We start from the raw sequence: 71,692 nt of genomic DNA, 5'->3' as shown, positions 1-71,692 counted from the left end.
CATCTGGAAAGTCTGGGACAATACAGGTAAATTCAGGAAACACAGACGTGGGCTTCGGGAAAATGAAGGATTTAAGGCGCCAGATTGCCCCAAAGGACGAATGACGTGTTATTGTGCATGCAGCTTCAGCAAAAGGGAAAAGCCAGTTAGGAACAGCTGGTTTTGCTGCAACATAATGGCATTAATAGTAATAAGTAGATGTACATTGTCCCATTGTCCCTGTTGATAAAACCCTAGTGTGCAACCATTTAAATGAAAGTTACTGAGCCCGTTGACTTTTAATTCTGTGGATAAAACCCTTGTATTTGGTCATTCATATGAAAATTACTGAGCCGTTTGTTTCAAGTGGTACTGTTTATTATGTTGTACATGGTGGTTCTAACTTTTAAGTCTGCAGGATGAAACCCTCGTGTGTATTATAAGGTACTGTGTATTATCTCGTACAAGGTGGTTCTAAGTAATTAAGTCTGGCTTAACCCTTAGTGTGGTTCGATCATTCAAATAACGACTGTTAAACAGCAGTTACATGTGGGCATTTCAACTGTTCAATGAACTAGCAGATGTATTTTTTTTATAATTAATAAATTTTTCAATACCTGATGTATGCCAAATAGTGTTGGTCTCCAGATCTTTCCATTCGTTGTTTTCTGGGTCAACCAATTGCTTGATAACAACTTCATACCCCTTCAAATTAGAGGCACTGTGCAACAGAGCCACAGTTATGTTTCCTTTGGCATCCCCACTGAACTCTACATCAGGTGGACCATCATGTGACAGTTCAATCACATTGCTTACTAAGGCCTCATTACGGCCAAGAGGTGGAGAGAGGGTCCTGGGACTCCATAAGGAACATGAAATAAGCAAGGGTTCTGTTTCAGCTCCACGACAAAATGTGATGGATGCAGCAGCTTCTTTAAGGTTCCAGGTATCACCATCTGATACCTCACCTCTGAAAAAAATAACAATTATGATTGATATTACTACAGACTACAGTGTTTGATATTTACATTTAGTAGAAACTCAGCTGTGTTCTATTGGAAATCCGCGAATCTGATTGGTTCTCCCACTGTTTTCTATTCGCCGATAGAAAACAGTCGCGCGCGCGAGTAGCTTTTTAAGTGGTAAATTTTCTTGATTTTTGTCTTCAAAGTGCACAATATTGTAGGTTTTGGACTACAATCCTTTAGAGTTTCCACTAAAACAATTAGACTACTCGCCCTCGTTTTCTATGAGCAATAGTCAACTCGGCTGCGCCTCGTTGACTATTTGCTCATAGAAAACTCGGGCTCGTAGTCTAATTGTTAATTATTACATGTAGACGGCTGTGCGCACAACTCCCTTTAGTATAATGATTCTACTAAATCTATGCATTCATAGCCTAAAACCAATGTCGACCACCGTCAAAGTTCTTCCATTTTGACCAGCATCTAGACTGTCTCCCAGTTCACAGCAATTTTCACAAGGTCACTGTATTCAGTGCGTTCTTGGGCAGGACGGTTTACTTTCACAGTGTCTCTCAATAGTACAAATAAAGGGTCCGGGCAAACTGTTAGGGTAACCTACATGTAAGAAAATGCTGGAAAGGGCTGCTTTTGGGAAACCTTTGATGAACTAGCATCCCATCCAGTGTAGTAGTAATACACCTAGTTGCTTCACGCTACAGTAAACAAGATAATCTCCAAGAATGCGGCCACTTTGGCTTAAGTGTAGACTACCTTGCTCTTCTACACACTGGTTCTTCTTTCACGTGAGCCGCATCACCCAAGAAATGTTACAGATGTAGTCTGCGGTACCTTACATACACATATATGACTACTTAGCAATTATTCCATGCGATTTATTCTCTTACAATCTAAGTGCGATGCATTTATATCTATTTTTCTTTATTTCGGATGGTTTTAGGTATGTCTGCAAGGCCAGTTGATTAAACGCCTCGTCCTGACAAGTCCCTCAAAAAGGCGTCAAACACGAAGATTGTCGAAATTTGGCAAGTTTACACAGCTATTAACATTTCATTAAGACGTTACCAAATCGTTTTATTCTGTAGTAACATTTTAAATTACATCTAATTTTCGGCTGCGTTGCTTTGATTGAAATAGACCGCCTCACTTTTTCAAAAATAAAGTTTGATTCTGAGCTCTTTTTTTCGTGTTTGATCAAGGTGTGTGATAGGGGTGTATTTAATGGTTTGCTGCTGGCTTGATTCTAAAAATATGAGTGAGTGCTCATGAGAGTCAGAGTGATAAATAAAAAAGACATAATATAACTGGCTGTGGTGTTTGTTTGGTACAGAAGTTGTTAGTTCTTTTTAATTAATTTTTAAAGTTGTGGTAAATTTAAGCCTTGACAGTGGTCGTTACGAGCGCTCGTTCGGGTGAACCAAAAATCCTTAAAAACTCGTAAAAAATGAATGATCCGATCAAGCGAATTGTGGTTTAATTTAGTATAAGTACATGAAAGTCTTGCAACACACGAGAAATGAGTGAAATCTATTTTTCAAGCCAGATCGACCAGACCGGTTTTATGGACACAGCCTCTTAAGCATCAGTGCAGTAGGTCATATTTACCTCCTGATGAAGGTCTTCCTGTTCTCATTTACAGACATTGTTGTGTCTGTTTTATCCTCCGAGTCCACTTTTATCTCTTTTTCTTCCTCCTCACCATCCTCCTCCTCATCAGATTTGGAAGCAAATTCTTTGACTAGAGGAATCATTACATTTCATTGGTTTCAAGTAACACAAACAAATTCATGAACAGTATTCTTTCTGGCCTTTTGCACCAACTGCTGAAGCCAGGCTATGTTCTAAAACTACTGTGAAATTTCTTGCATGCTTATTGGCTAATTGTTATATTTTAGGATTTGTAAAATACATACTGACGTCAACTTGTCCTCTCAATGACAAATTGTCAAAATATTCTATGGATCTCAATAAACGAACAGACGCATTAAAAGCTGGCGTCAATTTGGTAGACAGCCAATATCAACGACACGAGTGCTTAAGGAGAAACTGGAAGGAACTAGTTTCCAATGGTATTTTCCTCAAAATCAATCCCACCTCAAAAGATCAGCAGTTATACATAGAAAACAAAACTAACACTCGCGCAATAAAAAATAAAAACTGTTATGCAGACTATTCACAAAGTAGGAAAATGTGATACTATGCCTATTTCAAAAGAGGTGAAAATCTGTCTTACAGATTTTTTAAAATTTTGGCTGTGGACGTGATTCCCTCCTTAAATTAACTGTGAAGCTAAGGTTTCATCTTGGGTACCTTCTCGAGAAATTATGATTCAGAAACAGGTTATTAAAATCTCCGCTAGGAATCAAAGTGCACATGCCTTTAATTTCGGTGTGGGTGCTCACCTGACGCCATGCGTCGCTTGCGATAAAGAAGGCACAATTAGAAGTCTTTTCATGAATCTTTTCATGAATTTTTATTTTACCTTTTTTATCATATTTTTAAAATCATTTTGAAATTATGGCTGGTATACCTAGTTATAATTAGTTAAAGGAGAAGTTCACTCCAGAATAGCCATTTATTTTCTTTACGCCAATAAAAAGTTTATACAAAGATATCTTATTCACCAAAATTTCAGCCTCCAATGTGCGCTATAACCCTACGAAATCTTTCTTTGAAGTAGTCCAAAACTCGACAACTGAACGCCGCCATCTTGGAGCTGATAATGTATGCGTGACGTCAAAGAGCTCAGCCTGAAGTTTGGCGGGGAAATTTAAATACTCGAAACTCCTTGTTTCTTCGTAGTGGCTTTTGTTTGTCAAAATGTCTGTTTGTGCAGCTCCATTTTGCTCAAACAGAGCTCCAAGAAATACAAAAGAGGTGTTTATTTTCACCGTCTCAGTTCCGATATTTAAAAGAACGATTGCTCAAAAGCGGACACAAATATTTGTGTGTTCCGAAAACTTTGTGGAAGACCGCCTCAAAGTAGATCACAGATACAGTCTCCTGCATGGAAATACCCACAAAAGATAGAAAAAGCCAGACGCAATACCAACCATTTTTAAGAAATCTCCTTCCGTAACTCCATGCAAACGACATGCAAGCGAAAGGAGGCGAAAGAATAAGGAAAGAATAAAGGTAAGTCAATTTGCTTACCGTATTTTCTTAAATCAAACACTTCCGGCAATTATTTCAAACTTGGCCTGGTAAACCCGACGTTTATTTCAAGCCGGTTTTTAATCCGGCGGGGTCCGGTGTTTACTAACGAAGTGCAATTTTCTGTAATTTTTTCAGGTTGATTTATTATTGTCTATCCTTCGAGAACCACGATTTTTCTCGCCGTCCCGGCCGACAAACTGCTCCAGGGTCTCCGAGATGATTTTTACCAAAGTAACAGCATTGCATACGGCACGTGCATGTTGCAATCAAGATTTGTTACAAACAGAACTGCAGAACATAAAAAAAAAAAAAAATTAATAAATATGTGTTTATAGTGGTCATGCACTTAGCTTCATATTCATACGGCAATGTCGCCAACGTCCTCCGCGGTTATAAACGTCCTCCTGCACTGTTATAAACAACAGAACGTATTTAAGAAAATAAATTTACTTGTTTGCTCGACCGCAAATAAACGCCGGGACCTCGATCAAACGTCCCCGGCGTTTATTTAAAAGTTAGCAGTTTGACCCGGCGTTTATACAAAGCTGGCGTTTAATCAGTGACCCGCGTTTAATCGAGCAAATACGACGACGGCAAATAATTACAGCATGAACAAAAATTGACTTAAATTGGCAAAAACACTTCTCAGAATAGAAATAACAAAACGGGCTAAGTTGTTAAAAAATTTTGGATGCAATGACTGGGTTGTACATGTAAATAAATATAGATGAAAAAAGGCAGAGAAAAAGATTCAACAAGTAATAAGTTAAATTAAAATTTTGCTTGATCTAAAATTAAATAATTCAAACATTTCTAGCTCAGTCAGTCAACTACAAAAATGACATAAAGCTCACTTTGAGAGTTGCGATCTTATATTTGATCAAGAAGAGTTTCTCTGGTTGATAAAAAGTCCTCCCTGAAATTAAGTAAAAAGTGAAATAACATGAACGCATCATTGGTTTGTATTGCGTCTGGCTCTTTCTTTTTTGTGTGGGTATTTTCACGTAGGAGACTGTATCTGTGATCTTCTTCGAAGCAGTCTTCCGTATAGTTTTCGGAACACACAAATATTTGTGTTCGCTTTGGCAGGAATTTTTCGTCCCTACCCATTTATAAGCCATTCTTGAGAAATTTTTCTTTTAGATATTGAAAGACGGTGAAAAGATTTTTGTATCTCATGGAGCTCTTTTTAAGCAACACGGAGCTGCACAAAAACGCATTTTGACAAACAAAAGCCACTACAAAGAAACAAGGAGTTTCGACTTTTAAAATTTTCCAGCCTAACTTCAGACTGAGCTCTATGACGTCACGCATACATTATCAGTTCCAAGATGGCGGCGTTCAGTTGTTGAGTTTTGGGCTACTTCAAAGAAAGATTTCGTAGGGTTATAGCGCACGTTGGAGGCTGAAATTTTGGTAAATAAGATATCTTTGTATAAACTTTTTATTGGCGTAAAGAAAATAAATGGCCATTCTGGAGTGAACTTCTCCTTTAAACGCGATTTAAGTGCTGAAAATTCTTCTCATTTCTTCTTGGCGGTGCTTGCCTAATGCTTGTCCGGATGACTTATAATGTCCTCAGGCAGCAAGTTATAGCCCAAGCTATTATCTCTCTGAAAAACTGTACTTATCCACCTTAATTTAATTAAAGTGCACTTCTCTCACGAATGCATCTTTTCGTGAATTATTTAGAGTCAATATAACATACATTCGTAACATTTTAGATCTACAACTGTTGTACATCAGTACCTGTAGAGCGCAGTGTGGCCTTTGGTTGCTGTCCATCTTGTAGAGCCTAGAAAACACAATAGAATTGACTACAATTAGAGAAGTCGTGATTCTTTCCACTTCCTTGTATGTGACCTAACATTTTCCCAGAGTAGTCAAGATTTTACATGTACCTCTTGTTTTGTTAACATGTATTTTATGCTTGTACTTATTCCTATGTTTAAGGCACAGCTGTAATCCTGCACTAACTTAATATTTTGTGCCTGGGCGGTTCTGCTACAGTGAAGTAAGGACCTGGCTAAAGATGATGGAGAGGTGCAAGAGAATTCTGTGTATGAAATTGGTGATTGGGGTACTGTAATTTTCTCATGCCAATTTTTTAGCGGATGGATTTTAACTGTTTATACGTTAAATACAACACAGTTTGGTTATTAAAATTGGCACATCTTAACACGCTTGATACTGTCATATATGGGGGAGGGGTTCAAAAAGTTGTGGTGGTCTTTCTCAATTACATTTTTTGTATGGAACTCTATACGTAAGTAAAGTCTTTTAGGCCCAACTGACTTATAGCTCCCGGTGATCAACTCCGAATTCTTGCTCCGCGGGAGCGGCTTAGAATATTGCTACTTTCCTTGGATGGGATCCTTCACACTGTACAAGTAGTCCATCGCTGGTTATTGCCCAGCACCAGGAATTGTCAGGTTGCTCTGACAATTCCCCCGGTACCCATTTATACAACTGGGTGGACACAGGCACTGTGAGAGATAACTGTCTTGCCCGAAAACACTAAACAATGACCCCGGCCACGGTTTGGCCCCGGACCGCTCGATTTGGAGTACACCGTGCCTCACTTTACATTAAACTCCTACCTTACTAACATTTTGCCCTTAAGTACAATGTAAAAAACTGAACAATTCACTCCCCCTTTCTGGGGCATTGGAAAGCTTACCTGATATGCTTCATGGTAGCACTTCTCTCTTTCATGATCTCCAATGGACGATGCTAACTCTTTAATGTCACGCAGGAACTTCTCCATTTCAGGAGCTTTCATCTTTGTCTGCTTCACTTCCCACAGGATTTCATGAAAGTTCAGAGCTTCTTCTCCATATCTTCTGAACATTTCCTGTTTGTTAAGCTCCTTGCTTAACTGGAGGATTCCATTGATTGTTTGCTCCATGGCCACACCAATTTCCTTTGTCTTCACTCCACGTTTTCCCTCTTCCCACTGCTTTTCCCAAGCATAAAACAGGTTCTCTCGGAATTCTGGAATGTTTTCCACCTGTCCAAGTTCTTGGTACAGTTGTTCCACTTTGCTTTTTAGTGTCGCTTTGTCGTAAGTATGCTTTCTCTCGCCAGCAAAGTCTGGTCTCACAAGGACTTTTTTGTACAGCGCCAACTTAATGTTTTTGTGCTTTGAGAGTTTTTCATGATCTCTTAGTTGACGGCAAAGCTGAATTACCTTGTCCAAGAACTGGTCTCTTTCTTTCAGCATGTCATTAAGCAGACTGTTGTCTGTTTCCTGGTCAAACTTCTTTTGAAACTCTTCCTCACTAGCACTCTGTAACCCCTCATAGAACCACAGCGCGTCCTTTCCTGCTTCATGCTTGTCTTCCTTGTCCCCAAGTAGGTACAATATGGCATCAATGATGTCTTTGTTGTACTCGGTGAAACCAAACTGTGCCGAACGTTTCTGTTCATCCCAGAAGCGCTGGCAAAACTTCATAGCATCTTCTTTAAACTGTTCCTTCTTGGAAAGAAACGACGGCAGAAATTTTTCCATAGTTGTCTCATCATACATGTCCTCAACACCAGTGATAATCTTTCGCCACACTTCACTGTGGTTTCCTGGACCAAGTGACTTCTCCATTTCCCAAGCTTCAAGGAACAACTTTAAGGCTTTCTCATCTTCTCCAAAGTTGGCCTGAATAACTGCTCGCTGGAAAATGCTGCGCACTGTCAGAGGGTGATTCTCAAGAATTTTCATCCGTATGTTGTACGCCCTATCGGCAGGTGCAACTGCTTCATCATACTTTTTTTGAAACATGAGAGCATTGGCAAGATTTCTCTGGAAATGTGCTTCATCATGAAATCCTAAAAGTTTCAGTTCATCTAAAAGTCTGAGAGCCTTTTTGTAACATTCAATTGCCTTGTCATACTCTCCCTGACTTTCATACACTGTGCCAATTTGATTCTTGTACATTGGCATGTCAAAGTGTCTTTCAGATCCTGCCAATTGCTCTTGCATATGATATGCTATCTTGTAGAAATCGAGTGCTTTCATCGGTTTGTCAAGGGCGTAATAGCAGTTTCCAATAGCATTGTAGCACCTTGCAACATCAGTATGAACTTTAAGCAGCTCCTCCGAAAATTTTAGCGATGACTCCAAGCTTTCAAGTGATCTCTTGTAATCCCTGTTCCTGTGATAGATTTCCCCTTCATGATACAAGTAAAGTCCTTTGCTGAGCTTGTAAGAATTACTTGTCTTGTCTTGGACATTTTCTAATGAAAGGGAAGCTTCCTTCAGTACTTCAAATGCCTTCTCAGGCCCCTCAACATCTGAAACTTGTCGTGCTTCCCAGCATTTTAACTGTGCTCGGCAAAGAGAACCTGTGCAGGAATAAAAAATTCATGAATAAAATAACTGACGCTGATGAAGCTGCTCCCAGTTTCTGAAGTGACTTGAAGTATTGTTTTTCGCCCTGGATGACTTGCTAGTCAATAGCAGGTAACCCCTCTCCCAAATTTTGTCAAGTTGCTCTAACCGTTTGCTAGTGCCAACATATACTTCTGTGACAAGACCTAATCACATCACCCTTGACAAGACCTAATCGCATCAGTTTGAAGAACGCAGGAGCATTAGGCATACTTACTCTAGTGGTACCTAAGTAGTTAGATTCTGCAATAATTAAATTTCCAAGAGGTCAGTATTGCATGTAACTTGAAAAGGGGTCAGGCGATGAGAAAAAACATGGCAAACTAAGAGATACTTTGTTGAGTTACATTTCGTATGAACTACTGACTACTCAGAAATAAGACTAAAACAGCAGAACAGTCTTATGTGTGGACACAAACTATTTGGATTGAGTTAGTGAGTGTTTGGCAAAGGGCCAATTTAGACAGCATGACATTTGCTTACAACATGTGACATGCTAACGCTATCAACCTCCAACATGAATTGCAGGGATCAAACTCCATTTCAGAAGTGTTTGATCAACAATTTTGTCAACATTTTCATACACACGTGCTATACCCTGGATGTTTCATCATCAGTCCTTCTAGCGCCATTGGACGCAAAAAGCCTTAAAGATGGATGGATGTTTGGTTTACATCAAATCAAGTTTTTTTAAATGTTTGGTTTCTGCCCAGTATAAATTATTGTTCTTAACTTTTCCCAGTTTAAGGTTTCAATTGACAGAATTCAAGATGGCTGGTAACAGGAACAAGCTGGTTTATTCCCCGACATTGACCTTCAAGTTACATCACTTCACGTCTTGAAAAAAAAAAACTCTCTTTATTAAGCTTTTACAAACCTCTTAATCGGATAAAAGTCTCGCTCTTATATACTTTCCCTTCCAGATTCTAAAATATTTATTAATGGACTAATTATAGTCACACTACAAATCGGACTCATGTAACATTTGTAAGCAGCTTATATAGGTTCCTAAAATAAAGTTATTACATTATTATATGTAAGGGGCGTAGCCAGGGGATGGTTCCAGGGGTTCCGGAACCCCCCTTTTGGGCTATAACCACCTGATGGCTATAGTTTCAGTGTTTCTTTCGAAGAAAGAGATCTTTGTTTTCAAAGAAAAAGAAAAGAAAGTGAATTCAAAAAGGCATCACATGAAAATATCAAGGGTTTCAATATTTCATAAAATGACTGAGATACTACGCGATCTATGATTGTTAAAAAACCTGTCACTGTTGTACCGGTAAACTCCCGCTTTCCGACATCGCAGCACTATGCTCGAATATGCGTAAGGACGAAGAATTGCTTAACATTATTTCAATGTCTTATTTTGGTCTATCAGATTATTAAAACAGAATATATGATTTTCATAAACGATCATAACACAAATTAATGAGGGTGGACCACTAAGCTTCACTAAAATGAAGTGTAATACCCACCTCCGTTGGAGTAAAGAAAATTGAGGAAAAACCGACAAGGAACACAGTAAACAGTTTGTGCTTTCACTGGGCTGGTATGATATAAATAACATAGATATCTTTTTATTCAACATTTACTCGAAAACCTTCTTTGCAAGGGAAAAACCTACAACAAATTGGTCGCGATGAAAACTTCCTTGGAATTTTTTGAAGACAGAAACCTTATCCTTGCGCTGGGTCGATCTTGTGCGCGCTTGAATTGATTTAAGGTTAACACCTTTAGTGTTTTCTGTTAAGCCTGTCATTCGACAAAAAATCGAAGAAATACTGGGTTCATGGTCTTTAACGTAATAAATACAGAATAAATTTTGAAAGCAGAATTTCTGTAACTAACCTTTATTCTTTATAACTTCGCCAGTCTGCAAAGTTTGTAAAATGCTAGCTTCGTTTGGAAGAGGGATTATTACAAATTCGTGTTCAGAATCAAGGAAATGCCATTTCCGAGGACGTAAACTACAAAGGTTTTCCAGCCTATTGGATACCCTAAGGCCTAGTTCAGACATCGAGCTCCTGCCGTGCCGAACTAAATTCAGGAATTAAGTTCGACAAAAGTACGGCAGAAGCACGGCGTCTGAATCAAACTTTTGAATTGAGTTCGGCAAAGCAATTTAGTTCGACACGGCATGTCGTGCCGCACGACTCTGGCACGGCAGCGGTTCAAACGTCGTGCTTTTGCCGCACCAAACCAAATTCATAAATTATATTAATGTATTTTGGCGGGATTACGTTCCCGCGAGGAGTTACGAGGAGACTCGAGAATAATTCTCCATTACGGAGTATGCGCACAACCTCGTTCCCAGGGTCTTCTCCGTTTTACCCGCCATTTTGAAAACGGAGAAGACCCTGGTGACGATGTTTTAACATCGTCACCAGTTGCATACTTAAAAGTATGCAAATTGAATTTTATTCTTGCCAGACGGCAAAAACCATTGCTGCCAGCCAAAGGAATACAATGAATATTTTTCTGCTAAAAAGCACGTCGAGGATGTTTCATTCAACAAAGTAGATGACACTAATGACAGGGAGCAGGGCGAAGAAGAAGCTAGAGGGTCTGAATCCGAAATAAGCAAGTTTTCGAAAACTAGTCGGGCAAACAAACAAGCATTCGCCGTACTCGCTAAAGGAAATTTTTTTTCTGTTGCTTTTCTTTGAGTTTTTGCGGCAATTTGGAAAACGGCGCCATTTTTGTTGGATCACCGCTGACTAAATGTTACGTAGATTCAGTACTCCTGAATTTGGCACGACTCTGGCACGACGTCTGAATCAGAGTCCTGCTTTTGCCGTGCTACAGTCGAACCTAATTACAATTTAGTTCGGCACGGCAGGAGCACGATGTCTGAACTAGGCCTAAATGATTGCTTCTGCAGCTTACTGCTTCCTGCACACATGCAGCCTGGCCAATCAGATATGGATGACGGGTTACTCCTGCTGCTAAACATAAGGTAGTTTTTGGTAAGCGACCCATTTGTTTTTTGTTTTGTTTTTTTGTATTTTCCATCTTGAATGGTAAAGGTGCTTGGGTATTGTTTTGGGAGGGTTCTGTTAGCGGGCCCTTCACCCTTCCAGGTAGCTTGTTGGACGTTGGTTTGGGTGGTTGCTGCTCTCAGGGTTGCTGTAAAAAAAAAAAACCTTTGCGTTCGCCAGAATCATGCGTGGCTCCGCTACATCTAGGCACCTTTTCCAAGCTTATCTATTGGCGATGAGGTTAAATGTGGCTAAACAGAATTTAGGCAAATGTAGGGTGCTTTCCATTCGACCAAAAATTCCGGAAATGTCGGGTCAGGAGCGAATGGTACAGAAATTCCAGGGATAGTTTCCAGAAAATCTAGCAAGTGTTAAATTTCCGAAATGCGAACCATTCAACCGATAATTCCGGAAATTCCAGGAGCAAGATCGAATGGAACTGAAATTTCCGGTAAATGTTTTCGAAAATTTGGGTCTACCTTGCGAGGTTGTCCTCTTTTCCGCAAATCCTTCGGCTCAGAACTTAGCGAGTTGGGCAGCTGAAAGCAGCTACATGTGTTAAGAATAAAGCCCTCGTGGTTTACTCGGTCGTTTTTCGTTGTTGTTTTGCAGGCGGCAGCAAAGAAATGTTCCAAGGTTTATAACACTCGTGTAGATCCATATATTGTAATGCTCATTAAACTTTTATTGTTTGGCGACGTTTTCGTTGCTAGTGTGCCTTTTGAAAGGCCCCTGTTGTTGTGGATTCGATGTCGGTCATGGCGGTGTATCAGTGTTCGAAATGCTATTTTTATTTTCGAAATTATGGAGTCATTTTTGCAGCATATAAGTCACAGAACATCTAATATGGAAATTTCGTTTTGCCTTCCGGTGCAGTCACGCGAAACATGCTGTTCCATTCGCCACTGGAAATTTCTGGAAATTCAAACCAGAAATCTTTGCCGAATTTAAAGGCGCCTCATGGAAATTTCATTTTGCATTCCGGTGCAGTTAAGCGAAAAGTGCTGTACCATTCGCCACTGGAAATTCAAACCAGAATTTTTGCCGAATGGAAAGCGCCCGCCAATGCTGGTCAGCGGCGATTTTGGGCAGTCATGCCTATCAAGTCGCGTCTTCAGGCGCGTCACGTCACATGCTTGTAGCTGTGTGCGTCGCTGTGCGCAGACGTGCAGTTATCTGTTTGGCTTTCTCCTCGAGTTTGGCTATGTGTGCTTTTCTGCTCCCACTTCTCCTAGCCTTCACTTAGGGTAAGCAGTTGGATTTGGTACTGAGTATTTGGGTTGGTAAGTATTTCCACTGATTCCATCAGTTTGATGGTGTCTGGTCGTTGCCGGTGTTGGGGTTGCCCATACCTTTGTGTTCGGTAGAATCATGCCTGGCTCCACCATATCTACCTTCCCCAAGCTCATCTATTGGCAATGAGTTTGAATGACGGAGTTTTTAAATTTGTTTTAAACTTACATATATTTTGGCAGAACATTTCCTGAATGAATTCATAAATATAGAAAAAAGAGGGTCACTGTGGCTTTTTTTGTGCTCCAGACTAAACAACAAACACTGCCCTTTTCGAAGTCGTATTGAGGCACCCATTTATTGAAACTTATTTTCGCTAAATCATAACAAAAAAATCCATCAATCAATCATTCACTTAATATAAGCGTCAAAGTATTTAGCACTGTTGTGCTAATTGTGGACACTGTAAATAAATAAACAAATATTGCAAATCGAACATACGCTTGTAGGTGCATACTGTGCAAAATCAGGAAATCACCTCAAATCTATGGTCACTTATTTCCCCATCGACAATATTTAAATATGGGGAATGCGAATCATATACATTCAGCTCTAACAAAAAATGATATACAATGTATATGTCACAAATTTAACTTTCTTGTCATGCCATCACTATCATTGCTTACAAGAGATTTTTTCCTTGCAATCACATGTATGAGGTACAAATGTGTCTTTCATAAGGAATAATAATTACAACCAGGCATACCATGATGTTTTAGTACATTAATCATTAACCCATAATGTCAATCTATAAAAGCTGAGAAATAAATCTGTGGTACATGTAAGCCCAGGGGGAAGTCCCATATCAAGGTGAAGGAGGTGATCATTGGAACTTTGAATAAAAATTCCTAGAAGAAATGTTATTAATTTCCTTCAACTTTTGAAAGTAATTTGGTGCCAAGAGTTGAAAAAAGTTGTTATTTCTCTGTGCATCAGTATGTAGTTCCTGTCATATATTTTTTCCTGCTAAATACCCTTGAATTCTCCTACTCTGATGGTTTTGTATTTCCATTCAAGATTTCAACACTTCAACCAGTAACCTGATTTTCAAATTCCCCTCTGGTCACTTACTCCCAAGAGACTTGAACAAATAGCCTATCACTGGATAGCCTACCTATCCAATGATGTCACTTCAAGAAAACTGGGCAGTGATTTTGATTGGTTAATTTGTAAAGCATTCATGCCATTGTTCAACGTTTCAAAAATTGTATCCTGACTCAGTTCATTGAGCCTTAAAAGGTATGATAATAAACCCCGTAACTTTTATATGTGAGCTCTACTTCCCCCTGCTCAGGTATTTCAGCCTTGCAAGGTACATGTAAGGTGTGGCTAATTATCTCCCAATTATTAATATCTGGAGGAGCCTGGTTTACATATAGATTACTTCATGGAAAGTGCGATGTACGGATTTTTATTCACGAGTTGCAAAACTTTGGAAAAACGAACGAGTGAGCGTAGCGAACGAGTGAGTTTTCCAAAGTTTTGCAACGAGTGAATAAAAAATCCGTACAAAGCACTTTCTATGCTGTAATTTGTTTATTTTATATATAACGAGAATTCAACCATTGTAAACTTGACGCGATTTTTCTCGTAAGTTAATTCATAAACCTTTGACATATTACAGTTTGACCGTAGAGGGAGGAAAAACAAAGCAGCAAAATGCACATCGCTTTCGAAGCGAAATCACTTTTAAAAATTCGAAAAATTACTGCCAACAAAATCTCCTGAAAAAACTTTATTTAAGGACACATTGCGTAAATTTTTGAAAGCAAAACTTTTGGTATCGCATCGAGTAAGCGTCGCTACAAGCAAATCGACTAAACACTCAGGCGAATTTTGAACAAAATTGTGATAACACAAGGAGTCGGTTAATTAAGCAATAATAGCGACGTAAATCCACATTCAGAAATACAATCTACTTTACCATGGTGTTCCCAAGAGTACTTGAATATTCTTAGAAAGTCTGCGGATGCGTTGCAATTTGAATGAAATTCTTGTCCGCCGGCTTCGCTTTCATTTATCGACACTTCGTTTGTCTTCGCTCTGCCTTTGAAGAATGATTTTTATCGTTATCATCTCATTACTGTATCCTTTCGGTTTTGCTTAGCTAGTTCCTGTTTGCTTGCCTTTCCATATAGTTCTCCAAAGACCAAGGTTTAATTTATTAAGGAACAAATCGTGTAGCCATGTTTTCCAAGCATAAACTGCCGTCGGGAGCAAACTTGCCACCCGCTGTTCAACCTTTGTGGAAACCATTTGAGTTCGCGCGCTCTGATTGGTTGGGTCGTTCCACTCTGGATGCTGATTGGTTATATTTTTCACATGTGAAGAAAGCTGATTGGACGTATCGCTTTTTTCACATGTGAAAATATAGACTATAGAAATCTATTTGCAAGGTTTATTGCCCGAAATTCTCGCTATATATGTAATAAATAGCATTACATAACAACATACATGTATACATGCATGTATACATGTTTTGCTACTCCATGCACATGTGATGCTAGGCCATTACCATAAAATTCTGATTGTTACCCCTGGGCAGATCTAGGGGGAGGGTGCAGGGGGTGTGCATCCCCCCACCCACAGATGACCTGTGGCTTTCTAATACAACTGGTATTCTGCAAATAAAGCTGTTACGCCATTCTTTGGTGGTGCACCACCTTCTAACAAATATCCTGGATCTGCCCCTGTTACCCCCCCCCCCCACTCTCCTCTTACAAAAGAGCCCTCTCAAAAAAATATGGTACCCAAATATGAGATGAAAACATCCTTACATTAATAATCCCCCTCGAATAATTATAGGCCCATGGCCTTTTTTTAGATATAGCTCTTAAAGAGGGATATAACCTCCTTTAACTAGTAGTAGTAGAAATCTTTATTGTGCAGGTCCAGAAAATATCCATACCCCCCCCCCCCCCATGGAAAGTCATTGGAAATTCCAGGCGGGTGTGGGGGGTCTCAAAAGCCAAAACCTTTAAAGGAAAGTATGGGGCTTAACTGGGAGGGAGGAATTAAATAAAAAAAGCCTTCCATGGGACGGGTATGGATATTTCCTGGAACAACACATTAACAATAAATGATAAATGATACAAAAACATTACCTGCAACAAACATGCAAGGTTTACAAAAGTGTAAACAAATAAAATCAGGAATGTGGTGATAAAAAAACCAAATGAGCACCTATTCATAAAAGTTCGCTTAAAATATGCAGTTCTAAGAAGGCCACGGTCACATATAATATCTTTTTTCTCTACAAAGGAAGTTCTAATTATCATAAGCCCCTATATTCCCTCCAGTATAACACCCCAAACCTTCAATAATAAGCCCTGCTCCACCAAAAACATACCCACCAAAAATCATTTTAAACAAATAGAAAGCCAGGGGTTATTATCAGAGGATAAAAGTTAACCTGAAGAATGATAACTTTTTGGTGATATTCACCAGAGTAAACAATTATGATCGTCAGTAATTGCATTGAATTGTGGCTTAGCTTTGTTTTTTTTGCATTTCATTTTGCAAGAAATGTCTGATCACGATGATGAGCGCAGATCTCTCAACAAAAGCTACATGACACTCAACAGAAAAGTGAAAACTATAATTTGAGAAGATTGTGAACTTAAAACAGGTTAAAACAGAGTCAGTGGAGGACAATTTTCTCATACTTAAAAATAAAATAAAAATTGTTGGTTTTTTGTAGTTCGAAAAAAAATTGAATATTTTAAAATTTACATTTTATGCACCGTAAACATCTTCTGTTTTATTTGCTTATAAGTTTTGCTAGGAGTTTCAGATCTTTCCAGAATTTCCAGCATTGTTTTAGCTGGTATTAAGATTTCAAATAATCAATGCAACCAAAACATTACTCAAGCATTGTTGCAACAACTGGCAAAAATTACACAAGCATAATATTTTAAAGCTAAAATCTAACAGTCAACTGTGCAGCAATTTCTACCCAGCTGATTTCATTGAAACTTGCTCATATGAATGAAAACTTATTGACAGTAATAAGAAAAAATCTATCTTTGCATTTAGAAAATATTCGTGTTTTATTGAAAAATAGATTAATTTAAGAGTGCTAATACCGTAGAATTCCGGTTATAAGCCCTGGGCTTATACAACTTCGTAAGGGTTTTTGGATGGGCTTATAAGCGGAGGGGCTTATATTCGGGAGGGCTTATAAGCGGAAGGAAAAAAACGTTTCGAAACGAGCCTCGGGATTGTTGATCGAAATACGTTTTTAAGTTAAAAAAACGCACAAAAAAGCAACATTTAGCCCTGTTCAGTACTGTCATCCGGTAGAGGGGGGCTTATATCCGGGGGGGCTTATAACCGGATGTATTTTTTTGTTTCCAAGTTGATGGGCCTATAACCGGGGGGGCTTATAAGCGGGGGGGCTTATAACCGGAATTTTACGGTATTCTGTGTTCATTTATTTTGTTTGTTCCTTTATTTCGACTACCAAAAATCAGAGAAATCGGTTGCCATGCACAAAAATCGATATAAAAAATAGCACCTCTGCATGCTCCCGGAAATTGGAAACTAAAAATATTATTAAGGGTAATAAACATTTAATTAATGGTCTCTGCATGATCAATGGTCTCTGCATGACCAAATTGCCAACCTTGCCATGAATTTCAACATGCTTTTGCATTTCTGGCATCAATTTTGTATTACAATTTTTTTTTATCGTCAACCGCCTTTATTGACAGGGTTCTGCAAACAACCTATTGGCACCAGCCCCTACCTGACATTCTATCATCCTCACACATCTCAGCCCAGCAATGGAACAGCTTGATCTGTTTGTCCTCAGTCAGCATAGCATTGAAAAGTGAAGCAATCAAGGAAGTCACACGAAAATCACCTGGAATGCTGAAATACCCTGGCTGCAAGGAGATGTCAACAGTAAACTCATAGTTTGGTCTGTCAGACTCAAACAGTCTGAATGCTCTAACATAGTCAGGCTCTATCAGTTTTGCAATTGCCTCCAACTTGGTCATAAAGTGTTGACGGAATCGTCCCTTTGCTTCCAAGTAAGTTCTCTGGAATTTTGCATCATCCTTAATACTGTCAGCATACTTTCTTAGGAGTGGATGAATGTCATACATCCTCTCCTTTGCTCCTTCGTCAACTACAAAAATGATCGCACTTGTTACTAGTCCCTCTAGCTGAGCTAGAGCCTCCGATTGGCTGATGCCGAAAACTTTGGCTGCCGTGGAAGCAGAGAAAGGGCCACAGAACAAAGAAATTGACACTGCAGACACTTTTAAGCTATCAGTGGGAAGTGAATCAAACATTTCTCTAATTGCCGACAGCTGACCTACGTCCACTCCTTCCTCTTGAAAACTGAATGGCTTTTCTTTACCATCCTCTTCTGATTTTGATTTCTTTGGGGGGACAACTTTCCTTTTGTGAACTCCTGCGATGAGATCATCAGCAGATTTCTGTTCTTGTCGCAAGATAGCAGCTAATCCTATCAAAACGAGTGGTATTCCTTTGGAGATGTCAATTAGTTGATTCTTCTGGCGGGTATTTACACTGGCCATTACCTTGGAAACTAGGATTTTCTCTGAAAAGGAACTCTCAAGAGACTTCACCTCAAAATTGTCCACCTTTTTGGCATTTTGCAATTGAGTCCTGGATGTTAGTAGCAGTTTTAATGATGTAGTCTTGTCCTTGCTATCAAATTCTGAAAGCTTTCCTAAAAATTGCACAAAAGCGATTTTCAAGTTCTTGCCTTCCTTTCCCAGTGTCCCGAAGTGAACTGTTCAACATTATCCAGCAAAAACAAAACTGGATGCCCTTCACTTTTAAACGATTGAATCTTCTCGTGAATTCTTGAAACAACATAATTCTGCTTAACAAAACCGATGGGGACAGTAAGTTCAAGGGAATCCATCATGTTCAGATAAATTGCCGTCATATCTTTAGCTTCTCTTAGATCAAATACAAAATGCTTTCCTTTCCATTTTGAGCAAACTTCGTTTGCAAGTGTTGTCTTTCCTACACCTGCCGACCCAAACAAGTTGACAACTAATGAGACTCCTGTTTCGAGATTTTCCATAATTTTCTTTATTTCGACTTGTCGCCCTTGCAGTTCCTTCCTTGGTTTAACTCGTTTTTGAGGAGGACCCTTGAAGCTCTCGATCTCTTTCTTGATGAGCTCTTCGTTGTTCGATTTCGGGGCAATAAACTTTTCGATCAGAGTGAGTCTGCTGTTGGACACATGCCCGTGCTTTTCCATAAGTTGCAAACATGACAGCAAGTCGTGATTTTCTAGCAAATTGAATTTTCCTCCGTAATTCCTTTTTAGTGATCGCACGACATTTTCTGATTCTGTTGGATTAAACTTGGGAGATATGGTTGTAAAGAGTTGTTGTAACCTTGGCGGGCTTTCAATGGCAACGGCAGCCATCTTTCATCGTACTACTCAGGCGCATGCCGGAAGTAAACAAGTCACGCGAGCTCGGCAGGCAAAACAAAGAAGGTCACGCAATCTCGGCTCGCGACCCATCAAAGTTGGAAAGTCTCGCTCCGCATTCCTGTTCACAAGCATTAATTACGGACTTATCGAACTTTTATTTATACCTAGCGTGATCACAGAACATTGAGTACTTTATAAAGAAATAGGCAGTGAGTAATAAAAATAAAGAAAGGCCTGCGCGGCCTCCCCATGTGCCTTTTGTGCTCGCGTCGCATTAGCGCCTTCAAATTATATTTTTGCTCTCACAAGCATCTATTTAGAACGCCTCAAATCGGCCTGACAACCGAGATAACAACAGACATAACAACAAGACATTGAGGTAAGTTGATGTAATTGTCAAAATATTATTTTATTTAGCTATAAATTCGAAAGTGTTTTCTCCCATACATCCTTTATAAATACGAACCGTTGTAACACAACACCTCCATATGCCACCAGGCGAGAGTCACGTTTCGCGTATTTCAAAAGAGTATTATGTTTAATAATTATTTAACTCTTCTCATCTTGAGCTTGGGACGCCTGTGGTGGAGTGCAGTTAACGTACCCTGTTATAAGACTGAAAATACAGGGGATGGGACCTACGGTTTATCGTCCTTTTCCGAAAAGAGTAAAATGTCTAACCATTTGCAGATGTAATTACAAAGGCAGCATATTCTCCTCAGTTATTTTAAGACCCTGAGTGTTGGTCCGGTCTGGGGTTCAAACCCACGACCTCCCGCACAGCAGTCCGGCGCTCTACCAACAAATGTCAAATGCAACATGCAAAGGAAAAGAATTTTTCCCCTGAAATTAAACTTGCAACTTGCTCACGATTGTTTCGATAAGGTCGTCCGCATGTAAATATCACTCAAGTCGCGAACAACCGTCCGAAAAAGCAACGCCGAGAAAGCCCTGGGAACCAGGTCGGGGCTCGGTCACATGTAATAGGAGTAGCACATGGAATGGGGCGGCATTCTTGTTAGACATTACTTACCCAGGCTCCTTCAGCTTGTTGTAGGTGCAGAATTTTACCCTCAATGTAAAATGTTTTACAAAAATAAGGATTTTCACCCGGCTTTACAGCCCTGTATGGTTAGTGCTGATGTGTAAATTTTCGGTTCCTTGGCACGCTTGATTTCAAGGGATATAGTTTCCAGCTATTTCCCGCGGACGTTTTTACGGTTATTGTATCGTATTTGGCGAGCGCAAATTCTCAAGTTGATGTCTAACATAATTTGCCTTAATGTTATCGTACAGCTTGGGAGATGAAGCTAAATGGTGTTTCAGAATGGAAATACTTTACATATGGCAGAATTGGATGAGAGCTTGTTAAGGTGGCCCGCGGCTAATTCCGGGAGCGAAGGTGCTATTTTTTAAATCGAATTTTGGGGATGAAAACCGTAATCGATTTCTTTGATTTTTGGTAGTCGTAATAACAAATGTTTAAATTTTATAACTCTTTACCTTTTAAAGCCCACAATATAAACAATCGCGAGAAATAAGCACTTTATGGAAAACCTTTTTTTTCGAAAATAGGCGAATGTTTTCAAAACGCGAAGATAAATTTTTTTTAAATTAAGGTCAATCACTTCAAGTAAGCCTAAGTTTCATGTGAGCAAGTTTCAACTAAATCGGCTGGGTAGAAATTGCTGCACAGTTGACTGTTTATTTTTCGCATAAAAATATTGTAATTGGATATTTTCGCCAGCTATTGCAACAATGCTTAATTAATGCTAAGATCACTTCTGTCATTTGAAAGCTTAATACCTCCTCAAAAGTTGCTGAAAAATCTGAAACAATCGGATATTCTCCGCAAACGTTATAATCAAATGAAGCATAAGTGGTTTACGGTGCGAAAATTGCAAATTAGAAAAATTCAATCTTTTTCGAATTACAAAAAATGGACCGATTTGTTTTCTTTTAATTTTTAGTATGCAAAAATCCAACATATAAGCAAACGCCCTCATCTAGTTTCGAGCGTGAAGTCTCGATGAAACTCGTCAAATTTGGCTCTTCAAGATAGCTACCTCTCGTCCTGCAGTTTAAAGCGCTCAGGAAACCCCTCAACTAACAGTAAATTATTCAAACATGCCGCATTCTCAAGATTATTTAGCACCTGGAAATGAACGCCCGTTTATTTCAAGGTGCTAAAAAATCTAGGGAATGCGGCAAGTTTGAATAATTTACTGGAACACAAGGGTTTCCAAAGCGCTTCAAAATGGAAGACGAGAGGTAGCCATCTTCACGTACTAAATTCGGCGAGTTGAATCCAGTCTACACACACGAAACTAGATAAGGCCGTTTGTGTACATGCTGGATTTTCTCATACTTAAAAAAAAAAAAAAAAATCGGTAGTTTTTTTGTAGTTCGAAAAACAATGAATATTTTAAAAAATACACTTTACGCACCGTATACATCTTCTGTTTTATTTGCTTATAACTTTTGCTAGGAGTTTCCGATCTTTTCAGAATTTTCAGCATTGTTTTAGCTGGTATTAAGCTTTCAAATAATCAATGTAATCAAAACATTACACAAGCGTTGTTGTAACAACTGGCAAAAATACACAAGCATAATAATTTTAAGCTAAAATCTAACAGTCAACTGTGCAGCAATTTCTACCCAGCCGATTTCGTTGAAACTTGCTCACATGAATTCTTGGATAATTTGAACTTATTGACAGCAATAAGAAAAAAATCTATCTTCGCGTTTAGAAAATATTCGCGTTTTATTAAAAAATAGGTTAATTTAAAAGTGCTTATATTTCGTGTTCACTGTTTTTGTTTGTTCCAAATTTTAAAGCTTTATTAAATTTAAACATTTGTTTTTTCGACTACCAAAAATCAGAAAAATCGGTTAAGGTTTCCATGCCTAAAATTCGATTTGAAAAATAGCACCTTCGCTCCCGGAATTAGCCGCGGGCCACCTTAACCCAAAAAGACAACATCTATCAGTCGAATAGTGTGGTAAACTGTGAACAATCCTATAATTAGACTTCCAACCGTTTCTCTTTATAACTTCTACCGTGTTTCTTGAAATTTATTTTAGACCCTATGTATGTTAGTCCTCAGCACAGCTGTTCACGTTGCCACTGACTGTCAAACTCTTTCTAGTGTAAAGCCCTGGTCAAACGGTAACGCAAGTGGACGCAAGTAGTCGCAAGCTGAATGGAACTTGCGTTCAGACTTGCGTTGGCTGGCCAAACGGACTCGCAAGTGCACGCAAGTTGTCAAAAAAGCCATTTCAATGCTACTGCGCAGCTGCAATTCAGTACTTGACGTAAACAGCAAGACTCGCAAAACTAGACAACAATTAAGCACTTTTAAAGAAAAAACCGTTTTTATAGTACCAAAACACAAATTTAAAGTGCTACACAGCACCTTATTATTATTTTCATTCCTATAACTGAAACCGATCAATCAGTGGTGTTCGCTGCGTTACGAAGAACTTATCAATATCGCCCGCGCGAAGTAGCAAATAATAAACGTCTGTGCAAGAGGCTATAACTAAATAAACCACGCAAGAGACGCTCGTGAAACGAAATAGAAAATTGAAATTAAATTTTATTTTTAAAAGGCAACTTTAAGAGAAAATAAAAAGGGAAGGTTAAAAAAGACAAGAGGAAACCGCAGATAGTATTGTACGACAAGAAGGATGAGAGAAGGGAACGCTAAAAATATCTAACACTGTTTAAAATTTACAACATTTGCAACGTACGCAAGCACCTTTGTACAGTATTAACACGTTATAAAATACACTACGTCGCTATTAATCTAATATACCTACAAGGACTATTGAAATCTTCTCAAGTATTAAATTGTACATGTGTCCCTGAACTTTTGAATAACTTTATAAAATGGTTCTATATTTTCGTTGTGTTTAACTAAGAAGTTGATCGAAAACCGACTCAAAGCTACAATTGGCAATACAAGCGGTTTAGCGTAATATTGTTTTCATTCTAGTAAGTTTAAATTTGCTGTGTCTTCCGAGACCCCCTCGCTAAACTGCGTACTGTGCTGTACAAATAAATCCGTCCTAACATTAGTTAAGGGGGGGGGGGGGGGGGGCAAGGGGTGAGAAGGGAAGGACATTGGAGAAGTTGTATATACAAAAGTGTTTTTATCAACAACGTTTGCGTTGTGTGGAAGCTACGTTACGTTTTGTTTGAACATTTACGTTTCATGTAAGCATCTTTTGCGTTATGTGTCAATCATCGTTTTCTTTACGCGTGAACATTTTTTGTTTGTTTGCGGTGCATGTAAACATTGTTTTCGTTTGCATTTGCAAGTGCAAACGAGGTATAAGTCGCTCAATGCGAACCCTACGACGTCATGAAAGTAACTAAGAAAATAATATCTTATATCGTAATAGAAAATTTTACGGTAATCGGGAAATTCCGGCGAGGATACAGATTCCATTTTGAAAACTTTCGCGAACAAGTGACGAACGTCAATCTCGTATCTCTTGCTTAAACCAGAAACCCATAAGGGTTGTTCAACCCTTATGGGTTTCTCCTTAAGCCGAATATTATTAACAACGGACATCAAGCGGCTCAAACAGCATTCAGGCTATGTGGATGACTAAGTACCGAAATGTATCGACATTTATCGCAGGGAATATTGTTATAAAGGCCATTTTTTCTGTCCTTCCAACCCAGCCTCTAGTCAGACTTAGATTGCGGGTCTAGTCTCTTTTAAACAATACATCACGTCTTTGTTTACATCCACAAGTCCTGATTTGTTCAGTGCAAGCATCAGTTTTCTTATTGTCGCGTCTTCTCCGTTTTCCTGACACCATCTTTGCAAAGCCTTATGGCAACGTTCTTGGTGATCACTCTCTTCCTCTGATATCATGTCAATTCTTCCTTCTTTGAGGTTAAGCTCTCTCGCCAGTTTTTTCCAACAATGTCCAACCTTGTCCGACACAATGCGGAGCACTTCATTACGTGTTGTTGCAGGTATGTTGACTGCATTTTTGCCTAAACAGAATGAAAAAAAAATGTAGTAAAATTAAGACTTGATGAAAAGCTATTATCCGCAATTGATATAATATCACGAAAGACCCATGCAAATGGTCGAATTCGTGTTTGTGCCTTCCATTTACAGGAAAAAGCTTTGTTCTAAAAAACCATTGCCTCTTTACACCGGTGTTGACATTAGAAGCTTTCGCTAAGGAGAGGCGAACTCTGAGTTGCACTCTGAGTTGTAGTCACCTCACCCTACAAAAACCAGAGTTACCAATTCTTCTAGGTTTTTTCCTTCTTATTATTATTCGCCGAAGAACGATGACTTCACATGCTACAACAGCTAGGAAAATATGATAATGGTTTTCAAATTGATCAGGTATTCTAAACTATTACTCAATACACCCAACAACTCCACTTACTGTACAACCAAGAAATGGCTGTTTTATGAGAAGAGCTACAATATGGATTAAACGTAGCATAAGATAACTATGTTAAATTTGTTAGTTTTAGATGTTAGATCTAAGCCAGCTTCGTGATCTTGCATATTTCGAATAATTAAGGGTATAAATTGTGACAACTCCGAAATAGGCCACCTTGGAAACAGTTTAATGTATGAAACTGGAGTTTTGTCAGTCAAGCTGTTTCACCGAATTCGATTTTTTCCCAAATGGCTACCAACACTGTTTCGCGTCTTTATTTCAGTTGAAAAAGGCCCTAGTTTTTCTCGTGAAAGTCAGCTTTACATATACACTGTACCTTCATGGAGGCGTTCCACCACATGGCTATACTTCAACTCACTAACGAGTGCTTCAAAAATTTCATCCTGGACTTCACTTCGCAATTCTGCTAGAGCCTCAAAGAAACTTTGCAGTACTTTCTCCTCATTCCCACCTGACAGCATGCCAAAGTGACTTTTATACGTTCCTATGTCGAATCTTTTACAAATTGCCAACACATCGTTTGCTCGGGCTTCTAACAATATTTGGTCGCTGACTGGTACGCCAAAAAACTCCACCGGGGTCGTCTGCAGAGGGAAATATGATAGAAGAATCATAAGCAACAACCTTTTGTTTCTGTCGGGTTAGTATCATGTCAGTTGAGAAAAAGAAGTTTGAAATGAAATCAGGGCTTCAAGGGGATTCCATGCTGTAACCTCCGCTTTTGGAAATGGAACTGCCATCTTACGTAGCCTTTCATGCCACACGAAGACCTAACAGTTTTTTAGCACTACGAGTCTTTTCTTAACCCTCGGACGTACAAGCAAACTCATACCCTCACGCTCGTACAAGGGGGGGGGGGGGGTAGATGGAACCCCTCCCCAGAGTTTCCGTCTTAGTAAAGCGTAGCGAAATTAATTTGCATCACTAAGTAGAACGTCCTTAGCGTACTCTACAAGATGACATTACTTTTGTTGGCGGTGACATCATTTGATGTCACGTGACGTCATTAGAGCCACCATCTTGGATCCTCTATCTTGGATTTCACCATTTTCTTAAAAAGTCAGAAAATAACGAAAATTGATGAAAAATCGAGCCAGAATGCTTATGGAATGCAAAAATAATCACCTTTTACGTCCGAGGGTCAATAGGTATATTAAAGCCTATTAAATTAAACACTTTGTGCACACACCCTATAGATAGCTCGAGCGAGTGCAAAGAAAAGCTGGGCGCATCTAAAAGATTACGTTCTTACCTTAAAATCCCTTTTCAGAGGTGACACTCTAAAGTTCAACCTACACAATAAGTTTTCTCTTTCGAGTTTTGGGCTGCTGTAAAACTTCACACCAGACATCCCCTTGTCATTAATAACACGCACTGCGACTTGCTCTTTGTGTTGTTCATGACCTTCAAACCTGTTTCAAAAGCAGATCGCAATTTATTTAGACGACAGCTGTTCGGAAAAAATAACTGCATCAGGACTTTTAACCCTTAACATGCTAAGCGCGTTATTCCGGTTTTGGAGGGGCCTTCTGCCACTTTGACGTCACCTATCACGTCACAGCATCGCTGGTGATCTTTCCACGACTTCCTCTTCTTTGACTGCATTCCGACAGAGCTTCGAAAAAACACGATCATTGTGTAATGTGCTAAAACAGGCCAAAATACCCGTACTTGATCGATCTCCTCCAGGGTTTTCCATTGATTCAGATCAACTTTTCAGCCAGAAGAAGGGGTGCACAGGTAAGATGAGGAATAAGAAAGCAGAGAAAACGAAAAGGAAAGGAGCAAGGAAAACGGAAGGTTCGCAAAAAGTCCAAAGGCTTATGCGCATGCGCAGTAAAAATTGTAATTATGAATTTCATCATCTTCCTGCATTGTCAGAAAGTGCATTTTTACGATAGGACTTTTGACGGAGCCAAGAAAATCGATTAACGGTAAAAAAACGCGGTTTTAGGAATAATTTCAGCATAAGGGTTAAGTCAGAAGGGCAGTTCTCAGGAGAAGGGAGCGAACTTTAGCAGCACTTTTGAGTCTATCTCAGTGAATATTGCCGAGATGTCAGGAATTGCTTCGAGAAAAAACTGCGAACGCTCACCAAATTCGACAAATTTGGTTTTCATTTAATACTTCTGTCAGTACAATGTTGTCAGTTGACATGAATTCAGGCTGCAATCGTAAAAATGTGTGTCAACTATTCATAACTACAACATTTTGAGGAAAAGGTGTTTTACACGTGCAACGTTTGACATTGAATAAAAGGACACGATCCTTGCAAAAAATTCTCATTCCTGTACAAAAACTAAGGCCTACTGACAACACACTGTTACTTGGATCACTTTGTTCAAATTACAGTTAACAGTGAAATCATAGTTACTATGGTGAAATCATACAATTTTTTGCAGTTATAAACTCTAACAAAGGACTGGATTAATAAATACCTCGAGGAAAGTTAAATAAGAGGCGAGATGAAGCCAAAAGAAGACTGGCTGGGAAAGCACTGCAATCAACCCTTTAAAGCATTTTCAAGCTGATTTTTGCGTTTAATTTTATTTTGTTTCTCCGCACAACTAAATATCTCGCCACTATAAAAACATCACCTCAGTCTTAGTAGTCTCGCGGGAAAAGCGTTACATGCGACCCAGATAACGGCTGCCAAGACTGTTTAGGTATTAATGGGCGCGAAAAAAGGACAATAGTAACCTTAAGCCTAAAGGTTACCTGAGATAAAAGTTTTCCATATCATCTTCGTCAACTGCGCTGATTCCACCTGTGAGAGAAACATACGCCTTGTCGTATCCTGGGATCATCTTTTTGGCGGAATTCGCGTCACTTGGAAAATTAATTTTCGTCTCTTGTAACTGCTTTGTAACTTCCCCTCTTAGGTGAGAGGGACAACAAATAAGGTACAAAATATCTTGAGAATCAGGTCGCTCTTCTGGAGGAAAGTAAGCAAAGAACACTGCCAGCTGTGGCGGGCTCCAAATGAGGCTCGACAAATACCCAATAACACCAGCAACGCTATAATCTTTTGTTCGCCAGTCAAAAAGACACGTGTATCTGGAGCAAAGAAAAATGAGTGATTTAGATTAGAAGATGTACTTTTAAAGACAAGGCTTAATTTCTTCAACTCAAGCTGAAAGGGACTTCTGGGCCTGTGGTATTGCTTTATTGGCCCTCCAGGCTTTATCCCTTGAAGTGAACTGTTACACACCAACATGTATGCGAACAAAAAGTAAGCTATTTTAAGTTCCACCTTAGCGCGACTGTTTCTCAACAGTTGATTTCAGCGTCTCTCTATCTTCTTTGCAAATACTCAATTGTTACTGAAACTAAATTTGTCCTTTTACTGTCCAATCATACTTCAATAAATTATTTATTCTAATACATGAAATGTTACCGGTTATAAAAAAGTTAAAGTGAAGAATTTAAAATTACATAGAAGTTCGTACTTGTACTCGATTGAACTTAATAAAGATGAAGTATTCAACATGACACGAGCATGGGCCGGGAATCGAACCCATGGCCTCCCAGATACCGGTTGGACGCTCTAACCAACTGCATGAGCAACGATAGACTTCTTGTGAGCTGGGCTGTTTTACAAGGTTGATAAGTGACACGCGTTCTGCATACTGCTAGGATCAGCAATGTCAAATTTATCAAGTTTGTAGTAAATAAAGATGGTAAATCTTTATTATTTACTACAAACTTGATTGAACTTATTTCCCCCTTTTTCATGGTTCCGTGCACAGCGATTATCTTTTGACATCCATCTTTCGACACGCTAAACAAACAAGATGTATCGAAATCCACCAATCACAGTTCACTAATAACATGACCTTCTGAACTTGCTGGCTCATTTACATGAAACGAACACACGGTTTTGATTGGCTCATTTCAAACAGCACGTCGAAAGATGGATTTCGATAGATAACACTACAAGCGGGTTAAAACAAGGTGGATACTAAAGCTTCACAAATTCATACGAAAGCGCTTCACATTACAGACATACCCTGAGAAGCGCTGGACCTGGAATCGAACTATGTTCCCATCAATGCTCGGAGGGTTCGTTAGATCGTCAGTGATTTCAACCCATTCTTTCTGTTCAACATCGGACTTCAGAAACAGCACTCTAACCCGGCATGATGACAGATCTGGAATGTCTTGCTTCTCGTCTTCCAAAGAAACTGGTAGCTGGATCGTGACAGGCTTCAAGAACTCGACAACTTCCGTGCAGAAGATTCGCAGAATCGGTCCAACCTGGACGTCTTTGCCTTCAAATTCTTCGCCTGGTACTTCTTGCACCTGGAAGAGTGTAAAAGGAAATAGACCTTCAAGACACATTTGGTGGTCATTCGACACCAAACAGGGCTACATTTATAACATGTCCCCAGCAATAGTCATAAACTCAAGGAGTTCGAAAGGTTTAAAAGTACAAAGTCCTGTGGAAAATAGCTCTTTCAGACCTTAGTCACGCCCCAATATTTGTTACTCAATCAGTCACAATATGTCTTACCTAAGTTCAACTTCTTCTCTAACTTTTGCACGTATTGCGTGGACTTTTTAATGTAAATTTCACACGTAACCGTGAGCAGCCTTTCTTGTTTTATCAAATATGAAAACGCTTGTTCAATGCCAACAATCCTTACTGACAACTGAAACACGTAGACTTTTTTAAAGACTTTAACAAAAAAAGCCCTCACTCTTAGCATTCTTAAATACTGACACCGGCAGAAATGCCTTGGCATTGCAACTGGCAAATGACACATACTCTAGTGTACTCAAACCAGCTAGTGTGAGTAAACCTCCTAATCCACATCCGCTTATAAGCAAGCCTACCTTTATTTGTAGATCAATCTTCGTCTTCGGTGCAACAGCCTTCTTAGGGATGTCAACACTTACACTTGGATATTCAGGTAGGGTAAATAAACCACCATTTGCCGTGATGATGTAAGGTGGGGACGACTTGAGGCGACAGACAACTGCGTACGTAGAACATTCTGATATCTCGACTTGTACAACAGGAAAGTAAAAGTCCGGAGCGTCTTTGGCCGAGGGATATTCGTCTTCGATATCTGTCATTAATATGTTAACAAAGTGAAAACAACAATGACGTAGTGAGTTTGTCTGGTATGCATAATCTGTATAGTTTTAAACAAAATTGTTTTATAAAACCATTTCTTCTCTCCCTTTGTTACAAATAATAAATAGGGTACCCCAATGAAAATCAAGTGCACGACTGGATAAGGATGTGCGTCCTATGTGGTTTCTTGAGTGAACTGCCGCTTGTGTATGGTCACACCGTCTAAGCTACCGGAGCCAAAGAAAAAGAAGAAGAGACGGTAACACTTAATTAAAATAAAAGCAATTAACAACAATTGCACAAGAAAGCTATCGCGTTCTTTCCCCAAAACAGCATCGGCCCGCACTTCTTACTCTTCCTTGTAGTCTCGTATGGGTAAAGTCTGTTCTATTCCTTTAGATACACAGGAGGTCAGATGAATTGTTCCCACGGGCGTTTAATTCCGCTTTCCATAGCATGAGGCGACAAGTAGAAAGCTTTTTCGCCTGGATGGAATGCTTGATCATTGCAGGTGAGCTCAGGACATTTTGCCAGGTTGTCTCATCCTGGGCAAGGGAGAATCCCTTATATAAGCAATATAGGTATGTGCGGCGCCAAAAGGTATGGTTTTCGAGCCGTTTTGATCTGAGATCGGGTTTTGCATTTGACCATTTTGGTCTGAAATAGAGTATGGTTTGTGCAATCTGTTATTATTAATCTTTTGAGAAGTGCAATTTAATAACGAGAGGAATTTGAATCCTTTCTCGAACGATTACGCAAACTGAATTAGTTCCTGGGTAAAATTTAGTCTGGAATAGGGAATTGAATTTTGGGTCCGGTCTGAAATAGGGTAGGGAAAATTGCATAGTTTGGTCCTCATGTACAACACTTTGCCAGTATGTAAAATTGGGTGAATAAGGTACTCTTGACCTCGACATTTTACGTCCATTTTCCAACGCAGCTCCACATCATGCTTCTAAGGTAAAGACATGGACGCAAATAAGTTAGCTAACCTGACAGACTCCGAAAGTTTTCGATTCCATCCACCTCCTGCCACTCATTTTCCTCCTTGTCTGCCAACTTGAATACCACCAATTCATACCCATGAAGATTAGGAGCACTGTGAGACAGAACCAACTTCACGTCGGCGTTGAATTCTAGAGCTTCGTCACTGCCCGTTGAGATTTCAATCACGTTGCTGACAACAGCTTCGTGCTCTTGGAGTTGAGGTGAGCAGGCTCGGGATTTCCATTTATGGACCATTATCAAGGTGGGCTCGGATACAGCATCACGAGGGAATGTCATGTGTACAGCCCCTTCTTTGAGATCCCAGTGGACGCCTTCGCTGGTTACTGTCCCTCTGAAATGAAAGATAAGACAACAACAATCTTTAAGGCACTCTTGAACTGATATGAGGATTAATACATCCAGCTTTGGGATAACATGTGTAGTAAATAAGGTGCTTCAAGTGACAAGGCGAAACCGCGCACTTATAAAACGGAATTACCACAGGGATTTGCCTTGATTTGGGGTCAGTGTGGTTAACATATCATTTTTACTTCGTTTATGTACAAAATGTGCCTAAAACACCACTGCCATGTTTCCATTAATTTGGATACCACAGCTCATTTGTTTTAACCCCTCCCCGAAAGCGTGGTGAAGTGCAAACCTTATTCCGAAACAACATTGAGCAGAGGGAAAGGGGGGGGGGGGAGGGGAGTGTGATCTTCGTTTGTCTCAACTATTTTTGTCCAGGGTTGTAAGTGGTACTCACTCGTGTATCTTTATCTTGTCTGGATCCTGTTCATCCGCATTGTCTGGCTCCTCCAGCTCTTGCTCTTCCATTGCAAGTTGTTGCACCTGCTCAGTGATATCTTCGCTGCCATTGCTACCATCGTCATCATCATTATCGCTGTCAACGCCGTAAACATTGTTGTCCTCATCATCAGAATCATCATCATCGTCACTTGATTGCTGTTCAGCTAATTAAATCAAAGGAACTGAAATTTAGCTAAGGATCTTACACCCGCTTTCAGTGTTACGTGCATAGCTATCTTTCTGCATCCATCTTTCGACATCGTCTTTCGACGTGCTGTTTGAAATAAGCCAATCAAAACCAATGTATACTGTTGTTGGTTTCATGCAAATTAACCCATAAGGTCAAAAGGTCATGCTAGTGGGCTGTGATCAGCGGATTTCGATCCGTGTTGTTTGTAAGCACGTCAAAAGATGGATGTCAATAGACAGCCGCTATGCACGTAACACTGAAAGTGGGTGTAGGTACATTTTCACCAAACGAAACTACATAGAAAGTAGCTTCCAACTGAGAGGAAAACAGTAAATCAGATTTGTCCTGGTTTACATGATCTTTAACAACAAGAGATGTTGGAAACCTATACTACTATATTTAAATACCTGCTGATCCGAATGATAGAAGGGATCGCAAGGAGCCCATTACTGATCCACTCTGCTTGACTTGCTAAATGGATGAAGGAAAAGATGCATATAAGGTAAAGAAAAAAATTGTGTGCTATCAGCCAACGGAACACAGTGGGAGAACCAATCTAGTTGAAGATTTCCGATAGAACACGGCTGACTTTCCACTAACAGCGATTGCTAGAAACCCAGTCGTTTTCTATTGGAAATCCGCGAAGAGACAATTATTCTTGATTTCTACCTTAAAAGTGCATAAAATTGTAAGTTTTGGACTGCAATCCTTTAGAACTTCTTCTAAAATAACTAGACTACTCGCCCTCGTTTTCCTGTGAGCGATAGTCAGCTCGGCTGCACCTCGTTGACTATTCGCCCACAGAAAACTCTGGGTCGTAGTCTAATTGTTAAATAAAAATCAGTAGGGGACAGTCGATTCGGATTCGCGGATTTTTAATAGAACACAAAATAATTAGTCATTGCTTACCTTTAACAAGCTCCCATACTTCTGTGCCTTATTCTCGTCCTTAAATGATGAAGCGTAATTTTCAAGCGTAGTGAGAATGTCAATTCTGTCTTGTCGCTCCATCGTTTCCTTGTTCTTTTTCCACAGCTTTTCATAAAATCTAAATGCCTCGGCTTCGTACTTTTTGACCAGATCCTTCTCACGGAGCATTTTACACAATCTTAACAGGTCTTGCAAAATGTCTTCCCTCTGTTGGCGTGGTAGCTTTTTGGTGTCTGGAGAATTCCATGCCCCATCATAGAACCAAAGAGCTTCTCGTTGGTACTTCTTCTCCGTCTGCCTATCACTTAAGTCACTGAGTCGCTCGTTTATTGAATCAATGACTTTCTTGTTGACCAATGAAAATTCGAATCCTTCGAATTTTCTTTCTTCATCCCAGTAACGAAGATAAAACTCAAACCATTCCTTCTGAAATGCTTCCTTTCTCACGCCTCTAAGCATCGCCTCGTAGGTTTGAACGAGCCTGACCATAATTTCGCTGTGGTTTCCTTGTCCCAGGGATTTTTCAATGTCCCAAGCTTCTGCGTAGTACTCTTCCGCTTCTTTAAAGTCCTCTAAACTTCGACAAATTTCCGCCATTTGAAAAGCACTCCGAGCAGTCCACGGATGGTTTCCTAGAATGTCTTTCCTAATCTCGTACGCGTCCTTTGCAGGTTGGTATGCTTCGTCAAAATCTCTCAGCCACGCGTACGAGTTTGCAATGTTTCTGTTGTACAGCGCTGTGTTGATCATTCCCGGGATTTTGAGCTCCTTGGAGAGTTCTAAGGCCTCTTTATACCATTCGATGGCCTTGTGGAATTCCCTCTTCCCTTCATAAACTGTACCGATCTGACCTTTGAAAAATGGCATGTCAAAGTGATTCATCGAACCAGAAAGTTCCTTCCTCATTTCATAAGCTCTGGTATAGAACTTTATCGCTTCATCATGTTCGCCTAACTTGTTGTGACAGTTTCCGATGGCGTTTAAGCATCTGGAGGTGCTTGTGTGGCTTTGCAGGAGGTCTTCCATTATCTTCAGTGACCGATGCAAGATCCTTAGTGATTTTGCCATATTCCCTGCTCTGTAGTAAACTTCACCCTGAACATAAAGATACGAGCTTCGAGTAAGCCTGAAGGATTTACTGTTTTTGGTTTCTTTCTGTATTGTCTTCAGTGACTCATCTGCCATCTTTAGGACTTCCAAAGCTTTCTGCCATCCTTCAAGGTGAAGGACCTGCAAAGCTTCTCGGCTCTTCAATTCCGCTCGAAGGAGAGAGCCTTTCAAAACATAAAACAGACCAAAAACATGAAATTACATATTCATCGACAAAGACCACGAACAATGGCTTATTCACTTCGTAGCAAGCTAAACTGGGATACGAATTCCGGAAAAGCCCGCGCATTTGGACAACCATTAAATTTATTAAAAACGCACTCAAAGATGTTATTTTTAAAATAGGTGCAAACTCCAGCTTAGGTCATTGACACCTTGATGAAGTGTTTTCGTCATTTCAATGGAATAAATGCTAAACCAGTTTTATAGCAGACCCAGGCAAAGGCAATGCTGTTCTTCTCATATCGATTAATGGTGATCCATCAATCAGTCTGTCAGTCAGTCATGATCAGTCAGTCAGTCAATCAATCAATTAATCAATAAATCAATCAATCTATCATTCAATCTGTCAATCGATCAATCAGCCCACAAGTTATTATTTAGCAACACAATTAATCAACAATCAATCAATTAATCAATCAGTCAATCAATCAATCAAAATCAATTAAACGAACAAACAATAAAACATGGTCGGATACTCAATACTGCTTATATTTCTTAACTCAGAATTGTACCTCTGTAAAATTTGTATGCAAAACAGTGGCAATAAATATGTGGGGAAAAAAAGAATTGTACCTCTAAAATAGGTTGTACCTATTGCACCTATTGAATTGTACCTTTAGAATTGTATCTATCTCTGTTATTCAAACATTAAAAAGAGCAACTGGGAACAAATTAACAGGAACAAAATGAAAAGGCAATCATGAAACTCAATGAATTCTTAAACAGCACTTTTATAAGAATTTTTGTTATTTAGGTTTCAATACTTTTTCTTTTTCTTTTTATGTTTTTAGTGGTATTGTTTGCATGTTTGTTCAGTCGTTTTAAGAGCCATGTTTCATTTTATGCTTCAGTTCTCACTGTTTGGAATGCATAAAAATCTTGAATAAGAAAAGAAAAACAAACAAAATTATCCAATCAAAAAAATAAATCAGTAACATATTTCTTACCCTCCTTTCCATCCTCCTCTGCCTTTTCGGCCCAAGAGTTAAATATGCTCCTTTGCTGTTTCTGATCGAGCATGGCCTCAAAGAGATAACAGATCATGACACTATCGTGATGTTCTTCTGGAATGAGAAGTTGGTCTGACTTCAATGAAATGTTCAAGGCAAGTTCAAAGTTTGGTTTGTCAAGGTCAAATCTGTTGAAAGCTTCGATGTAGTCTTGGTCTAAAAGACCTGACACTTCCTTCACTTTGGACATGAAAAGGTTACAAAACCTGTCTCTTGCCTTCTGGTAAACTTTGATGAAAATGTTGCTGTTACCGATGCTCCTTAAAAACTTTCGCATCAACGGATGAATGTCGTAGGAGAGGACCTTCGCCTCCGGGTCAACCGCTACTACTTTGCTATTTCTCAAGCCCTCCAGCTGTATAACAGCCTCCGAAGAGTCCACCCCGAGGATGGTAGCGGCTGCTTCGGCAGAGAAAGAACGACAGAATAACGACATTGAAACGGCACTCTCTTTTAGCCTTTTACTGGGCAGGAAGAAAAACATTTTTCTCAAGCAGTTCTCTTGTTCTTTGTCAATTCCTTCCTCTTTGTAATTAAATATTTCTCTTTCCTGTGTAACTTTCTCTGTCGGTGGTAATCCCGTTTCTGGTATCCCGGTCACTGCCTCTTGCTCTATGGTTTCAAGAAGCTTTTTATCATCAGCTATGTTCTGTCTTAAGATGGCGGCCATTCCGTTTAGGATAAGGGGATTCCCTTGGCACATTTTTACCAACTTATCCCTTTGTTCGTCTTCAAAGCTAAGATTTCCATGGGTTTGAAGGAGTGCACTTGAGACCGATTTATCTAATGCCTTAACCTCGTAATTGTCGACATCGAGAGAATCGCCGTGACGAAGTTCAATTCTCGAAGTTAACAAAATCTTCAGCTTTGATTTTCCCTGAAGACGTTGCAGTCTTCGGAGAAACGTCACAAAGTTTATATTCTGGTCCTTGGCAGCGTCTCCTTCTCCTCCCGCAAAATGATCAACATTATCTAGAAGTAACAGGATGTCGCTTTGGCCGTCTCGCATCAGTTGTTGCATTTGACCAATGACTGGATTTGCTTCATAGCTTACGACCGTTTGCTCCGATCCCGTTAATGCGTTCAGAACGTGAAAGTGGACGCCTTTTATCTCAGTTACTCCTCTAAAGTCGGCTTTAAATTTTCTGCCTGGCCACTTTGATAAAGTTTCTATGGCTAGCGTTGTCTTGCCTACCCCACTGGATCCATACAAATTCACAACACTCGAACTGCCTGTTGTTAGCCTTGTCATTACTTTCTCCAAGTCGTGGACTCTGCCGGTAAGATCTTCTTTTGTCTTCACAGCCTCTTGCTGGCGTATTGTTTTGAAGCCTTGAATCTTTTCTTGGATGCTCTCCTTCTTGGATGTTTTCGGAGTTACAAACCTCTCTAACAAAGTTAGATTGTCCTCTGACACGACACCTTGATTGGCAAATAAATGCAGACATGAATACAAATCTCGCTCTTGCTGATCTTCAAATTTGCCTTTAAAAACACTTTTGATAGATGATACGGCATGCTTGAGTTCTTCAGGGCTTAATTCACTTGAAACCTCTTTTAAAAGTTTGTCAAAATGAGGAGAAATCTCTGCCGTCGCCGAAACTGTTTCGAGCGACGCCATCTTAGACAACAATGTCGTGACATGCCGCACCACGATGCAATTAATTTATGCGGAAGTATAATCGGATATTGCTCAAAAAAACAATCACGCAATCCTAGCTTTACCCACGAGAGCTTCCTTATTTTCTGCATTTAATCCGTACTTCTGTTGACCAAGAAGGTAGAGAAATTTTGGCACCAAGGCTATTATCACGCAATTAATTAACTGATAAAGAGAAAATGATCGAGTATTTACAAGTGCGAAACACGCAATGCTCGAAGACACAACTTATGGAAATCTACTAATTACATGACTTTACACTTCACTGTTTAAGGTGTTTTTGTCGATATTCAAGTACTTCTTGGTTTTGAACCAACCTTCCCAGCTATCCTAATTTGATTAACAATACATCTTTTCCATAACTCCTGAAATATGTGTACCTTAACGGTCACAAGTGTACAGTAAACGCGTCACAGTGATTGGACAGTTTTGTTATCAGCCGACTGCACTTGAATGGGTTCCTTATGGACTTCTTATAGAACAGACAGAATAATTAACCCAGAAGTTATTTACCACGAAAAATCCCACCAAGTTGAAAGGCTTTATATTCCGTTCTACTTATTGTTGTAATTCTTAATGTCAACACAGAGATCAAACAACATGCCTAATTCCTAGTGGTTTTAATTGACGGAGCGTAAATATCACATTGATCAATGTCGAATTATGTTTGTCACGACATATTAAAGTGGCCACTTCCGTTGTAATGTCACTCGCAAGCTGTCACGCAATAAAGGCCAGTCTGCGCTTCCTAGCCTAGGGCTCAAAGTGTTAATTCTGCATATTGATCCTCATCTACCGTAATGTTTCCATTCAACGCCTCACTTCAAATAAGCAACTCATCAATTAAATGTCTCCTAAGAAAGATAGCTATGAACGTAACACTGAAAGCGGGTGTAAGGTTCTTTTATGATTTCATCTCTGCTGGCCCTAGTGCTTTTGAAAGTGCACTGATTTTGTAGACCACCCCCCCCCCCCCCCCCTCCAAAGAATAATAATAATTGTTTAAAGCACTTCCTTGTTGATTGTCTTGGCTGACTACAAGGAGGGGGAGTGGGTCCAATCTCGAGCCCAGAGTGTCTCCCGGCTCCGCGGTCCGTCAGCGGTTGGTCAGCAGTAGGGTCGCCGGTAGACACTCTGGGAAACTGAAATGTATTTCTCTTTCTCTATTGGCCCTCGCAGAACAATAGAAAACAACACGGAAGTCTTAAAATTCTTCCCGGAAGTAAACCAAACCGGAAACCCTGGAAAAACATTTTTTTGTTTTCCATGGTCAAATGTTCAGAAGTATCAGCTTAATTTTGTAAAAATACCTAAGAAATCGTGATATGGTGCTACATATCATATCTTCTCTTTGAACGTAAAAGATACCATGAATAAAAAAAAATTGACTTCCTTATAGCGTCTATACTGAACGGTGATTTAAAACAACAAACGACGGCGTCACCAAGGACAAGGTCGATTGAAAACTCAATTTATAGCTGACTTCCAAACATCGCTAGAACTACTGTTTTCATTCAAATCTCCGTTCCAGTTGAAAAACTGAATATGGCAGACAGTGCACGATTCAAAATAATAACTAATGACGCAGAATTTGAACATTACGCGTTGTTGTTTTGCTGAAGAAAAAGAATTGAACACAAATTATAACACACGCGTGCACGTGCTAAGTCGCCAAAATGCTAATTACGCCTTTTGAATAGCGTTGAACTGTGTGCATGTGGCCTTTAACGTCACAGTTTATTAATATCACCGCCATTCGACGAGGAAAAAATTGTTTGCTCGAAAACATGCAACCTATCCTGAAAAGATGCGCTTTCAGGGAGAAGCCTTTCCAATATACAAAAGTCACCAAACAAAAATATACGAAAGTCGCCAAACAATTTTTTTTTTTTTTTTATGAACAGAACAATAGCTTGTCCGTGCGTTGTGCAGTGCATTATGTAAATTTCTTAGCCGTCTTCTGAAAAACAACAACGGACACACGCACGCAGTCTTCAGAGACGGAATCCTGTAAGGCTAGCAACACCTTTGATTTAAAACAAATATAGCAGAATGCTCAAGAAAGAGACTAAAGGAAATCAAAACACCAGACGCTATTTTGTTAACTCTCTCTTTAGTTAACTGCAGGACGTTATTGTTACTTTTGTTGCTTCAATAAACACGAGTTCAGTCGACACTGTTTTAGAAATAGTTCAACTTTCTCGATTTACTTCCGTTCTGGGAAATTTACTTCCGCTAAGAACAACGAGCATGCGCAAAAAAAAACCGGAAGACCAAGGTTCTTCCTGAAATCGACCTGAAATTGATCTGATCCATTCCAGTTTCCCAGAGTTCATCCCATACCGCTGACCGACTGGATGGACTCTGGGCTCGAGATTGGAGTGGGTTACACAGCGGTCAAACGCAAAAATGACGTCACCTCCGGTCTTCGCCGCCTCGAACTTTTGACTCGAAAGTGGGCAAACTTTTGCAAGAAATTGTTAAAGAAATAGTACGGTGAAAGAACAGTTCAAGCTGGGACACTCAGTGGAGATGAATTATCAAATTTCCAATCCATAAGCGGCGTATAAACCTTAACTTTCGAGGGACGGCGTTAACTTTTGGGTTTAAAGCAAAAGTTTACGGAAAATTTAAGACTTTGTATGGAAAATTTTGGCGGGGAATTACACATGAACTGCGCACGCGCGCTGCGTTTGACCGCTGTGTGGGAGTGGGTCCAGTGCGAATTTCAGAATTCAGAATTTTGGTCAGCAGTACTATTGAAGATGGCGTCCCCAAGGGACGAAATCGAAAGCACGAACACCCTGGAGTTAAAACAACTCTTTAGAAACATATCTTCGAAGTTTAGTTTAGCAGAATCAGAAGATGTTGTGCAATCACTGAAAAGGAATTATGGAGGGAAATTTAATCTGCTACACGATCAAGACTTGTTGTCATGTTTACAACTTCTTGAGAAACATGGTTACGTAAATGACAACAGACTCTCCCTGATCGAAGGATTTGTTGCTCCAAAATCGAACAAAGAAGAAAACATCAAGGAAACGATCGAGAGCTTCAAGGCCTCTCTTCAAGCACGAGTTAAACCAAGAAAGGAATTGCAAGGGAGACAAGATGAAATCGAGAAAATTACGAAAAATCTCCAAACAGGAAAGTTGTTAGTTGTGAACTTGTTTGGTTCGCCAGGTGTAGGAAAGACAACACTTGCAAAAGAAGTTTGCTCAAAATGGAGAGGAAAGCATTTTGTATTTGATCTAAGAGAAGCTAAAGATCTGAGGGCGATTTTTCTGAACATGATGAACTCGCTTGGTCTAACTGTCCCCATCGGTTTTGTTGATCAGAATTATGTTGTTACAAGAATGCACGAGAAGATTGAATCGTTGAAAAGTGAAGGGAAGCCAGTTCTGTTTTTACTGGATAATGTTGAACAGTTCACTTCGGGACAAGGAAAGGAAGGCAAGAACTTGCGAACAGCTTTTGTGCAGTTTCTAGAAAAGCTTTTAGATTTTGATGGCAAAGACAAGAAAACATTTAAACTGCTACTAACATCCAGGACTCAATTGCAAGATGCCAACAAGGTGGACAACTTTAAGGTAAAGTCTCTTGAGAGTTCCTTTTCAGAGAAAATTCTAGTTTCCATGGGATCAGCCAGTGTAGATACCAACCAGAAGAATAACCTAATTGACATCTCCAAAGGAATACCACTTCTTTTGAAAGGAATAGCTGCTATTTTAAGACAGGAACGAAAATCCGCTGATGATCTCATTGTTGGCGTTCACAAAGGGAAAGTTGCTCTTACAGAGAAACCAAAATTAGAACAGGATGCAAAAGAAAAGCCATTTAATTGCGAAGAAGAAGGAGTGGACGTAGGTCAGCTGTCGGCAATTAAAGAAATGTTTGATACACTTCCCACTGATAGCTTAAAAGTGTCTGCGGTGTCAATTTCATTGTTCTGTGGACCTTTCTCTGCTTCCACGGCAGCTAAAGTTCTTGGCATTAGCCTTTCCGAGGCCCTAGCCCAGCTGGAGGGACTAGTAACAAGTGCGATCGTTTTTGTAGTTGATGAAGAAGCAAAGGAAAGGATGTATGACATTCATCCACTCCTAAGAAAGTATGCTGCTAGTATCAAGAATGATGCACAATTCCAGACAGCTTACTTGGAAGCAAAGGGACGATTTCATCAACACTTTATGGCCAAAATGGAAAAAATTGCAAAGCTAATAGAGCCTGACTATGTTAGAGCATTCAGACTGTTTGAATCTGACAGACCAAACTATGAGTTTACTGTTGACATCTCCTTGCAGCCAGAGTATTTCAGTGTTCCAGGCGAATTTCATGAGAATGCCTTGATCGCGTCACTTTTCAATGCTATGCTGACTGAAGACCAACAGATCAAGCTGTTTCATACATGGGATGAGATGTGCAAGGATTATGGAGAAACAGGTAGGGGCTCATTGATCTAAAACATGTACATAAAAGGCCCCTTTCTTGGGAGGCCCGGTGGCGTAATGGTTAGCGCGCTTGACTCCGCGTCAAACGGCCCAGGTTCCAGTCGTGGCCGGGGCGCTGCGTTGTGTTCTTGGGCAAGACACTTTACTATCACAGTGCCTCACTCCACCCAGGTGTATAAATGGGTACCGGCGAATTTACTGCTGGGGGGTAATCCCTGCGATGGACTGGCATCCCATCCAGGGGGGAGAAGCAATACCCTCAGTTGCCTAATGCTACGGAAACCGAGATAAGCTCCGGCTGTATGGGCCACTTGGCTCGGACACAGACTTTACCTTTACCTTTCTAGGAGCTGTCATAATATGACCAGATTATAAACAACGTTTGTAGCACAAAATGGGACTCAGGAATGATCAATTACAGTTGACAAACTTTACAGCCAATGACATCACAGCAGAACTGCAGACCAATCAGCTTCAACAGACCACTGACTTGTAAAATCATCCACTGACAACAACTTTTCACTTGACTCTGAAGATAATGCGCAGGTGGTCGGAACGTCAGTCACCAACAACAGTTCTTTTCAGAACTTCTCTCACCTGGACAATCACACCATACAAACTACTGTTATTCCTAAGTTCTCGAGAGAAGTTAGAGCTGTGAACTTGCAGTTTTTTCAAGCGTCTCGCGAGACGAGAGATGAGAATCTCATCTTGTGAGAGGGTGGTAACTTACTTTTGACTGGTACTGTACTACATTTACAATGAAAAGAGCATAATGAAATGGGCAGTGTTGCCAATTTTGAATGATGATTAAACAGTGACAGACAAGGTCACACAGGACATGTGGCAGGGTTTTAAAAATGGTCTAATTATAATGCTATACAGTTGAGTCTACATGTACATGTATATTTCTTGAACTTCCATAGGAAACTAAAAATTAGCTCAAGAAATTGGGAGTTCAATAAATGGGGGATGGGGGAGGGGTGGGGGTTTAAATTACCATTGTCAAGAGGGGGGGGGGATCCAAAGGGAACAACTTTTTGTTTGATTATAAATAAATACTGTAGATTAACTAAGGGCTTGAAAAATTGGGATTTTTCATTGTAACAGCTGCTACATGTATCTTTAGCCAAGGCATGGTAATTTAATTACTAACAGTAATAGATGCTATATTGCTACTGAGCAACAAATTATGTGGATATTACAGGCTGATTTACGTGGTAGGGTCATTCCACAGTATTCTGTCTGTTGCAGAGGGGAAATTTAGAGACACTTTTATTGTTGTGGTTTAATAGGTATTTGTCTGTTACTTCTGATTATCTATTCAGGGCTTAAGTCTTCAAGAAAACTTTCTTTGCTGCTCCATGCTCTTTTCCACAATACATTTTTTTAAGATCACAGTGCCTCAAAAGAGGGCTGTTGCTTAGGGGATGTTCAGAGAAAATGGCGTTGAAATCTTGTTTTGAATTTCATTCTCAAAATTCTCTGAATTCTTAGATTCTTTTCTGTGCTTAGTACGTTTTTTCTTTTCCTCATTGTTTGTTTATTGGAAAGACCACAAAAAGAAACTCAAATGTTCAGTTTTTTCAGTGAGGCAGAATTTAAAAACATTGTTCACTGTTGCAGAGGGGAAGTTGCGGAGGGAATAATTTGTCCTGGTTATAACCCTCACATTTGAATTATTATTATTACAATTTTATAATGGCATTTAAATATCTTCAGCCCTTGAACATTATTTGGCAGTTAGCCCTGGGTTAACCTGTATTTTCTATGAATTTTACTAAGTAAAGTCAAAAAGCAGGTATGAAAATACAACTAATTCATACAGGTAACAAAGCATGGTCAATGGTTAACAGCAAATGATAATTTATGCACAAACAACAATTGACGACAAAAAAAATTATTTTCATAAATTCTAGCTAATGTGATATCAATTTGTCTGGAACTTAAGTAAGTTAAACAAATTTGAGTTTTCAATTTTTTTTTATCTGTAATACTGTGTGAATGGTACGATTTTGTCGCATGTGAGAATCTCACGACATGTCTACGACAGTCGTAAGCGAGGTGTAGGTTTGATTTACAAAAAGAAACCTTTCAAAATCAATACACAAATTTGTTATTTATTTACAAATAAGTACAATGTATGTAACCTTTTGGTTTATTGTATTATACTGTATTGTACAATGTATATTAAGTGTGTGTTTATCAATAACAACTAACAAATAAAATAACTAAAAAAATACACAGATCTGAGATAGGGGCCTCAATGAATGGCATTAGCAGAGCCTGTTTGAGGTTTCTGTTGGAGTTAAACCTCTTCGGGACTCCCCCATCAGCTAAGAATAACAATGGCATTCCAAATAAAAATCAATACATTTCAAACAAACGTGATGTAGTTTACATCTAACCAAACATGCTTCCAGGACATGTAAGCATAACAATAGCATTATGACCATACAAGCTCCTGATGAAAGTGGTCAAAATAAATGAAGTCAAAATTGGGTTACTTTTTTTCAAAAGCTTAAAACTTCCAAAAAAATTCCAAAATGTAAGTGGGTTATTAAACACCCTGGAAAAGAAATTCCAGAGGGGTAGGAAGGGGTTTGAGTGGGGATAGGGGGCAAAATCAAAAGAAAGCTTTTATTGGGAGGAAGGAAGTGTACATTTTCTGAAACTGCATAAATCTATAAAAACTCTACCAGTATTAATACCGTACAATTCCGGTTATAAGCCCCCGGCATATTAGCCCCCCGGTTATAGGCCCATCTATCTGAAAACAAAAAATATACATTTGATTATAGCCCCCCAGATATAAGCCGCCATCTGCTGGAAGACAATACTGAACAGGGCTAAATGTTGCTTTATTATATGTTTCTAACTAAAAAAAGGTACTGTAAAATTCCGGGTTATAAGCCGCCGCCCCCGCTTATAAGCTCCCTGGTTATAGACCCATCTACCTGGAGACAAAAGAATACATCCGATTACACATCAGATATATATCGGATATAGGCCCCCCTCTGCCGGATGACAATACTTAACAGAGCTAACCGTTGCTTTATTATGCGTTTTTAACTTAAAGAGCGTATTTCGATCAACACTCCCGTGGCTCGTTTCGAAACGTTTCTTTATTCCGCTTACAAGCCCCTCGGCTTATAAGCCCACCCAAAACCCCTTACGAAGTTGTATAAGCCCAGGGCTTATAACCGGAATTTTACAGTGTATGGATGCCAGCTAACGGTTTGGGTGTCTTGATAAACGTCGAAGAGAAGGGGGGGGGGGGTAGGGGAGTAGTGGCTACTTATCATTGGTTAGCACCTTATTCAGCAGAGAAGCAATACTCCTAGTCACTTCAGAAACTGGGATAGGCTTCAGTGGTGTTGACCACCTTACTGCATGTGCAGGCATTACCTTTTTTAAATATAGATAAAGAGAGAGCTGTGTGGCGCCTGTGTAAATAGGATATTTAATATATATTTTTTAAATTTATTCGAGTGCCGCTATTAGGCAATACAATCCTCTTGGATATTCACCCTTTTAAAGGATATTTGGGAGGGTTCCCACAGGGCAAAGAAAATTCTTGACCCCGGTGGGATTTGAACCCACGACCTCCGGATTAGATCTACTTACCGCGATTCACTATCTAAATTACCCCGACCTGCTCCCGTCTGGCCTTGTAGCTCAGTCGGTAGAGCGTCGGTAGATCTAATCCGGAGGTTGTGGGTTCAAATCCCACCGGGGTCAAGGATTTTCTTTGCCCCATGGGAACCCTCCCAAATATCCTTTAAAAGGGTAAAATATCCAAGGGGATTTGGTGTATCGGCAGTATTGCCTACTACCAGCACTCAAATACATTTAAAAAAATATTTAATTACCTTTTTTTAAGATTGACTTCAGATCAGTTCCTTTTCCACAAAAATTAATTATTTATTCCTTCACAGGTTCTCTTTCCCGAGCATGGTTAAAAAGCTGGGAAGCACAGCAAGTTTTAGATGTCGAAGGAACTGAAAAGGCGTTTGAAGTACTGAAGGAAGCTTCCCTTTCATTAGAAAATGTCCAAGACAAGACAAGTGAATCTTACAAGCTCAGCAAAGGACTTTACTTGTATCATGAAGGGGAAATCTATTACAGGAACAGGGATTACAAGAGATCACTTGAAAGCTTGGAGTCATCGCTAAAATTTTCGGAGGAGCTGCTTAAAGTTCATACTGATGTTGCAAGGTGCTACAATGCTATTGGCAACTGTCATTACGCCCTTGACAAACCGATGAAAGCACTCAATTTCTACAAGATAGCATATCATATGCAAGAGCAATTGGCAGGATCTGAAAGACACTTTGACATGCCAATGTACAAGAATCAAATTGGCCCAGTGTATGAAAGTCAGGGAGAGTATGACAAGGCAATTGAATGTTACAAAGAGGCTCTCAGACTTTTAAATGAACTGAAACTTTTAGGATTTCATGATGAAGCACATTTCCAGAGAAATCTTGCCAATGCTCTCATGTTTCAAAAAAAGTATGATGAAGCAGTTGCACCTGCCGATAGGGCGTACAATATACGGATGAAAATTCTTGGGAATCACCCACTGACTGTGCGTAGCATTTTCCAGCGAGCAGTGCTTCAGGTCAACTTTGGAGAATTTGCGAAAGCATTAAAGCTGTTCCTTGAAGCATGGGAAATGGAGAAGACACTTGGTGCGGGAAACCACAGTGAAGTGTGGCGAAAGATTATTTCTGGTGTTGAAGACATGTATGATGATTCAGGGGAAGGAAAAAAGATGGAACAGCTGCTACCATTTCCGGTTTCCAAGAAGGCCAAATTTAAGAAAGATGCTTTGAAGTTTTGCCAGCGCTTCTGGGATGAACAAAAACGCTCGGAACAGTTTGGCTTCACCGAGTACAACAAAGAAATTATCGATGCCATATTGTACCTACTTAGTGACAAGAAAGCCAAGTATGAAGCAACGAAGGACGCACTGTGGTTTTATGACGGGATGCAAACTGCCACTGAGAAAGAGTTTCAAGAGGAGTTTGACCAGGAAACAGAAAGCAGTGTCCTTAATAAGATGCTAAAGGAAAGAGCTGAGTTCTTTGAGAAGGTAATTGAGCTTTGTCTTCAACTTGGAGATCAAGAAAAACTCACAAAGTACAAAAACATCAAATTGGCACTGTACAAAAAGGTCCTAATGAAACCAGACTTTGTTGGCGAGAAGAAGTACGCTTATGACAAAGCAAATCTAAAAAGCAAAGTGGAACAACTGTACAAAGATGTTGGACAAAAAGAAAACATTGCCGAATTCCGAGAAAACCTGTTGCGTGCTTGGCAAAAGCAGTGGGAAAAAGAAAAAGATGAAGGGAAGGCGAAGGAGTTTTGTGTGGCCAGGGAGAAAATAATCAACGGAATCCTTCAGTTATGCAAGGAACTTAAGAAAAAGGAAATGTTCAGAAGATATGGAAAAGAAGCACTGAGTTTTTATGAGAACATATGGGAAGTGAAACATTCTACGATGACATCTCGTGAGACCAAGAAGTTCTTCCGTAACATGAAACATATAGCCTCGTCCATTGGAGATCATGAACGAGAGAAGTGCTACCATGAGGCATACCAGGTAAGCTCTTGATGCGCCAAACTTTTTGGCCCCTCTCGAACTCCCTTAAAAACACATGAGGAAATTATAGGCATACCAGGTAAGCTCTTGATGCGCCAAACTTTTTGGCCCCTCTCGAACTCCCTTAAAAACACATGAGGAAATTATAGCGTCAATTTCAGACATAAAAGAATGCAAGACCACATCAACCTTGACATGGGAACTGAACGGACTATTACATGTAATACACATGGAAAGGAGAGTGGTGACCCAGGTTCTTCAAAAAACAATTTCCATCAACATGTTGGTGGTTTCAGTTAATGACAAAGCTTAACTCTTGAAATTTAAACACGTATTTAAAGGAATAGTTACATTTTTAAAGTGTTATGCCGCTACTGTTCATTTTATATTTCATACAAGTCAAGCTAGTCTGATCACGAATACACTATACTGATTTGTTGTTTACAGTGTTTGTAGAATGAACTCTGAAGAATCATTTGTTCTCTAGATCTTTTCATACATGTTATTTTATTCAAATTTGTTGTGTTTTACAGGCTATGCGAGATAGGAAGCAACCGGTGGCCACCATACGCTCAAAAGGTAACAGATGACCCAATTTTCCATGCTTTGTTATAGATGTAATGTACATATAAGGCATGTTTAATACCCTCACATGGTCTCTTTAACCATGTTTGCTTATTCCAGCTGGCTTGGAACTCAGAAAATGTCGTGGTTAAATAATTAATAAATATACAATAAGCGTGAAAATAATTAAAAACGCTTGTTTTTTCGTTTCCACTCTCTCTCTCTCTCTCTCTCTCTCTCCACCAAGGTGAGAGCAGGTCTGGGTTGGTAAAGTTCTTGTATTTCAGCAGCTGCTTTAAATGTCCAATAGGATACAGTAGAATCCTGATTTCTCCAACCTCCAAAGGAAACAAACATTGGTTGGAAAAATTGGGAATTGGACTGAGGGAAGAAAAAAATGGGAAGACACATTTTGGTTCGAGTTAACGAGAGATTCAAGAAATTGAGGGTCGCGAAATTAGGATTCTGTTGTACTTAAATAGTATTACTTTTTATGGATTTGTTTGCTTTTAGCCACTCTCTCCAAACCCTTCCAAATCTGAGGAAGAGGATGTTGGTGATGAGGAAGAGGAAGAGATAGAAGTTGACTCAGAGAATGAAACAGACACAACACTGCCAACTGATGAGAACAAAAAGACCCTCATCAGGAGGTAACTATGTCCAAGTACAATGATGTTTGTTAATTCCTTCTTTAAAGTAGTTGCATATGAAAGCTGTACATGTGAATTTTACAATGCTACACATTGTTACGTTCCCACTTGGAAAAGTTTTTGACAGTTATTTGCAACTTTGGGACAACTGGGAAGTGGGGATGGTGCAGTTTTGAGGGCACTCAACTCCCACCAATGTGGTGTGGGTTCGATTCCAGCCAGTGTCATATACAGGTTGAGTTTGTTTTTGGTTTTCGCCTTGCTTCAAGAGTTTTTCCGTGGGTACTCCGGTCTTTCTCCCTCCATAAAAACAAGCATTGCCAAATTCCAGTTGTCCGTGGATAGAGGACCTGCATGAACACAAGTGAGGGCTGATGTGGCCTCCTCTCTAAAATTGTAATCTTTTCTGAGTTTGATGGTGGCTTTTGTTTAAACTGACGAATCAAAGTGCAGGAACTATGAGAGGCAGACTCGTTGAGTTCCAGGTTAGTTTTTCAACAACTGTCAACATTTTGATTGGCCTATTAAAAGAAGACATTAGTAACCAGAAAGTTGTTAAAAATGTTAAAAGTTATTCGAAAACTATGAGAATTGGTAATGTCAGGATGCACAGCACTGTAAAGTATCATAACATTGTTTTTTTTTTTTTAGAGCTGAAGTATCCTCTGAAGGTGACACCTGGAACCTTAAAGAAGCTTCCGCATCCGTGATATTTCCACCTGGAGCTGTAAAACAACCCTTGCTGATAACATGTTCCTTATGGAGCCCCAGGACCCTCTCTCCTTCTCTTGGCAGCAATGAGGTCTTGGTAAGCAATGTGATTGAACTGTCACATGATGGTCCACCTGATGTAGAGTTCAGTGGGGATGCCAAAGGAAACATAACTGTGGCTCTGTTGCACAGTGCCTCTAATTTGAAGGGTTATGAAGTTGTTATCAAGCAATTGGTTGACCCAGAAAACAATGAATGGAAAGATCTGGAAACCAAGAACATGTGGCATACGTCAGGTACACATGTGTACATATCAAAACAGGTTTTACAGTCAACTCTCCAAGACGGGCACCGTCGGGACAGGCTCCAATTGTCCGTCTTAGAAAAGTGTCCGTCTTACAGGGAGTTAAGTTACAGTAAAATGACTGAATAACGGCAAGGAACGGGACCAACACCAGGTGTCCGTCTTACAGGTGTCTGTCTTACAGAGGTGCCCGTTAAGACAGAGTTAACTGTACACCTCGATGCCATAATTACACGTAGAAGATGGACTGTCTTTCATGAATGCATTGTTCAATACATTTAGGCTTAACTTGAGCACTCTGATTGTATCCACAGGCTAGTTTTTTCTATTATTTTTCCATTATGGGAAAAATGAGGGAAATCAGTTTTTCATTTTATGCTTGTTTGATGCGCAGTGAAATCGCTCTAAAACTTTCCCTTCTATGAAACATGCCGATGGAAAGGCCGAACCCCTATTAAGCGGCCACCCATTAAGCGGCCACCCCCTATTAAGCGGCCAGTTACTAAAGTCCCGAAAATATTGTCAGTAAAATACTGTAAATATAACCCCTTTTAAGCGGCCACCCCTATTAAGCGGCCACGGCCACCTTTCTTCCGTCCCAATGAGCGTTCTTCTATTGTTTTTACCTCTATTAAGCGGCCAATAAGAATGTAATATACGATATTTAAATTAATTTCCAACAAGCTCAGACCGTGACGGCCGATAAAATCATTCAAACACAGGTTTATTGTCGTCTTCCTGTGATTCCGTTATTCCTTTCCGCCTTATTTTGTATTGAAATAATGTAACCTTTTAAAAAGACATAATGCTAATTTCTAACAAACCCCTATTAAGCGGCCAGTTGCCATTTCCCCGAGGGTGGCCGCTTAATAGGGGTTCAACTGTATGTTGTACTTTTATTGTTTGTGTTATTTTGTTGCAGAAAAATCGATCGCTCCTAACTGGCTTTTTCCTTTTGCTGAAGCCACATGTACAATAACACGTTATTCCTCCTTTGCCGCAATCTGGCGCCTCAAATCCTTCACTTTCGCAAAGCCCAAGTCCGTTACTTGTGAATTTACCTGTATAGCCCCAGACTTTCCAGATGTCAGCGTTGCAATTCCTTGGAATTCGGTGCCTGCCTTAGAAGATTTCTACATGACACTAAAGGTAATTTTTAGCTTCTGTGTGTACATTTTGTACTAGAAACATCTCAGTTTAGTAAATACTGAAAGGCAAATTAGTTGTTTATTTGTGCATTCAAACTGAAATGCACAAGAAGTAAAAAAATACACCCCACAATGTCCGCATATATTCCTAGTTGTTTCATGGCACAGAAGCTGCCAGCATGTACGGTTTAGCAAGAAACACATGTAACGGTTACATAAAAGGCTTGATTTGCTTTATAGACATAGAAGATAAGTTGCTGCTAGAGAGCAATAACGTTTGAGCGTGAAACTGTCTTGACGTGTCACACCTAAGTTTCAATGACCTTCAACAGGAGGTATACGTAGAACATGTAACCCGTCAGTAAGATCCTGAGCAAGCTTAGTTAATAATGGATTGATTACACGACTCTGAGAATTAAGAAGAGCTGTAGAAATTTTTTTACCGCTCATATACTTGGTCTTAGTCCTTTCAGTTGACTTAGTTGTGTGACGAATGCCTGCATTCCACAAAATAACTTGTAACAACTATGCCAACTGGGAATGCATATTATCAATACCAGACAGCTATTATACTGCAGATTGAATAGAGAAAAAAAACCTTTGTAAAAAGTTTGATATATTAAATTCAAGTTCAGCAGTGGAACAAAGAGTAACTTTTGTGCAAAAGTTAAATTACACTCTACAGGGCAGTTAAAAGCAGCCAAGTTAACAACAAAAATAGGTACCGATTTCGTTTTTTTTTCCTTGAATCAAGGTCCAAGAACCTCCAAGCCTTGACCGTGACAAAGAGAAGATGTTAGTTGGCCCAATCCTTCACATATCATGTTCTCACGATGTCGAGCTTTTGGAGCCAGCAACACTCAAGATTCCTCTTGCACTGTTTGAAGGGAAGAGAGAATTGGCAGACCTGTCTTCTGGTCAGTGGAGGATATTACATTACTCAGAAGAAAAATCACAAGAATGGGTTGAATGCACAGACCAGTTGGATATGCCACCAGTCCTTACAGATGAAATAGTGACATTTCGAGTCAAGCATTTCTGTCGGTAAGTACGAAAGAATGACGTCAGATGCCGCGTTTGTGGCAAAATGGTGTAAGGCATTTGCCCTTCAATTGCAGAAATGGGCCCGAATGCGCTTCAGATTTTCTTGCCATTACACCAGACTTTGACAAAATGCTATCCACAGAATACAGATAATGACATACTTTGAAAGAATCTAAAATAGAACTAAGAAATACTTTTATAAATAATTTTTAATCTTAAAAATCCATGTGTTAAACCTACTCCCAGTCTAATGAAACCTGAGTTATGCGGTGGTCTGATGCATGCACTTGGGCTTGAACATAGATTTTACGTTATCTTGTTTATATTTCATGTCAGGATTTGGCTTTGGTGGTTGAAGCAGCCCGTTGGTGTTCTTAGCAAACTTGCTTCTGATCTATACAGCAGACTCATGGGGCAACGACCAGAGTTTTTAGCTTGCTTGTGTGATACAAGGTCAACTGAATATCTACTGACTCTGAGCTGTTTCCCAATCCACTTCAAAACTCAAGTGAATACCCATATATCCTCAACATATTTTGTGAATTTCCAAGGGGAGGGAACCTCAGAGAAACTGCTTTGTGCAGAAGATCGGGCGTTGGTATCACTTTCAGAGGCATTTTCCGTGAAGCAAAGTGGAAATAGAGAAGACTTCTACTTGACGTAAGTGTCCGTTTAACCTGATTTTGTGAATTCTTAAATCCTTGATGTGAAACTTTGTTTTTCTATGTATTTTCTATCCCTTCATCTGTATGTCCTTCTGTCCATCCGTCATGTAGCCTATCAGAAGCTCCACCACCAAGCTTCTGACAGGTGACTTGTGACGTGTAGACCATTATTTTATTTGCTGCAGTTGATGTGTGGTAAAGGATAAATTGCAGCGCTAACAAATGGCTATATCTGTCTGCCCATATGAAGGCGAAAGCGACAAAGTATTTACAGAAAGATCCAAAACAACCCGATACAAAACTTTTCGACACTACGTCCTGCAGAAAGTTAAAAGAGTTTTTGGTCCAATAAGGCTTAGCAATTCAGTAGAGTTTATTTCCTTGTATTCAGGTCTTGGTCTTAACTACATCGGACTTGATCGATGCTGAGGTCAGCTTCGTTTCAACACAATCATTTTGCATTCTTAATAAAGACAGCCGTAAACAAGTAAACTAGACTTGCACAAGGAATATATCTTTCAACAACGTGTGAACCTATTTCGTCTATCACACTTTCATGGAATATAGACGATTTTTGAGGACACTGCGAGTGTTTTCGAGAAGAAAGTACTTTTTCGCTCCTTTTACTCGCGTTTCATTTAAGCTACACAGTGAACACCGCGTTACAAATATTGCCGCCTTATCATATCATCACATCGTTTAGATCTTATTGAAACGTCCACATCATCCGGTCGGCTCAGCTCTGTTCAGTTCAGCTTGGCTTGGTTGGGAGTGGTTAACGCCGTTTAAAAGTGATTTCCTCCTTTAAGTTGTTAACCACTTGACTGCAAATTTAGCACAACCAAAGCGCAAATTAGAGCTTACTTGTAGTTCATGTAAAATTCTATATCTCAGTTTTCTTTTGCGTATTTTCTTTTTGCTAAACCTAATTTACCTAAACATGTTTTGCTGGTGTGAATGAGGTGTAACATGGTTTTTATTTTTTTCTTCGTTCCAGTTTTCTCGGAGATGCTCCATTTGAAAAAAGTTGGCGTGTTAGTGTTCAAGATGTAAGTGATATGAACGTAGAGTTCTTCAGGTGGGTCAAATGGCAAGGCGGCCAAGAGACAAGGGAAACGTTATGTACACTGTTTATCATTCCACGATCTCCAGTACAGGTGATTTTTCTCTTGTTATTCAGCGTCTGGAATCTCTACACAGCTAATTCGAGAAAGGTTGTCGGAAAACGGCAGAAAAGTGCACACGACAAGACCGAAAGGTAGTTTTAAGATTCAAAATTGTCTTCTGACTAAAGGAAACCTCAAAATAATCCACTGGTGGAAAAAGAAATCAGAAAAGTAGTATGTAACTACTCATAGTATTACCACAAATGGTTAAGGATTTGGAGGATTAAAATGGGTTACAACTCACAACAAATTTTTGCTCCGTCGGAACAAAACCAAGTGCAATTTACTTTTGAAAATAGTTAAAATCGTTCCTTTTTTAAATCCAACTTTTGGCGTTCAAAATAGTGTTGGAGTTTAGTATTCCTTTGCTGCCCCCCCCCCCCCCCCCCCGAGATCAGGTTTTATTGTTTTAAACCTCCATCAGAATGACACATTTTCACGCCATTGAGGACACTCAACAAATTAAACGGCCTGAGAATGTTGCTAACCCTCATTGCTTACTAAGGTTAAGGGAAGGGTGCTTTAATGCTGAGATTACCACACGTACGTAAAAGAACCTCTGGACATAAAGAAAAAGGCCCTTTGCAGGAAGTTTAACCGGTCACCTGGTACAAAATCAAGCATGCTGGGTGTGTAGTAGAACATCCAGAACAACAATATTGCAGTATTTGCGGCCCAGCGTGGCTTTCTTTGCATCATGTGACTGGATCGTGCTAAGGGTCTGCAATAGGGGATAAATGTCTATAGACAAAAGCGTTTAAAGACATACCGTTTGTGTATTTCCATCTGTTTCTCTTATTTTATCGAAAAAGCTTTGTATCTTTATTGATTGTAAGCTATTTTGTTATTGCAGACCACCTCTCATCAAAGCTTCGCTTCCACGCCACGAACAAGCTTACGTACGGAACAAGGCTTACGTACGGAACAAGAGGCGCCTGTAAGGACATACAGTTAACTCGTTACTAATAAATTTTATGATGGCCCTATTCTCCCATAGGAGACAGCATAAAGAAGAATCAATTTTTTGAGATTTCAATGACTTATTTTTCACATGGCTCGTTTTCCTTTGTTCTTCCAGGCTGGTTATATTGAATAAACCCCGCTAATTAACAACTGTCTGAAAAGCTGGGAGCGGCTTTGATTGTAACAGGGGAGAGCGAGGCTGATATTCTAATATTCCACCAGGGGAATATTAGAGTTGATTAGATAACCCCCTAGGGGAATATTACGATAATATTCCCCTCGAAGCAAATCCACAAGCCTCGCATTACAAACAAAACCACAACTTTACTTTAATAACATTACATTCATTTTACCTTGACTGTTGTTACATTTTAAATACTACTGAGCAATTGCTCAATTGAAGACATGAGAAATGCGTTCCGGAACTCGTGCCTCGACGTTTGCTTTTTCAGAATTCCGAAGCAGTTTATTCTGTTCGGTTGCTAACACACTCCAAACATTCAAACGCCTAAAGGTTACCTTTTTGTCTTCTTCGGGATCCTTCACTATTCCTGGCCAGCAGCTCTTTTAATTTGTCATCGTCAACGATGATATCTCTAGCCTCTTCGACGTTTTCTTCCCATTTGTTTCCACCTGGTTAAAGCTAAACAACCCTTTTGTCGCCTCCTCAATGCTAATTAAACTGAGCGTTTTCGTAGACCTCTTCCCGATTCTTAAAGGATAGCAGGCTCCAAGTTATTGCCTAGATTTGTCGAAAAATTAGAACTTTCCTTCGCAGACTCACTCACTTCTACCAACTTTGCAGTTAATTGGTGAAAAAAGGTGGTTACAAAGTTGTCGGTACTATTAGGCAATTACAAAATCCCAATGCGTACTTTCGGAATCTTTAATCTTTTGTAAAGCTAGTTTGGCACGCATATTGATTGTTTTGATCGGCATATCAAAAACGAAAAAATAACCTGTTTATTATAAACTTTAGCAAAGTGGAAACCTCAGTGCGTCTTTTCGGAACCTTTCTCCTGTTTTTAAGTGTGTCGAGAAAAAAAAACTTTTGTTTTTCTTCAGCGTATTCTTATTGTTTTAAGCCACTGTTAATACCTCGCCCATGTGAAAAATAAGTCGGTTATTTTTAGGCACCTCGGGAATATGTGATTTATTCACCTCGGGCTGCGCCCTCGGTGAATAAATCGCATATTCCCTCGTTGCCTAAAAATAACCCTTACATATCGAGATTGCGTGTCGAGTTATAAATTGCCAACTTTTGAAATAATATGACCAATAATAATATGGCCAACAAATCCAAATCAGTTCAAATGGGATTGGTCTGGTTACCAGCTTGACTTAACCGTAGTAAATCTAGGCGTGCTCAGTTATTTACCATTTTGACTTGAGCTGACAAATTCCTTAATAGTGACGTAGCTTTAAGAAATCTTTAAAGCGTTTCTTATTTGCTGTCCCTTGTGTGCTGTAGCTCGCCGCGATGCTACTTGGCTACGTTATCAATGTGGAATTTGGAGCATAAAATCTCACACGCCTCTTATGCTACTTAATAAGTCTGTTCATTATTATTAGGTCACCCGTGTCTTCCTGTTAATCTGTTGCAGGTTGGTCCTAGAATTTGCATCGCCTCTGCGTCACAAGTCATACCTGAGCGAGAATATCCTATTAGGCCCGCGATAATCTTGAATGTTACACTTCTCGCTGACGAATGGGCGTCGTCTGCTGGTGGTTTGTCAACGTTAAATAGAGAGCTGGCTGTTCACTTGGCAAGGCAACCTAAAGTGAAGGTCACTTTCTTAGTGCCTGAGGGCAAATGTACGGATGAACAGAAGAAGGCGGCTCAGAGTTATGGCATTACTGTCGCTGAGGCAAAGAAACGACCAGGGTATGACCGCCTTGATTGGTTGAGCTTCCCGCCAGAAGGCCTCAAAGTGGATGTTGTTATTGGTCATGGTATAAAGCTAGGCCATCAAGGGCAAGTTTTAAAACGATCGTTCAGCTGTAAATGGGTTCAAGTGGTGCATACCGCTCCAGAACAACTTGGCATGTTCAAGAGTTATTCCAGTGCGATTTCTAAGAATGAGACAAAACATGAGACTGAAGTAGAACTCTGCAAACTGGCCGATCTCGTCATACCAATTGGACCCAAACTAGCAGATGATTACTCTTCATACCTGAAATCTAAAACAGATCTCAATATTTTTGAACTCACCCCAGGACTTTTCAATGAATTCGCAAATTTAAAACACGATCCTCGTGACAGTTCCGAGTTTAAAGTGTTGTTATGTGGCCGTGGCGATGCTGAGGACTTTGAGCTGAAAGGCTATGACATCGCTGCTAAAGCATTTGCTGACCAGGAACTGAAAGGAGAACCTTATCGCCTTTTATTTGTGGGTGCCCCTGATGGAAAAGAAGACGACGTAGCAGAAACGTTACTCAACTGTGGTATTGCTAAAAAGCAACTGTCCGTAAGAAAATTTGTAGAAAACAGAGATAAAATGAAAGACTTGTTTTGTGAAGTTGATCTAGCTATTATGCCATCGAGGACTGAAGGCTTTGGACTGATTGCTCTTGAAGCCTTATCTGCTGGTCTGCCAATTCTCGTGAGTAGTAATTCAGGCTTTGCTGGAGCAATACAGAACCTGCAATTTGACAATTCATGTATAGTTGATTCAGAGGAGCCCAAGGACTGGGCAAACGCCATCAAGGCTGTCCGTGCAAGACATGGAGAAAAGCTACAGGAGATGAAGATGCTACGGGAATGTTATGAAAAGAAGTACAGCTGGGAGAAACAGTGTGCGACTCTTATAGAAAAGATGTGGAACATGGTTTACGGTATGAGCTAATTGGTAAATAATTTCGGTAATCATATTTTCTAAGTATCTGATCGTTAAAAAACTCTAGCCTGGTTCTCAGATGGTTCATGAAGCTAACGGCCACGCGAAGAAAGGGAGAGAGTGGGTGGCCGCTAGCGACCTGGACCGTCTGAAAATCAGGCTGCTTGTGTCCAAGTTGTCAAGTGTCGAGCTACAGTATGAGGTCAACAACAACACAACAACAATAAAACTTTATTTCAGGCCCTAGGTTGTGTACATTTTGCTGATTGTGGAATCGTAGCTTATGAATTTGTCAAAACGTCCACCCCAAACGTTCCTTGGTTGCAAAACATAATCACTTATGTAGTCACTATCTATCTTTTTCTTAGGTACAGACACGCACGTTTAGCTGACTAACTGAAATGTTCTTTTAGAGACACCAATGAATGTTACAGATGACATCTGGGGTTAGAACTCGACACTGTAGATAGGAATCAGCACGCATCAATAGTGGATCACAGTAGATGCAGTCATCTGTCAAGAGTGAACCAGAATAGTAGAGTATTAGCAGTAGACACGCCATGAAAGTAAGGGCAATTGCTTGCAACGCAACATTGGAGTAGAAGCCAAAAAAGTAAGTTTCTGGTAAATTGCGCCAATTGAACATTTTCTAGGCAAATTATTTCAAAGTTATTGCAGAGAGCTGGCGGTGCAAGATGTCCTATTCATCGTACAGTGACAGGAACAAAATAAGTTTTCTTTCTAAGTTTTCCTTGAAGTTGTTGTTCCCTCTCCCGTCACCTCTTCTTCCTCCTTCTCCTCTTCCGCCGCCCTCTCCTCCGGCCCCCTTCCTCTTCTCCTTCTCCTTCTCCTTCTCCTCCTCGTTCTCATCCTCTTTCTCTGTCTCCGCTTTCTCCTTCTTCTCCTCTTCTATCACCACCACCTCCACCACCACAACCTCCTCCTCGTCCTTCTCAGTGTCATACGTGGCTTATTTAACAAATTCAAGTACGTCAAACTAATAAACAACCGTTTCCAATTTGTGCATTGCTTAAGCTTGTTATGAGGAAGTTATTATGCACCAACGACAACGTCTTGTCTCAAATATTTATTCCTTCTTGTCTTAATGCCTTACTTTTTTCTATTATTATTTTTACTTATGTATTCATTTTTTAATTATTTGTTTATTTACTTGTTTGTTTTATTTTACAGATGCAGCGTCCTTAGGGCAACGTACGTAATGAAGTGGAAATCAAACTATTTCAAGTTTTAGAACAGATGTTTCGTATATTCTTTTGAAAGGTTGTTGGCGAAACAATATGTCTTCAAATCCATACAAAATATCCAAAGAAAATAAGCAAGTATCAAGTGAGATAAACTGTTTACTTCCTGTAGCTAATAAGCTTTAGTTAAATGAAAAAACAAATTATATAAAGTAGCCAAAACGCAAAACCAAAGATGTTTATTCTTGGAAACTAATATAGACAAAAGTGAACAAAGAAAATTAAAATTGAAAATATTTCACACTGTTATTTACGTATGAATGCTTTAATCGTTTCAATGGGCTTAGGTCTACCAGGGACGGATCCAGAGAATGGAGAAACGTGGGTCGCATACATTTCGGCGAGGCAGCAACCTTGTCCCCTACCCATAACAAAGTTTTGAAAGACGCTTGGTGACTTGGTTAATTTTTAAACAAATCCAAGGGAAAGCGGGGGTTTGTGGGGGATGCACAGCCCCCTCCCCCACCCTAAATGCGCTCATGTCTACTGAATTAATTGTATTATTAAGTGTACAAAGAGGACACTCGATACGCGTAAGAAAATGAAAAAAAGGATTCCCTTTTTATGTTTAAGATTCTTTCTAGCTTATGGTTATACTTCTGTCGCTCGAGTGCACCAGCCATGTCATCCATCAAGCCAATAACACAACATTCGTACACTTCAGGTCCTGAGACACAAAATGACATGTAGCAGCGACAAGATCACAGCATGCGCACATTAAAGATGTTACTATTACATGTTTTGTGTGTGCTGATACTTTGGAGGGGACGCATCGCTGGTGCATGTCTCCACTACATTTCCTTTTGTGTGAACATGCTGTGATTTTTTGTCAGCTACATGCCCTTCGTATTTGAGCATCTTTACGCCATATTTCAAAGCGACTGAGCATAAGCGTTGTTTTTCACGCGTTTGTAATATTACACCTTTATAAACGTGTAAACTGTGTCACCTTTTTCCCCTATTTCTGTCGTGGAACTTTATATTTACAAAATTAAATTCGAAGACGACACGAAATCGTCGACAACCTGACTTAACGTGACTTTGCACACAGAGGCTAATGGTTATCTTATTTTTGGCACCGTCCTCGAACGTCCGGCGGAAACAATGTTCGTCGTTTCTTGGAATTGGTAGCTATTTCCGGCGGAAGCAATGTACCTATTTTCTAAGAATTCCCAGCTACACCTGATTGGCTAGTAGAATACATTGCGTCAAGATAATAGGCACGCGACTCTACCTGTCAATCAGAAGTAGCCGCTTTTCCAAATAATCACCAAGAGGTTGTCACCCCAAATTTGAAAAATCTCGATGATTTGGTAAGTGCAGAATGCAATATGGAACAATTGAAAGTATGATGTTTTATATATGTTCGTGTTTATTTGCTTTATTTTACTTTCGAAAAAAAATGTTCACAGGCTACTTTCCCAGGTGTTCCTTACGCTAATCTTTGCAACCGTAACACGGCACTTTTGTTCGTTTGTAACAAAATACTTTTGTCTTCCTTGAAAATGCGATAACATGAAACTTTTGTTTTTTTGTTTGTTTTACGGCGGCATCGATGACATTTGTTTAATTTAATTAAGTTACGGTTTAGACTGCACGAAAGACGATTCTCAAAAACTAAAGAAACAAATCTAATCAAAAAACATATTTTTCGACAGGTTTTTTAAAACGCAGTACAGCTAGGATATTTGTTTCCTGGTTGTCAGGTGTTCACGCCGAAAATCCCGGTGCAAGTTTTTGCATACGAAAGCGCTGTGAAAGTCTCAAAATCTAATTTAATTAATTTGCGGTTTTTACTTGGCGCCAAGAAGTCTGCAGTCTACCGCAAACACGCAGTACAAGCGATGTTCATGATAGTTCTAGAAAACAACGTAGACTAATCTGCGCATGCGTTTGGTGTAAATTACGTTGAGTAGTACCACAAGGAGAGCAAAGGTTTTACTGAAACAAATATATACCTTGGAGATCCTCATATAAAAGTAACGTAGATGTGCTTCACGTTTTACTTGGGGGGTATGGTCAGGTGCTCCCACCCCAACCCCCTCCACAGGAATAATTATTTAATTGATATTAACTAGTAGTACCTATCGGTAAGTGCCAACGAGCGAAATACTCATGTTTGTTCATAAGAACAGATATTGAATGGTTTTTGATAGAACTATATTCGAAATGACCACTGATACGGTAAATTGTATTTTAGGTAATATGCGAAAAAAGTGCTATTTCTCTGGTGTTCATAAATGACACAGGCTTGATAGCCGCCCGGGGGGGGCACTTCCTATAAATGGGCTAATGGGGATGTGCCGCTGGATGGGGTCGCATTTTCACGACTGGACTGACTATAATGGGGTCGCCATTTCAAGCATTTTTTATAGGGTGACTAGAATGGGGTCACACTTTTCCGGGATTTTGAGAGTACGAAAATCTGGCAAGTTGTGATTTATGAAAGGAAATATTCGCCGAAAAAAATGTTACCGTATTTATTGCTGTTGTTCAATATTTGACAAACAGCTCCCAGAAAGTGACTAAGTTGGGGTCGTAAAAATTATATTTACCCAAAAGTGACTAAGATGGGGTCTATAATTGGCCATAGAATAAGACTATAATGGGGTAGGGGTTCTGAGAGGCCAGCGGCACATACCCAACAAAAATTTACCCAAGTACCCCCCCCGGGGATAGCCGTAGTTTCCAGCGCGCGTATTCTCGCGATCGCGCACTCTTTTAAACACACTAAAAACGTACACAGATGTCTGCTACGCAGGCTACGGGTTTGACAGATTCATAACTCTTGACAAATCTTTATATTCTTTTCAACGTTAAAATGTCACAGCATTCAGCATTCTCATAAGTCAGGGAAACTCTATTTAAAGTCAACAGTCCGCTTTTGATTTTCATGTCTCTCTTCGATCGTAAATCAAAGGACTCCAAAGTCAAAATATTATTTCATTGCTTTGAAGACCTTGATGTTTATTTTTTCGGCGGTCGAATATTCTGTAGGGTATTCTCTTTCGATTTATAATTCCCTAAAGGTGTATTTATTAAAGGGATGTAATGAATGACCACATTGAAAATTTTAACAGCGAGCCGCGTGGACGCCATTTTGGTCATTTGCTCTCTAGCAAGGAGTGAGAGACTGGGAACCAGTTGGGAAGAACAATACAACCCAAATATGGGGTTTACTTACACCCAAATTATGGTCAAAAAAAAGTCCCTTACGCAGAACTTAAGATTTTCTCTGCCTATACACTCATACGCACACGGCTCTATGATTCTGCCGCCTCGACAGCCTCACCTCTTGGCTCGGCTGTCTCGTTGGCAATTAATTAATTGACTATTAAAGTTTACACGTTAGCGCACTAGCGGGTTAGCGGACGACAGCCCCAACAAACCATCACAATAGTGCATTCTGCACTAAAAATGGCTGAAGCTTTTGCTAAACAGCGGCCAAAGGAAACCGACCATGGACCCCTTGAATACGAGCAAGCCGTGGAAAACTCGGTCCAAAGTCCTCCACTGGGCTATGTAGTCAACAGTCATCACATCAAACACACGTATAGTTTCAAAGAAGAGATCAAAATTTACGATCCACTTATCGACAGTCTCGAGCATGCTTTATCCAAACCCTTGTTTTGCTGTGGGGGAAGTTAACGGCCATCAGATATGGAGAAGTGCAAATTAAAAGTGAAGCCCACAAATTCAGAAGAAGACAAAGATCACTGGGAAGAATTCACGTTTCCAAATATTCCTTTAGACGAGTTGCTGAAATACTGCAATCCAGCACCGTTTGGAGACATCAAAGAAATGAAGACAGTGCTTGATCCTGAGGTTCGTCTGGCCTACGAAATCGAATCAGCAAGGTTCAAAATACACAGATATCCCGGGGAAATATCGATTGAAACACACATCGAGGATAAACTTACTCCTGGTAGGTATATAGAGCTGGTTCCCTATAAAGTCAACGTTTACGGCGAAGGAGGGTTTTTCAAACAGCACGTCGACAATCCATCTGATCACAACATGATAGGAACTCTGGTCGTTTGTCTTCCTTCACCTCACAAAGGCGGTGAGTTGCTTGTTAACCATGACGGCTTGCAACACGTGTTTGACAGCACTCTGGAGACACGAGCAGAATTCAGTGGGCCGCATTTTACAGCGACTGCATTCATGAAGTCAAGCCTGTCCTTGAAGGACACAGAGTCACCATCACTTACAACATTATCACTTCACAATGCTCACCATGCTATCCCCTTATTAATAGCAGCCGTGTGCCCGAAGACCCTGTTTCTGTGCAGGAGCATTTTGAATGCAGCGTAGAAAGTCCCTCTTTAGCCTCGAAAGCTCTTGCTAATGTGAACGTCGAGCTTGAGAAGATTCAAAGTCAAAGGAAAAGTTCACCTTTCAAGGTTGGATTTCTTTTAAAACACAAGTACATCTCAAAGGGTCTCCAGCCACATTTGCTAAAAGGAGAAGACAAAACATTGTTCGACTTCTTAGTTGATCAGCAGTGGAAGTGTGAGTTAAAGAGTGTACTGTCAAGGTATCAGACTGCCGCGATCCTTTTAGTTTTTGAGGATGACGCCGACTCAGATTATGAAGAGACTCACGAAATCTACGAATTCCACGTCAGTTCAAAGTCTTCCAAGCCTCCGAGGTTGGTCTCTGGTGCTCGTCCGAGAGGATGCTTACAAAGAGGATTTCGCCAATGGCGCGTTGGTATCCCCTTTATTGAAATTTACAGAAAGCCGACGGAGAATGCCCAAGTTGAACCGGTGCGTAATTTTAAAGGAAAAGGCATGTGGGTCGGCAACGATACTAAAGATTGTGGCGTAGATAAGATTTATTTGGATTCCGCAGTCATCGTGGAACTTTGCAAGGAGCTGTAAACGCTGACTTTTACTATCGCATTAATTAGTATGTCCAACAAGAAAACACGTTCTTTTGAAGCTTATGCTTAACTTTATGTTGTGCTTTTACAAAGAAGAACATGCTCGAATCATTGCGATAGTCGATATTTATTGTTGCCCTCACAAACGTACTTTTAAGCCTTATTCTTTGGGCTAACAATATGCTTTTATTGTGTGCCGTGAAAATCATGGCCATGTTTTTATTATACACTGACAGCTAGGATCCGTAGGATAGGAAGTAGTATACTTAACGATATTATTTTTGACTTTAAGACTTAAAATTTGGTGCAAACACGCAGTCTGATTATGTCTGTAATATGCGATTGCAAAACTGGAGGACCGCGCAGAATTATTCAAGTATCATTATTATAATGAATGAGGTAGCACAAAATCCTGTGTTAGCAGTAGATTATTAATTTTGCAAGTTTGAATTATAAATCGGATTTTAAAATCTCAAGATCAAGATCAAGAACTAGCCGCTATAGTTTCCGAGAAATTAAATGCAAATTCCGAGATACATCTGTTGTCATGCGAGTAATCAGAGAACAAAGAAACTGTCAATCACACAAGCAATGAAACGAAAATTGCAAAAATTGAGTGTGTGTATATTTAGAATCTCAACCCTGATGTTTACAGAAAGCTTCTACAATGTATTGCTTTTCATTCGCCTTTAATATAAATTGCTTGAAGCGATTGATATTTATTATTGTACAAGTCATTGGGCTTAAACCGCGCGGCTGGGTTTCTTAAGCGTGCAAGGCGTTGACGTGTGATTGACATTACGCGTTTATTAAGCAAAGCGTTCACGCAGTTCTTGCTGTAAGATCTGTCAGCGACTTGTACTATTTTATCCTTAGTCGGGATCAAAGTTTTAAAATGACCGAACTTCTCGTATCCAAGGCTTGCGTCTTGTCATGTTTTTACACCCTTGATCGGTTAGCAGTCGTAATGTGTCAGTTCAAGCAACTCTTTGCACCAAGAGCACCGCTTTTGTCCCGGATGGCCTGGGGATGAGTGACCACATGCTGTGTCTGGTACCAGCTGCGCTTTTTATTCTTATCATCATGGCATTTGTTAAAGAACTGCATGAAGTTACAGCATGCATTTACAAACAGGGTGATGAGAAACCTACCGTAAAGTAGAAATACCGTAAAGTACAACAATTACAGTACTTTACAATGAACAGCATATTGACGATATGACTAAAAAATGGCTTTGTTAAACATTTAACCCGCCTGGAATTCCAGTAAATTATACCCTTACGAAAAGACAAAAAATTATAAAAGACATAAAACAAAAATGAAATATTTATTGCATCTAATGAGTCATTTATGCAAGTTTTCACTTCTCTGTATGGTGAAAACTCCACCAAAGATACTTTCAGGGATAACGCTGTTGATACTTTAAGAGATAAGGGATAACTGTGCTCCGAATTAAAGGGATAAGGGATAACTGATAACTGAAATTTGAGTTAAAGAGTGTACTGTCAAGGTTTCGGACTGCTGCCATCTATCCCAACGGTTTTGGCGAAGACGGTGAACTCGTTGAAACTCACCAAATTTACGAATTTAACCCTGTGCAGTCTTTCAAACCTATTTTGTTGACCTATAGTGCTCCTCGGCGAAGATGGGCGCAAGAAAACTATCATCAACGGCGCGTTGGTATCCCCTTCATTGAAATCTACCGAATGGCGCGGAGTACGGAACAACAACTTGTTCGCAATAAAGAAGGAGGAGGCGGTTGGATTGGTAACGAAGTTGAAGATGTTGGAGTTGAGAAGATTTACTTGGATTCAGCGGTCATCGTGGAACTTTGCAAGGAGTTATAGCAGCTGATTATCATTTTGAACTAGCGCATAGGCATAAGCATGTCTCAACTCAGGAAAACAGCGACAGCTTCCAGTAATTATAGTATCGTCGTGTTTATAAACGACGCAGACATAATTAGATGGACATTATATTTGTGCTTATGTACAATGCTAGCTGATCCCACAAACTATATAACAAACTATATAACTACATATATAACGCTAGTTTAGTTATATCATTTGCGCTAATTGCCTTTTTTGATCGCTAGAGTGCGAAAACCAGCTTTACATCTAACGGGGGCTTCGTTTTAATTTTACGGTTGACGACTAGGTATTGTAAAGATTAGTATTCAGTAATTTTAATTTGGAATATACGCAATTCGTCTATTTGGAAGTAAGAAATTGTTTATGTATTAGTTGCTTTGGTGCAAATGAAAAAGCGGTTGCGAAGACATAAGCAAAATATTGAAGAAAATGGTTAAAGTAAGTCAGCATAAATTTGTCAGTATAATGCCCAATGCAACATTGCCTTACATAGTTTAAAACTATTCGACATAATTAAAAAATTCTTGATGTGCTGTCCAAAGACCCTTGCAATCACCTGTTGTTTTGTGATATAACAGGGCTATAAAGTTAAACCAAACTGGGCAACCGTGCACAAGTAATAATGTAATTTTGAATTTCAAAAAAAAGAAGAAGTGTCTTTCACGATTTCCGAGAAGTTGAACACAAATTCCGAGAAATTGCAGTCATGCGAGCGACCATGAGAACAAAGAAACTGTCAATCAAGCGAAAAATTGCCTCGAATTTTCCATATTACGACATGTGAAGTCTGTCATCGATGTAACCTTACCCTCGAAACGTTTTTCACTCATAAGCTCTACGGGATCAGAGTCTGAAGAAGCAGAACGTTTCCATTTTCTCCCGATTCCTCTTATGACTCCGTCGCTTATCAAGTGAAAACTTGATTGTCAGAGTCGCAGGCAAGAGCGGAATAACAAGGGTTTACCTCGGTGTAAGAACCTGTGATATTATTTTTGTTTTGGAGCTATTGTTTTCCTGCTCTATATTGTTTTAACGCTCTTTGTTGCTTTGTTCGTTCTTTGTATTACGTCACCGGTGAGTTTCACAGGTTCTTTCATCGAAGATGAGCCAAAAACAAACCAATCATAATGCTAGTTCTCATGCCCTCGTAGTGCTTCCTTTCTGCTTGCGACTCCAACAATCTTGTTTTCACCAGATCACAAGTGACGAAGTCATTCATGAGCGGAAGCTGAACTCTGTTTACAACTCCGACTCCGTTGCTTGTGAAATGTTGAGGAATTTTGAGACAGATCTCATGGTTGCGTAGCAATAGCTGCAATCTGATAATCTTATATTTAGGTTTCTTTGCTGTGTTCTTTGATCTTCAGTAAACTTTTTTTCCTTTTTTGATTGACTTGGAACACATAGCAGTCCGGAGGGAAAATAAATATATCAAACTTTAGAGCAAAAAGATTGCGTCCAGACGGGAGAAGTGCAAGAATACAGGATAGGTTACATGCGCATGCAAGTTATCCTGGACTCTCGCGCCTGCGCTGAACCGCTTATAGGGTAGGGTAGGCAGAGTTTGCTGACTGGTATACAAAGCCGTTTTATGACTCCCAGTTTACAATTTACCAAGCGGACGCTGTATGGCGTTTATGAACAGGCTTCTTAAATGAGATTTAACAACATTAATTTTGATTAAATTCTTCTGTTTCATCGTCACTCAATACTTCCCAAAACTTATGTAAAGGACCATATTACCCTGAATGAACATCTGATTTAATTTAATATTTTTAAGCTTCTATTATTTACTCTTTCCAAAGCACTTTTTATCAAATAAAAAGGTCCTGCCTCCGCTAATTTGTTCAAATGTTCAGACCCGGGAGAATTTGAAGCGAGTGCTCAGTAATTGGCTAGACATGGCCAGACGTAAACAATTTTCTTGTGCTTATGCGGTGTTTTGTTTTCACATGAACGCAAGCACAAGCGCAAGAAAAGGAAAAAAAAAATTGATCCTTGTGCTTATGCTTGCGTCAAAGCCGTTTTCACGGCCATGGGTTCGATTCCCATCGGGGACTCAGATATTTTCCTTTGTCCCATGCACGCTCTTGACAAATAAACATTTCATCTTTATCATTAGTAGATATTTTCATCAGTTATGCCTTTGAGCGTTGCGTGTTTCGCACTTGTAAAACATTATTGCCGCGGTTATGCTCTTTATCATGACCAGTTAATTAATTGAGTGGATGATGATGGCTTTGGTGGCAAAATTTTCTTATCTTTGTGACCAGCTGTAGTACAGATTAAATGCAGAAAATAGGACAGCTCTCTGTAGGTCGAGGGTTGCGTGAATGTTTTCATCATTTTATGAACAATGTCTGATTATACTTTGCATAACTTTATTGCATTGATATTTGGCAAAGATGGCGTCGATCGAAACAGTTTCGGCGACAGGAGAGATTTCTCCTGATTTTGACAAACTTCTTAAAGACGTTTCAAGTGAATTAAGCCCTGAAGAACTCGAAGTTGCCGTTTCGTCTATTAAAAGAAATTTTAAAGGCAAATTTGAAGATCAACAAGAGCGAGATCTGTATTCATGTCTGCACATATTTGCCAATCAAGGACTCGTGTCGGAGGACAATCTAACTTTGTTAGAGGGGTTTGTAACTCCAAAAACCTCCAAGAAGGAGAGCATCCAAGAAAAGATTCAATGCTTCAAAACTGTACGCCAGGGAGAGGCCGAAAAGACAAAAGGAGATTTAACTGGCAGAGTTCACGACTTGGAGAGAGTTATGACAAAGCTATTAACAGGCAGTTCGAGTGTTATGAATTTGTATGGATCCAGTGGGGTTGGCAAGACTACGCTAGCCATTGAAACTTTATCAAAGTGGCCTGGCAGAAAATTGAAAGCCGACTTTAGAGGAATAACCGAGATAAAAAGCGTTCACTTCCACGTTCTGAACGCATTAACGGGATCGAAGCAAATGTTCGTAAGCTACGAAGCAAATCCAGTCATTGGTCAAATGCAACAACTGATGCAAGACGACGAAAGCGACATCCTGTTACTTTTGGATAATGTTGATCAGTTTGCGGGAGGAGAAGCAGACGCTGCCAAGGACCACAATATCAACTTTGCGACGTTTCTCCGAAGACTTCAGCGCGTTCAGGGAAAATCAAAGTTGAAGATTTTGTTGACTTCGAGAACTACGATTCGTCACGGTGATTCTCTAGATGTCGAAAATTATGAGGTTAAGGCGTTAGATAAGACTGTCGCAGGTATATTGCTTCAAACCCATGGAAATCTTGGTCTTGGAGACGAACAAAGGGAGAAATTGATACAAATGTGCCAAGGGAATCCCCTTATCCTAAACGGAATGGCCGCCATCTTAAGGCAGAAGACAACAGATGACAAAAAGCTTCTTGAAACCATAGAGCAAGAGGTGGTGATCGGAATCCCAGAAACGAGATTAACACCGACAGAGAAAGTTACACAGGAGAGAGAACTATTCGATTACAAAAAGGAAGGAATTGACAAAGAACAAGAGAACTGCTTGAGAAAAATGTTTTTCTTCCTGCCGAGTAAAAGGTTAAAAGAGAGTGCCGTTTCAGTGTCATTATTTGGCCGTCCTTTCTCTGCCGAAGCAGCCGCTACCATCCTCGGGGTGGACTTGTCGGAAGCTGTTATACAGCTGGAGGGCTTGCGAAATTGCAAAGTAGTATCGGTTGACCCAGAGGCGAAGGTCCTCTCCTACGACATTCATCCGTTGATGCGAAAGTTTTTAAGGAGCATCGGTAACAGCACCGTTTTCATGAAAGTTTACCAGAAGGCAAGATAAAGGTTTTGTAACCTTTTCATGTCCAAACTGAAGGATATTTCAGGGAGAGAAACACTTGATTGTAGTTGATTGTAAATTGTCGAAAATTAGTAAACTGCAGCAGTGAATTTTGAAAAGCTGATGTTTCGAGCGTTACCCTTCGTCGAAGCAAACGTTTTATATTAACATTAATGAATTTCCAGTTAAAGATCAACTAAGAAAAATGTTGCTGATTTATTTACTGATTGGATGATTTTGTTTTGTTTGTAGATTATTAATTCATGCGTCCCAAAAAATCCAAAAATGAGAAGCATAAAATGGTACATCAGACTCTTGCCAAGAAAAGAGTCAATGAGTTCCATGTTTGCCTTTTCATCTTACTCCTGTCAGTCCTGTCTGTTGGACCCTTATATATGCGTGTCTTTTTTTTCCGTAAAGAGAGATAGAGATGCTGGACAGAATCATGTTTTTTTTTTCATTTGTTAGTTGATGTGTTTGTGTTTGTGTTTGTGTGTTTGATCGATTTTTGATTTATCGTTTGATCGATCGATCGATGGGAAGATTGATGAATGGGTGTATGGATTGAGCCATTGATTGATTTTAGTGACTGACTGATTGACTGAATGATTGACTGACTGACTGATTGACTGACTGACTGACTGATTGATTGATTGATTGATTGATTGATTGATTGATTGATTGATTGATTGATATAAGAAAAACAGCACTTGCATTTTGCCTGAGACAACTATGAGATTAGTTTTAGCATTTATTTTAATGAAATGACTTAAACCAAATCGAGGTGTGTAAGGCAGCTACAGTTTACACCCATTTGTGCTGGGACAAAATGACATCTTTAAGTACGTTTGAGAGGATTTTAAATTACTGTCCGAATTCGCAGGCTTTTCAGAAATAAACATCCTAGTTTTGTTTCCTACAAAATGAATAAGCCATTTTTTGTGGTGTTTGTCTATGAAAATGCTATTTCGTGATTTTATTGTGTTTTATGTTTAACTAGGATCCTTACTTCGAGCGGAATTGAAGAGCCGAGAAGCTTTACAGGTCCTTCAACTTGAGGGATGGCAGAAAGCTTTGGAAGTGCTAAAGGGGGCAGATGAGTCACTGAAGACAATACAAAAAGAAGCCAAAGACAGCGAATTCTTCAGGCTTATTCAAAGCTCTTACCTCTATGTTCAGGGTGAAGTTTACTACAGAGCAGGAAAAATGGCAAAATCACTAAGGATCTTGCATCGGTCACTGAAGATAATGGAAGACCCTGCAGAGCCACACAAGCACCTCCAGATGCTTGAACGCCATTGGGAACTGTCACAACAAGTCAGGCAAACATGATGAAGCGATAAAGTACTACACGAAAGCTTACGAAATGAGGAAGAAACTCTCTGGTTCTATGAATCACTTTGACATGCCATTTTTCAAAGTTCAGATCGGTACAGTTTATGAAGGGAAGAGGGAATTCCACAAGGCAATTGAATGCTATAAAGAGGCCCTAGAACTCGCCAAGGAGCTCAAAATCCCAGGAATGCTAAACACAGCGCTGTATGACAGAAACATTGCAAACTCGTACGCGTGGCTGAGAGAGTTCGAAGAAGCTTACCAGCCTGCAAAGGACGCGTACGAGATTAGGAAAGACATTCTAGGAAACCATCCGTTGACTGCTCGGAGTGCCTTTCAAATGGCGGAACTTTGTCGAACTTTAGAGGACTTTGATGAAGCGGAAGAGTACTACGCAGAAGCCTGGGAGATTGAAAAATCCTTGGGACAAGGAAATCACAGCGAAATTATGGTCCGACTCGTTCAAACCTACGAGGGGATGCTTAGAGGCTTGAGAAGGACAAAATTTCAGAAGGAATGGTTTGAGTTTTATCTACGTTACTGGGATGAAGAAAGAGAATTCGAAGGATTTGAATTTTCATTGGCCAACAAGAAAATCATTGAATCAATAAACGAACGGCTCAGTGACTTTGGTGACAGGCAGACGGAGAAAAAGTACCAACGAGAAGCTCTTTGGTTCTATGAAGGGGCATGGAATTCCCCAGACACCAAAAAGCTACCGCGCCAACAGAGAGAAGATATTTTGCAAGATCTGTTAAGATTGTGTAAAATACTCCGTGAGAAGGATCTGGTCAAAAAGTACGAAGCCGAGGCATTTAAATTTTATGAAAAGCTGTGGAAAAAGAACAAGGAAGAGATGACGCGACACGACAGAATCGACATTCTCACTTTGCTTCAAAACTACTCTTCGTCATTCAAGGACGAGAAGAAGGCACAGAAGTACGGGAACTTGTTAAAGGTAAGCAACGTTTTTTTTTGGCATTCTTTTGGAAATCCGCAAATCTGATTGACGCGATTCCCACTGTTTTCTATTTACTGATATTGACAGGTTTTGGACTGTATTCCTTAGGAGTGTCTACTAAAACAGAAGACTACTCCACGCTTTTTTTCTAATTCAAATATATACAAGTCTTAATGATATGATGACTGAAGAACAGCCAATCGCAGAATTATTGCTGGCAATATCCTAAGGTCCTAAGTAGGTTTTAAAATCGTGGTGATCAAATCTGATCCTTTAAAAGGTCATTAGCCTCTTGACATTTTAGGCCTGGTAACCAGTGAAGGCCATTACTGTACTATAACCGTGGCGAGACAGATACGTGAATAACTGCCCTAGCAACAAGCGAAGTTAATGCCACCTTAGCCCTGAACACTTTGTGACCATTGTTGTTTTTGATGTATCTTTCTTCCTTCATCTGTTTAGGAAGCCAAGCAAAGTGGATCACTAATGGGCTCCTTACGATTCCTTCTTGCATTCGAATCAGCAGGTATTTTAAATTAAACAACTATTCCACGAGTGTGCGTGTTGGTAATGAGATGGTAGCGTGCAGTAGAATTATTTTTTTTATTAAAAACAACAAAAGAATTGCAATATTTGAGCTCCCCAGCTGTTCTCGCTGACGCGTACACCTAACATATTTGTGGTCAATGATATATGAGCTCATATACCATGACCTGTAATCCAATCAAAACTCAATAGTTGCAATATACCATGGCTAGTTTTTGTCAATTCAACATGTAAAATAAAAGATTCTTCTTTTCTGTTTAGTTTTGTATTG

General features: G+C 39.7%; 2 protein-coding genes, 1 non-coding gene and 3 pseudogenes across 6 annotated transcripts in view; 4 read left to right on the top strand and 2 right to left on the bottom strand.

The window, feature by feature from the left end:
- LOC144665648 (uncharacterized) overlaps positions 1–19,192 on the bottom strand; it is a 29,923-nt gene extending 10,731 nt beyond the window's left edge. The window contains 7 exon segments of the mRNA XM_078526914.1: positions 1–165; positions 597–949; positions 2,568–2,700; positions 5,868–5,913; positions 6,799–8,456; positions 17,521–18,514; positions 18,517–19,192. The exon segment at positions 1–165 is cut by the window's left edge and continues 62 nt beyond it. Of these exon segments, the coding sequence (XP_078383040.1) occupies positions 1–165; positions 597–949; positions 2,568–2,700; positions 5,868–5,913; positions 6,799–8,456; positions 17,521–18,514; positions 18,517–19,188 (4,021 nt within the window). The 5' untranslated portion in view covers positions 19,189–19,192.
- Positions 19,193–22,783: 3,591 nt separating this feature from the next.
- LOC144665649 (uncharacterized) lies at positions 22,784–37,211 on the bottom strand. Of its 2 annotated transcripts, XM_078526915.1 has the most exons (11): positions 34,916–37,197; positions 32,616–33,910; positions 32,114–32,177; positions 31,473–31,680; positions 30,712–31,058; positions 29,476–29,711; positions 28,649–28,941; positions 27,358–27,696; positions 25,892–26,051; positions 24,956–25,223; positions 22,784–24,211 (listed from the first exon to the last, which is right to left on the bottom strand). In XM_078526915.1, exons 1-11 carry the CDS (start codon positions 36,597–36,599, stop codon positions 23,904–23,906), a joined length of 5,202 nt encoding a protein of 1,733 aa, XP_078383041.1. In that variant the 5' UTR covers positions 36,600–37,197; the 3' UTR covers positions 22,784–23,903. The 2 variants fall into 2 exon arrangements, with proteins under 2 accessions (XP_078383041.1, XP_078383042.1); XM_078526916.1 differs by lacking the exons at positions 22,784–24,211; positions 24,956–25,223; positions 25,892–26,051; positions 27,358–27,696 and adding an exon at positions 27,720–27,979 and having other exon boundaries at positions 28,591–28,941; positions 34,916–37,211.
- Positions 37,212–39,393: 2,182 nt separating this feature from the next.
- On the top strand, positions 39,394–58,246 carry LOC144665837 (uncharacterized; annotated as a pseudogene). Its single transcript, XR_013573073.1, has 13 exons — positions 39,394–41,078; positions 45,025–46,694; positions 47,228–47,302; positions 47,772–47,908; positions 48,560–48,915; positions 49,846–50,072; positions 50,826–51,115; positions 51,452–51,775; positions 52,778–52,937; positions 53,800–53,883; positions 55,514–56,744; positions 57,160–57,359; positions 57,938–58,246. The product of XR_013573073.1 is annotated as an uncharacterized LOC144665837 (transcript).
- Positions 44,754–44,827, top strand: Trnar-ucu (transfer RNA arginine (anticodon UCU)). The gene has a single exon. It is a non-coding gene; the product is annotated as a tRNA-Arg (tRNA).
- A 3,179-nt stretch (positions 58,247–61,425) lies between the features above and the next one.
- Positions 61,426–63,811, top strand: LOC144665753 (uncharacterized; annotated as a pseudogene).
- A 3,358-nt stretch (positions 63,812–67,169) lies between these two features.
- The window catches only part of LOC144666594 (uncharacterized), a 5,435-nt pseudogene continuing 912 nt past the window's right edge, over positions 67,170–71,692 (top strand). Inside the window, exons 1-4 of the transcript XR_013573215.1 lie at positions 67,170–68,573; positions 69,364–69,421; positions 69,580–70,872; positions 71,338–71,401. The product of XR_013573215.1 is annotated as an uncharacterized LOC144666594 (transcript). The remainder of the gene's footprint in view (positions 68,574–69,363; positions 69,422–69,579; positions 70,873–71,337; positions 71,402–71,692) is intronic.

Source organism: Oculina patagonica, chromosome 9 (assembly GCF_052425735.1).
Source record: "Oculina patagonica isolate OP01 chromosome 9, crgOcupat, whole genome shotgun sequence".
In the NCBI taxonomy this organism is placed as follows: Eukaryota; Metazoa; Cnidaria; class Anthozoa; order Scleractinia; family Oculinidae; genus Oculina; species Oculina patagonica.
Note: the sequence above shows the minus strand (reverse complement) of the source record. Positions and strands in the feature narration are given on the sequence as shown.

Coding starts and splice junctions, on each gene's coding strand:
- LOC144665649 (XM_078526915.1), bottom strand. CDS start 36,599: ATGGCGTCGCTCGAAACAGTTTCGGCGACGGCAGAGATTTCTCCTCAT. Junction 31,059..31,472: donor GACAAGATAAAGATACACGA/GTGAGTACCACT, acceptor CTTTCATTTCAG/AGGGACAGTAACCAGCGAAG. Junction 25,224..25,891: donor CTCTGAAAAGGGATTTTAAG/GTAAGAACGTAA, acceptor TTCCCTCTGCAG/ACGACCCCGGTGGAGTTTTT.